Source organism: Piliocolobus tephrosceles, chromosome 3, assembly GCF_002776525.5.
Source record: "Piliocolobus tephrosceles isolate RC106 chromosome 3, ASM277652v3, whole genome shotgun sequence".
NCBI lineage: Eukaryota > Metazoa > Chordata > Mammalia > Primates > Cercopithecidae > Piliocolobus > Piliocolobus tephrosceles.
The window spans coordinates 138,521,621-138,593,709 of NC_045436.1; the positions used below are offsets into that span (position 1 = coordinate 138,521,621).

General features: G+C 37.7%; 3 protein-coding genes across 12 annotated transcripts in view; 1 reads left to right on the forward strand and 2 right to left on the reverse strand.

The window, feature by feature from the left end:
• ATP10D (ATPase phospholipid transporting 10D (putative)) overlaps positions 1–5,114 on the reverse strand; it is a 118,959-nt gene extending 113,845 nt beyond the window's left edge. For all 7 annotated transcript variants that reach the window (XM_023224522.2, XM_023224521.2, XM_023224520.2 and 4 more), the window contains exon 1: positions 4,876–5,114. The gene's annotated coding sequence lies outside the window, so the exon portion shown is untranslated. The remainder of the gene's footprint in view (positions 1–4,875) is intronic.
• Positions 5,115–29,755: 24,641 nt separating this feature from the next.
• COMMD8 (COMM domain containing 8) lies at positions 29,756–42,765 on the forward strand. 2 transcript variants are annotated; one of them, XM_023224664.1, is made up of 5 exons: positions 29,756–29,899; positions 33,226–33,381; positions 36,863–37,015; positions 40,344–40,499; positions 41,893–42,765. In XM_023224664.1, exons 1-5 carry the CDS (start codon positions 29,834–29,836, stop codon positions 41,911–41,913), a joined length of 552 nt encoding a protein of 183 aa, XP_023080432.1. In that variant the 5' UTR covers positions 29,756–29,833; the 3' UTR covers positions 41,914–42,765. The 2 variants fall into 2 exon arrangements, with proteins under 2 accessions (XP_023080432.1, XP_023080433.1); XM_023224665.1 differs by having other exon boundaries at positions 36,863–37,009.
• A 28,375-nt stretch (positions 42,766–71,140) lies between these two features.
• GABRB1 (gamma-aminobutyric acid type A receptor subunit beta1) overlaps positions 71,141–72,089 on the reverse strand; it is a 390,802-nt gene continuing 389,853 nt past the window's right edge. Inside the window, exon 9 of one of the 3 annotated variants that reach the window (XM_026455819.2) lies at positions 71,141–71,905. In XM_026455819.2, the coding sequence (XP_026311604.1) occupies positions 71,561–71,905 (345 nt within the window). In that variant the 3' untranslated portion in view covers positions 71,141–71,560. The remainder of the gene's footprint in view (positions 71,906–72,089) is intronic. The other 2 variants (XM_026455821.1, XM_026455820.1) reach the window with 2 other exon arrangements.

Sequence of the window (72,089 nt, forward strand, 5' to 3'; positions counted from 1 at the left end):
TGTGATATGATACAGACATTTATAAGATCTATTTGCACTTCCTTTCGGCCAGAACCGCCATCTTCCAGTAATTCGCCAAAATGACGAACACAAAGGGAAAGAGGAGAGGCACCCTATGCATGTTCTCTAGGCCTTTTAGAAAACATGGAGTTGTTCCTTTGGCCACATACTAAAACCTTCTAACTATATTATTGTAGTCTAATTAAGGGGAAATCAAATTTTGAAAATACATGCTAAGTAGTTATGAATCCTATAAATAAAAGAAAAAGATTTCACAACATTTTGAGACAGGTCAAAACTGATTTTCACTTTCCTTCTCATAACCAAGAAAATTATGATTTGTATTACCTAGCCTACCCAAAGAGTTAAAACCTTGTAAGTTTTACTAAGAGGAATGTAGTAGTACCCACCTTCCTCATTCAAAAAGGCCTTAAACTGAATAAGCAGACTTCAGAAAAAGAAATTAAGGAGTATTTAATTAAAGCCTATCAGCCCTAGGCCCTGGCAAATGAAATCAACAGGAAATTAAAGGGAAGTAAAGCTCAAATCTGTTCAACACTGCTTATTATTTTAGAAAACAGGTGGGGGCGAAACAGTGAATGTGAGCAGAATAGCTTTATTTTGTGATTTCCCTTATAATACAAATGTTCTCATCAGAAAAATAATTCAGAAATAATGATACCTAACATAAAAGTACACACAATAAGGGAGACAGGGCGACTTTGTGAAGGAGGGGATATATAATATCATATATGTGCTCTTCATACTAGGACAAATTGTTTCTTTAGGATAGTGACTTGTTTTCTCTGATAACTAAAATATATTCACTGCAGAAATTTTAGAAACTATATATTAACACCATGAGAAAAATAGAAATAAACTATAATCCTACCACCCAAATATAAATACTATTAACCTTTGGTTTATTCCCCACCAATAAATTGGTTTCTGTGCATAGGTTGATTTTTTTTTTTTTCAAAACTAGGATATCATTTTGTAACTTGCTTTTATCTACTTCTCATACCATAAACATTTTTCCATATCATGATTATTTTCTCATATTACTGAATAGTTTTCCCAACAAAATGATACATTTTGATTTGTTGTCCACATTTGTTAATGTGATGTGTGAAAACGTGGTAACTTATTGCTATGTTGGGTTTCTTTGATTATTGGGAGGTTAACATCCCCCCCACCCCAACCTTAGATAATTAAATTTTTTTGTTTTTTGTGAATTGCCCATTTATATCTATTTCTCATTGGGGTTCATTTGTATAGCAGTATTAATCTATCTCTGCCTTAGTCCATTTGGGATGCTATAACAAATTACCATAAACTAGGTGATTTGTAACCAACAGAAAGTTATTTCCTAAAGTTCTAGAGACTGGGAAGTCCAATATCAAGGTGCCAGCAGATATTGTGCCTGGTGAGAGCTCACTTTCTGATTCATAGGTGGCACCTTCTCACTGCATCTTCCCATGATGGAAGAGGCAAGGCAGCTCTTTGTGGCCTCTTTTATGAGGGCACTAATCCCATTCATGAGGAATCCTTTCTCATAATCTAATCACATTCCAAGGCTGTACCTCCTACTACCATCACACTGGGGATTGAGAATCAACATACGAACTTGGAAAGGGAGGGAACAAACATTTAGACCAAGCAATCTCACACTGCTTTTTATAGTATCTTTTTAAAGGGAGCATGTAAAATACAGAGCTTACCATTTATCTTTTTTTTTTTTTCTTATTATATTTCTTGGTGATATTTTTGAAAGCAGTATTTTGTTGTTATAAAAATAACAGTTGCTTTAAAAGATTTTGGAATATTAGAAAAAATATCAAAAAGAAAATCAAGATATAACTCTACCACCTAGGAAAACATTTTTTGAGGGGTGGGGGAAATATGATATTTTAATGGATATGCCCATTGATGCAAAAGAAACTTGTATGCAAACAGGAACTGCATTAATCTTTTTCAATCCTTATTAATTTAGGACACTGTCTTAGAGTAATAGCTTAATAAATATTTTTGATTAAATTAATTAAATTTTATATATTTATTTCAAAATTATATTTTACACATAAGATATTAAATTTCACTTTTTTATGGAATACATTGCAAGTATATTTTCCAAGTCATTAAATTAAAAAAAAAAACTTTTGTAACTGAGTTTTGTCAATATAGATTACAACTACACTAATTTATTTAAATATTGTGTTATTGGGGCTTTGTTTCCATTTTTTCACATTATAGATAAGATTGTAATAAACATATTTATACATCTTCATATGCGATTCATATTATTTCCTTAGGTTATGTTTTTAGACCCAGAAAATCACTTAGACCCAAAATCACTTAGTGAAAGGCTATGAACATTCAGAGGTTTTGTTTTATTTTGTAGAGATGAGAGCAAAACGGGACCAGGCAGGTATTGAACCCCTGAGCTCAAGGGATCTTTCTGCCTCAGCCTCCCAAAGTGCTAGGACTAGAAGCACGAGCCACTGTGCCTGGCCCAACATTCACAGGTTTTAATACATTCTACCATGTAATTGCCTCAAATAGTTGTATTGATATACCTTTTATTGAGTAGCATTAAAAAATTCCATTAAGGTCACATCTCTTTTACAAAACTAGCATCACTATTAGTCCTTATTCTGCAAAGCTATAAAAAAAGTATTGTTTATATGGCTAAACTGATTTCTGAAATGAAATAAATTTATCTCAGAAAATAGGGAAGGAATAACTGACCAAGAATAGTGATAGCATCCAGCACACATATATTTGTTCCTAGAGTTGATACATCAATTCTCCTTTTCTTCAAGCACTATTAAATTTATATTTATCAATGCATTGTTCTGTGAGAATTCTCAAACTATCTTACTTGTAGCATTTTCTTTGATTCTTCCTCAGTAGAACTACTTCCAAATATATGAGACAATAAAGAAAACATGTAATGAAGGCTTGAATATGTGTATTTTTTTAAACCCTTAATTTAAAAAGTCAATTATAGGAAGTACAATTGTCTGACAGGTGGGTCACCTCTGTTCTATGATAAATTATAATGATATTTGAGCATTTTCCTTCATTTTACTGACAATAGCAAAATAAATGATATTCTATTTTTTCTGGGGAGGGGGAGACGGAGTTTCGCTCTTGTTGCCCAGACTGGAGTGCAACCGCGCGATCTCAGCTCACTGCAATCTCCACCTCCCTCCCAAGTTCAAGCCATTCTGCCTCAGCCTCCCGAGTAGCTGGGATTACAGGCAGGCACCACCACGCCCAGCCAATTTTGTATTTTTAGTAGAGATGGGGTTTCTCCATGTTGGTCAGACTGGTCTGAAACTCCTGACCTCAGGTGATAAGCCCGTCTCAGCCTCCCAAAGTGCTGGGATTACAGGCATGAGCCAAGGCGCCCGGCCCTATTCAATTCCATTTAATCACTAAGTATGAAAAGTATTCAGGTTTTGCTAAGCCAGGGTCAAATACTCCCCACATTCTAGTTTAGAATGCTTAGATTTTCCCTCTTTTTCATGCAATTTAATGAATGTTAAATTAGCATGAAAATTAAACGTTATTTTTTAAACTCCCTAAAACTTCAAAATGTTTCTAAGTTATTTTTCCAAATATATAAAATGACTTCATTTTAATAAAAATAAACTATCTCAATGTAGGTATATGATACGTATTTGTAGTGAGAATAGAAAACAGCCCAGAAGAAGCAGTTATTACTTTTTGAGGTGGATCGAAGTGGGAGGCTCTTGCTGCCAGCACTGAATGAACTACTCCGTTGCAAAGATTTTTGCTCTTCACAAGTTAACAAGGGTTTTTGATGATGCTATTCTTCACAGAAGTGTGACCTAGCTGATTTAAAGGCTGATACAAATAAATATTGGTGGATGAGGAGCCCCTGTCCTTGTTGATGCATCTTTCAAGGTTGATTTTGAGTTAGAGGTTTCCTTTGTCCATACAGACTTGTTTTTCTCCCTGCTTAGAACCAGCATGAAAAGAACGCAAGAAGAAACTTTGGTCTTATTCAGATCACATTTTTAAAACCTGAGCTAGCATGATAAGAGCAGTTAAAACATATTCTTTCTAAGAGTACAGGGTCCCAGACACCAAAATAACCATCCATTCCCTAACCAACTGATGTCTCTCTGCTGTACGTGGTAAATTAAAACTACATGTTTTATAATGTAAAATAAAGGGTGCCCCGAATAATAACTAGGTTCTTTAAAGTTAGTGTTTTAGGGGAAGCATGGCGGCTTCTTTGTAGCACTTCTTTGAAAACTATTTCTGAGAAAGCTCCAATACAAACACCTTTTTCTTCCTAAGGAGTCAACCTTAGGAAATCAGCCTTAAGAATAAATCTGCTGGGCTAAATCTTCAACACTTTCCCTTTTCATCACCTTTGAGGCAGATAGCCAAAATTTCTTTAAACTGCTGTTTCACAATGGGATGACAAAGGTGTGTGTGTGTGTGTGTGTGTGTGTGTGTGTGTGTGTATGAATGCGTGTGTTTGCGTGCCCGTGTGCGCCCTCGTGTACAAAGGTGTGTGTGTGAGAGAGAATGCGTGTGTGTGAGTGCCCGTGTGCGCCTGCGTGTGCATCGTTTACCTTTTTACAAAATCCAGCATTTAAAAGATTTTTAAATTCCCCTTTAACAAATGATTGAAAATGGTGTAATCATTTTACCTTTTTTTTTTTTTTTAAGTTCAGTAACAGCCCAGAACTGTAGTTTTGAACCATGTCATCAAATCTAAACATGACTAGGGAAGTGGAGCGGGGAGAAACAGAAGAGAGAAACAGAAAGGAAAAGCGGGTGGACGGTGAAGCAGAAGGCTGGGACAGTCAGAGGGATTCGCCGTCTCATTCTTACCAATTCCTCCCCCGGCACACATCACAGCATGTTGGTCACGAGTCTCAAGGTGCAAGAAAAGAGCTAAGCACAAATCCGAAGAGTGAAAGCGGGTTGTGCTTCCACGCCAGCCATTTGCCTTCGGGGGGAAAAAAATTCACTTCTCAGACATCTCCCAAACTCAGCCCCGGAGCCGGCGCAGGAGCCTGTGCTTAGCTCGCAGCCTACTTCTCGCTCCGCTCCTCCTCCTCTCTCCGCCAAGCTGCAGAGCAGCCTGAGCTGCAGTGCACCGCCAATCGCCCGCCGTCCAGCCCTCCGTGACGCAGCAGGGGCAGGGCCTGGCAACGCCGGGCTCCCAGCTCCAGCTGTTTGACAGAGCTGCCCTGCTGCCCAGAGCAGATGCCCCAGTGACCCAGAGCCCTTACAATCTCACACTGACTTTCACCTCCCAAGTACAGGTTGCTCGCGGTTGACGGTTTGGTTCATTGTTTTGCTGCAATTCTAACAATTCACTGCTTTAGCTAAACGTGGAACACTGGACAATTATTTTTTGGAGGGTAAAAGAGATCAAATCTAAAATTGTCGCGCCACTGCGTTCCAGCCTGGGCGACAGAGTGAGACCCTACCACCAAATACATAAATAATATGTAATGTTACTGTTTTTATGACTAGAAAAGAAATGTGGGAAAGTATTACAATTCTGATTTGGTCATTTTCTTCACACCTTGCCCTTCCGTTCCCTTACTCAGGATAATGTGGCTTTGTCCATACACCTGCCAAGTCCGTTTGCTTAAAACTCACAACTTTTTTTGTTTTAACTTCTAAATAAGCTTCAGCAACCTGTCTGGTTCCTCAAAATGTCTAACTGATTTGGAAAGAGGAAAAACCATTTAGTGAAGGCCGAATCAATAACTCAGAACAAAACCTAACAACCCTGGCTGCCTGTTTTATCCCATTGAAACAAATATAAAAAGTGGGGCCAAACTCTCCGCAACTCTCCTATATTGTGCTTCTCTATTCCATTCTCTCAAGTGTTTCTCAGATGTGCAACAAGAGTGAAGAAAACTAAATGAGCATGCAAATGTTTGACTATTAGTAAAGAGCTCACCAGTACAGACACAGGGAGCTGGTTGGTCGGCTTGAAAATTCTCTCAGACCAAGAGAAGCCAAACAAGTTTCTGCACCCACTGAGAACGTGCTTCTGCCAGACGAGGAGAAACAAGTTCTGGGTGTGGCTTCCTGTGATTCTCCATTAGGGAAGCCTCCATCTGCAGGTAAGGACAAATCTCTAGAGCTTAGTCAAACTCAACCCTCAGAATTAACCCAGCCTAGTAGAACACACTGTCATTTATGTGGCCTCTGAAATTCCTAGCCCTAGTAGCATTTTTTGCAGTCATATGACTGTCTCTAACATCCTTTAAGATGAAACACATTTCCACATTTCCTATCTGAGAGTCAACCTTATAGAGGAGACTTAAAACTGTAGCTGGGCCTCCCTGAGCTCTCCCAATCAAGCACTGGTTACCTCAGCAGAGGGCCTTCCTGGAAACGTACATACCAGGACAATTCAGGCATGTAGCTGGCATTTGCAGCCTGTTTGGATTGCTTAAATCAGTGGTTCTAACTAGCTACACATCACAGTGAACTGGGGAGCTTTATGCTAAGGCCCCACCCAGGCCAATTAAACCGGAATCTCTGGGGGTGGCGCTCTGGCAATGTCTGTTTTTGAAGCTCCTCTAGAAATTCTAATGTGCACAAGGGTGGAGAATCACTGGCTAAGATTTGAATTATTGTCTTAGAAGAAAATCTATATTATATTTAAGTCTAAAGAGCATAGCAGTAGAATAATGGAACATATTATGTAATACAACTTAGCCTCATACATATTCTTTATATATGTGCTTATTTTAATATAAATATAAAAACATGTGAAGATACACCTCAAAATTGTTTACTCAGAGAAGGATAGTGAGGGGAGATTACTAGCTTTCTATATGTGTCTGTCATTTGAATGAAATTTGTGTCTGTATCATTTTGATAATTTAAATATTTCTAATCAAATTTTTAAAAATCAATACTCATAAATGCCATGAAGGTCATTGGAATAACCATTATTAAGATGGGTTTCTGTTAACTTATTAGGTTTTGTTGTGTTTGGTGTTTTCTTTTTTCAATGCTTCTGTAATATCCAATTTTCTCCTCAGACTGATTTCTATTTTGAAAAAGATAAAATATGATTTTTATTTTAAGACATTAGTTACTTTAAATCTATATGGTCATTTTAAATTTAAAATATATTTACTTTCTTGTAATTTCAGAAACGTGTTCTTTTTTACACTTCTCAGGAAGTTTTTTAAATAAATAACCAATATTTCAACTATATAATATAGAAGTGATGGAACTTCATCTTTTCCAGCTAGAAAATTATTTGGACTCTCAACACTAGTAACTCTCAATACTTCATAATTAATTGTCAATGGGAAATATGTGGCACAGTAGGCCAGTGCCTTGGTTTGACCTGGTTTTAAATCTTGGCTTTGCAAATTTTTAGATATGTGATCTTGGGTACCAACACTAAGCTCTATAGGTAAAAATGGATCTAATAATATCTCCCTTTGCATTGTTAAGACTATATGAAGTTAGGTAGCTGAAGTGCTTATCACTGTGTAAAACACATAATAGGTGCTTAATTAATACTAATTATCAATTCACTAACTTCTATTTTTCCCTTTCTTAAACATACTCAAGGATTAGTATGGCAGCAGAAGACAAACAGTTATCAAAGTAAACAAGGTTCTTCCTAGAACCTATTATATTTATTATACAGTTATATGTGAAAGAGAGACATATGCATTATTTCGGGCTACTACTTTAACATGTAACGTGTAAAGCAACATGGTTTACTTTTGTTTACCTCAAAATATTTCACATTTCCTAAAGTGGCACACAGGCTGATTTCTTATGATTCATAATCAGCCACAGCTTTTTCTTTGTACTTACTATGACTCAAGCACAGATTAGGACATTTCCCACCATCAGTTTTCTGACTAACTTTTGGCAAAGAAGAAGGAGAAGGAGAAGAGGAAGAGGAAGAAGAAGAAGAGGAAAAGGAAGAGGAGGAAGAAGAAGAGGAGGAGGAGGAAGAGGAGGAGAAGGAGGAGATAAACGCTGCAGGCAATTAAACTTGTCCCTTATAGATGAGCCCTGATTTTAACAACATAATCACAGGATTTTATGTCTCTTTTTTTCTTTCCTTAATATTCATTGAGTGCTAGTGAACCATTTCTGTTAGACACTGTACTAAGAAGTTTACAGCTATGACTTCATGTATTCCTCTTGTCATCCCTATGAGGTCATTCTTCATTTAGAGATGAGAAATCTGAGGCACAAAGAGTTAGAGCAACTTATCTAAGATGGCAAGACAACAGGTGAAAAAGCTGGCTTGAGAACACAAATTCTTAATGCAGTTCTCTACTGTGGGCTAAGCAGCACAGCTTTCAATAAATTAGGGAAGTGAACAGTAAATGATTTTTGTTGGGATAGGGTAAAACCATGCTATAACTATAACTACCTTGTTGACAGTAGAAATTCTATATTTCTAGAAACAACAAGAATATCTACGTTATTATTACTAGTTGTAAACATAGATCTTGATTTTATGTGTGCGTTTTTTTTTTTAAGAGGAAATACATTTATTTCCCTTTATATCAGGTGAGTCCCTTTCATCCATAGGAGAACAAATCGGTTTTTAACCTTGTAAAAACCTTTGACATGCAGTGATTACACAGGATATCAGAAAGGGAAACTTCAGATTAGCAGAAACCCAGGCTGGCCCTGGAGTTCTAGATAAGTCCATCAACCATTTATTGATTCTGTTTGTAATATCAAGAACACTGGTAATAGGACAGTAGCACAATTCCTTATATGAAATGATGGCCCTTTAGTCTAGGAAAGATAATTAGTTTCTTATTTAGACAAAGACAGGTACCAGAGCTTTTTTCTGAATAGATGTAGTTGAGAAAAAGAAGTATACATTTCCCCTAGTGACCAGAGAAGGCAGGAGTTTGGAAACTTTGGAGAGGTGAAAGGATGGGAGATAGTTCTATGTAGAGATAAGATGGAATACAGCTTCTAAGGAATGATGTGTAATCTTGCACCAAATTTGGAAGAAGACCCATGACCAATTCCCTGAATAGGTATTGGCTGAGTTACTTTCAGAAAGTAATATCTTAAAAGTTTTGATTTTAAGCTATTTTATCTTTCTATGGTGCTGTGTTCCTCACAAATCAGAGCTCAGGCAACAGGCTCTGGGTAACTGCAAAATAACACTACCAGCCTCTGCGACAGCTGCATGGGACCTGGGATGTCTGGAGCCCACCATGGATAAGAAACCTGTGGATCTGATGAAGAAGCCTGTGTTCCAGGCTCTCAAAGAGCACAGCAAGTGGCCGAGAGAATGTTCAGTGGGGTCGGCAAGGAGACTGGGCCAGCACAGCTTTAAACACCCCAGGTCCCTTGCAGCTGTCTTAATTTTCACATACGTTTATTCTTTATTTTCACAGTATGTTCTGCAAATTAAAGCTTGGCATGAAAAACTGAACTGGATTCAAAATCCATTCACATTAGCACAAGAAATTCCAATGTTACATTACTCAGTAAAATATTAGTTGGAATACTGTGACTGCCAATATTCAACCAGTTTTGACATAAAATGACAGCTTTATGTGGTTCAACTAATAAAAGAAAGGACTATTAGCATCTTTAAGTATAATGTCAATTATTGCAAAATCTGGTATGATTGTAAAAGTCATTTATAAGCTTTTGTCACATATTTGAGTGAACATAAATTCTTATTGATAGTAATTATCAAGAATGTGAATGAATCATTATAAAATATCAAAAATTATAACTAGCCATTTAAAGCATAAAACCTCATATAAAAATGCACCCAAAAAGAAGCTAGACACAAAAGTCTACATATTGTTTGATTCTGTTCCTATGAAATGCCCAGAATGGATAAAGCCATAGAAAGCAGAGTAGTAGTTGCCAGGAGCTGGGGGAAAAGAGGAATGGAGCGTGACTGTGAAGGGGTACAGGGTTTCTATTTGGAGTGATGAAAATGTTCTAAAATTGAACCAGTTAAAAAGGGTGAGTTTTATGGTACATAAGTTATATCTCAATTAGAAAACATATAAAAAAAGTTCACTGAAGCAAGCAAAAGATAGTAAGAATTTTTAAATGTTTTATGAGGATATTGTATATGAACTCAAAGTTTAATATTTTTCTCAATACTTTGAATTTTAATTTTTAACAATTCTGTAATATAAGGAAAACACAATGAAATTTTATACCACGCTCAATAGAGATCAGTTAGTTTACTTCATTAGGCTGTACAGGTATCATCATTTTTCATGAGTGCTAGCACATGAAAAAGTACTAAAATCTCTGTGCTGTATTATCCTCCAACCTGTAATGAAGTCTGTTCTGACCACTGCCTTTATCATTTGGGTTGGGAAAGTTGGGGAGGAATGTCTGCCTGGGAGGAAGAGACCAGAGAAAAGATGGCAAACTTGGAGGCTATATGACCAACTGGGATTAAAAATTCACAGGAAGGTCGGGCGTGGTAGCTCACACCTGTAATCCTAGCACTGTGAGAGGCTGAAGCAAGCAGATCACTTGAGATCAGGAGTTCAAAACCAGTCTGGCCAATATGGCAAAACCCTATCTCTACTAAAAATACAAAAAATTAGCTGTGCCTGGTGGCAGGCACCTGTAATCCCAACTGCTTGGGAGGCTGAGGCAGGAGAATTGCTTGAACCCAGCAGGCGGAGGTTGCAGGTTGCAGTGAGCCAAGATCGCGATATTGCACTCCAGCCTGGGCGACAGAGCAAGACTCCATCTTAAAAAAAAAAAAAAAAAAAAAAAATCACAGGAAGCACAAATTCAGGACAGGAAATGATCAACCCCTCCTTCCTCTGTGAATCTTGTAATCAGGAGGAAGTTCTAGCTATTTTATTTGAATTTTGAGGGATAAGGTGACCTTAGAAGGCAGAAAGAATTTGAAACATGTGGATTAAAAATGAATTCTACAATCACTAGAAGAAGTTGGACCAAAGTGAATTAAGTCTTCAGTTTCAACTCCTCTGTACCCAGAAATTTGTGTATCTTATTCATTCACTTATTCATTGAACAAATATTAATAGAGCACTGAATATGTGGCAGGCACCATTTCAGGTGCAGGGAATATACAAAACAAACAAAAAGCCCTGCCCCTCATTGGATGGCTGTAAAATATTTAATATAACAAACCGCAATGTATGCCATGAAGAGCACTGCAAGGTGAGGAGGAGAGAGAGTGCCAGAGTAGGGGAGAAGGATAGCTTTGGATTTGGGGAAGATCTTACCAAGAATGTGACATTTAAGCAAAGATCTGAAGTAGGTGAGAGAGAGAGCCATAAGGGTGTCTGGGGACGGAGCATTTCAGGGAAAGAGAACATGCAGTGCGTTGAGACAAGGGTGTGCTAGCTATGCTGGAAAGGCAGGAAAGCACTGGTGTGCCCAGGGCACTGTGATGGGAGAACAACGTGGAGTTGGCGGTGGGAAGTAGTAAAGGTGACATCAGAGACATAAAGTCATGGAAGACTTTGGATGTTACTCTATGTGTATTGCAAATATGTAGGTAGATTTTTGAGTAGAGGACTGATACCATCTGGCCTATGTTCCAACAGGATCCCTCTAGTTTTTTTGTTGCCGATAAACTGTAGGGAGCACGGTTGATGCTGAGAGACCAGTCAAGAGGTGATTTTAACAATCCCGGAGAGTGGTGATTCTGGCCTAGGTTAGAATTGTAACTGTGAGGGTGGTGGTCAGCTTCTGGATATATTTTGAAGGTAGAGCTAATTTGTTTGTAAATTGTGTGTGAGTTATAAGAGAAAGAAAGGAATCAGGGATAATTCCAAGGTTTGGGGTGGAACAACTGGTAGACAGAAGTTTTTAAATTGTTCTGAGTATTGCTTACCTCCAGAATAATTTATTGCTAACATTCCCTAGATCTGACCCTGATAGGGATGGTAAAGAGTATGTGTGTCTGGGTGGTAAGGCTTTTATTTTATTTTCAGAAATGCCTTAGTATCTGATAATTGGCCACTTGGAATCAACAGTTATGACGCATGATATTCTTTTAAGGATAAGTCTAGCCTGGCACTTTGATCCCGCAATAGTATTGCTGCTAAAAGCCTATTATATAGCAATACATTTCTTCTTTACTTGTTTCCCATTTAGCTACATTTTTTGAAATATTTCACTCTTTAACAGAATCTTGCAAAAATTTCAAAAGAGAAACTAATGATTTCAAAGTTCAAAGTGAAGTTTCAGAGGGGCTAGCAGAAGTTTTATATAGGATTTATCATTTCAGCGGGCCTTAAAATATGAGCAAGAATATCCTGATGGAGAAATAGAGGAAAAGCCTCTAGCTAAATATAACACAACAAGAAATAAGAAGAAAAACACAAAGATGTTAGAGTATATATATGGCCTATCTGGGAATTTAAAAAATATTTACGTGGCCAGAATATCGTAGAGAAGGAAAGAACAAAAATTAAGGCTCCACTGTGAAGGTTTTCAAGAAGGGGAGTTGTGGTCAGACCGGGGCTGTAACAAAGTAATTTAAAATAATGGGTAGTGTTGGCACTGTAGTGTGAGAGAAATAAAACGAAGGCCTGAAACAAGAAACTGGCAGTGAGTGTGGAAAGGATGGGATGTATTCAAGAGTTTGTTCAAGGCCAAGTCTTCCCTGTTATAAAAAGAAAAATGAGAAGGAACAGAGCTCCATCCAACAATTTAGGTTGTATTCTTGGAGGAATGTTACTGCTCTGCAGGAATGGGGTCAGTTGGCGGGTCCTGAGCCCTTCAGAAGATCCCTGACCTGAATAGGCTATACTAGCTGATGTATTTGTGGTCTGACAGATGAAACAGCACTCAAATGACAATAGGAAGTGACATTACTCCTTTCATTTAGTTGCCTTATAAAAAGTCTAGCTCAAGTTTCCATGCTGAATGTAGTGACATCCCTGCCATCTACTGGGTGAAGTGTCAAATCTCCTTTTTGAGTGATTTTGCTGATCAAGTATTTCCATTATCAGGATGTTCATTCATAGAAATATCACAATAGAAAGTCAGTATGGCCATATGAAAGTCGTACTGATCTCCTGTGTGCCATGGAGGGGCACGCAGTTGAACTTCAAAGGTGCTGGTGATGTTCTACCATTTCTTTCTTTTTTGTTTTTTTTTTTTTTTTTCTTTGGAGACGGAGTCTTTCTCTGTCACCAGGCTGGAGTACAGTGGTGCGATCTCGGCTCACTGCAACCTCCGCCTCCCAGGTTCAAGCGATTCTCCTGCCTCAGCCTCCTGAGTAGCTGGGACTACAGGTGCGTGCCACCATGCCCAGCTTATTTTTGTATTTTTCATTGAGACGGGGTTTCACCATGTTGGCCAGGATGGTCTTGATCTCTAGACCTTGTGATCTGCCTGCCTTGGCCTCCCAAAGTGCTAGGATTACAGGTGTGAGCCACCGTGCCTGGCCAATGTTCTACCATTTCTTAAACTCAGTGGTGGTGTATTACGGTTCTCCAGAGAAACAGAAACAACAGGATATGTGTGTGTGTGTGTGTGTATGTGTGAGTATAGGAAAAGAAAGAGAGAAGTATTTATTTTTAGGTTAGCTCACAAGACTGTGGGGCTATTAAATCTAAAGTCTGCAGAGTAGACCAGCAGACTGGAGACCCAGGCTTGATGTGGCAGTTCCAATTAGAAGGCAGTCTGCCAGCAGGATTCTCCCTTTTGCAGGGAGTGGTGGTGGAGGGTGGGGATACGGGGAGGGGGAGATCAGTCTTTGCTTATTAAGGCCTTTAGCTGGTTGGATGAGGCCCACCCACATTATGGAGGATAATCTACTTTCTAAAAGTCTTCTGATGTAAATGTTAATCTCATCTAAAAAAAAAAAAAACCTTCACAGACATATCTAGAATGATGTTTGACCATATATCTGGTACTGTGGCCCAGCCAAGTTGACACATAAAATTAACCGTGACAAGTGTGTACATGAGTCTTCCTTTAAACTATAACTACACATTAAAAATAAAAAAGGCCAGCTGTGGTGGCTCATGCCTATAATCCTAGCACTTTGGGAAGCTGAGGTAGGAGGACTGCTTGAGCCTAGGAGTCTGAGACCAGCCTGGGCAACATTGTGAGACTCTGTCTGTACAAAAAAATAAAAATTAGCAAGGTGTGGTGGCACTTGCCTATAGTCTCAGCTACTGGGGAGGCTGAGGCTGGAGGATCACTTGAGCCCAGGGAGGTTGAGGCTGAAGTGAGCCGTGATCACAACACTGCATTCCAGCCTGGCTGACAGAGCTAGACCCTGGGTCCAAAAAACCCCAAAACCAAAGCAAAAACAAAGTAAAGGGAAAAATCTAGAAAACATCCTAACTATTGCCTTTGTCAGCCAGGCAGGCAGAGTTGAGAGGCGGAAAGGAGGGCTGCCCAGACCCCTAAGAGGCTAACTCCCTTGCTGTATCTGAAACTGTTTCTGCTGGCACCTGTTGGCATTGACTATTCCTCCGAAAATTGCTATTATTTGAATCAATCCAGGCTATCATGTTTCATGTTCAGACTAATTTGAACCATTTGTCATCTAGAAGACACAATTCCTGAACTCACAGTAGGCACAGAGCAAGGCAAATATGTATTTCTCTGTTCACCAAAGTGATGTTTCTTAATAATGTTGTGTTTATTGAAGTTCCATAAATCAAATTTTATTTCAAATGCTCTAGAGAAGCTTATTGTTAAAGAAGGCTAGTGATGAATTCCTTTACAATTTCAAATTTTGTTATATTCCTTTTCTTATAAAAGGGCAATTATTATGGGCAGTGTACTATACTAGCCTGCTAGATTCTGAGTGGTTCTTTACCTTGTCTCTTGATAGGCTATTATTTTATATAAAATCCATTTGCCATCATTAGCATATGCCCTTTGTAAAAATTCTTAACAATGTTTTCATGTGTGTGTTCCTTTTATTAAATCAACTTTTACAAATGCTAACAGAGAGGGCTTATATTATCCTTTTATATGCTCTTGATTTACATAGTTTAATCTGTGCTAAAATTCATTTGATACTTTGGGAAATATTTCTTTGCATAAAAACAGGTTAGACTAAAATGGGTTTAACAAAAATGAATTTACAAAAGTATCTGTGTTCTTTTTCTATTAATTTTTAAGATATACTACCTCCAGCATATAATTTTTACTCCCCATTCTCCTTATGTTCCAGCATGTCAAGTGGACAGCTCTGTTTTACTATCAAAGAAAGTCAAGACTTGATTGGCTCTATTGAATTGTGTTCTGATGATGTTGATGCAATAGCCAGTACCTGAGTCTGGATTGGACTTGACCACTGGTGACTTCAAATTCTGAGGACCTCTGTTTCCTCTTCTGTAATAGGAAGTCTGATTAGATGCCCTTTGAGGTTAATTTGGCTTCTAAGATGGTAATTATCTGTCCCAGTTTTTGTTTCCTATAATTTAGCAATGACATCAACAGAAGGGCTATATTAGAAAATTCTACCTACATCCCCCTGGATCTGAACATTCCTCATGATACTATAAATAGAAATGTCTTTATTCTTGGCATCAAATTTTGATTTAGAAATGTACTCATTTTTGAATACATACTGACATTGGGTTTTATTATCTGTCTTTTTGATTTGGGTGATTCCTTCCAACTAAATTGCCGTGCTTATCCATTTCTGCCTATGGATATTGAACCCATTTCCTAAATCCTGCTTCTTCCTTTACCTGAAGGTCTTTGATCACCCTGACAGTGAGTTCTCCTTTTTTAAAACTCCTGGGTTAGAACCACCATGTGACATTTGTCTTTATTTTTATTTTGTTTTTGGAATTTAACTAATCTAGAAAAACACAAAGTCCAGAAAACAAATTCATATCATCTTACCATTCAGAAATTCAGAATGAATTACATTTACCATTTTGAATTTTATGCCTCCAATCTCTTGTTTCTTGTGTTTTCTTTGTTTTGTTTTTTTGAGACTGGGTCTCGCTTTGTTACCCAGGCTGGAGTGCAGTGGTGAGATTTTGGCTCACTGCAACTTCCTCCTGGGCTCAAGCTGTCGTCCCACCTCAGCCTCCCCAGTAGTTGGGACTACAGGTGCACACCACTATGCCCAGCTAATTTTTTGGGGGGGGCATTTTTTGTAGAGATAGGTTTCGCCATGTTTCCCAGACTGGGTCTTAACTTCTGATCTCATGCAGTCTGCCCACCTCAGGCTCCCAGAGTGCTGGGATTACAGGTGTGAGCCACCACACCCGACCTCTCTTGTTCTTTGATGAAATATTATAGATATCACTAAAGTCCTCTTCAACACCAGCCCAAGTCTCATTGCCAGAAGCTACATGCACATATGCAAATTTCCAGATTATTTAAAAAATACACATATGCTTGTAAATTTTTTGTATTTTAACTTAAGTGCATGGTTGTTATATGGTATGCCAATATATAGTTCCACATCTTATGTAGGAATGTGAATCTGAGAGTTCCTTTAGGAGGAAGAAAGTACAGAAGGAAGTGTTTCATTTTTAATTTCCTGATATAAACCAGACTATGCAAGGAAAATCTGCAAAATACTTTAATTATCTCCAGGCCTTTTCTAACTTTTCTCTTTGGTTCTCCCAAGGATCAACGCTCATGCTAACCTTTGCTGCTGCAAGCTCATCGTTGAAGAATTTCTCTGACAGCCCTTCTGGCTGATCTACATTCTTCAAAATTACCTATTTATTTGACTTTGACCAAGACTGCCCTAACATTCCCCAGCTTGATTGAACTTTAGATGGGCTTCTTCCCTGACACTAGACCACTGACCTCCATTTTTATACTGCATATTGAGAAAACTTGTAACATATTTTCTCTGCCCCTTTAAAATATACATCTTTTAATCAGTCTCTTGTCAGTTTTACAACTTATGAATGTATTTCTCAAGAAACTTTGAGCCGTGTCTTTGAAATGTAATCAGCAAATGAGATAGTCACTCTATCTTTCATAACTTTGGTGGGTACCTTCCTCCAAGTTGTAAAGCTGCATCCTGTCACAAAGATATGGGAAAATTTATTTTCTTTTGAGTAAAGCCAATTAGTAAACACATATAACTTATACTCTCCCTCTTACTTCCAATACTTAGAAATTCTCCTGTCCTTTGTCCCAGTGGTGTTGAGTTTGGATTGAGCTCTGGCCCCTTTCCCCCATTGGAATAATGTTGAATAGAGTCTTCCTTGCCTGTTTAACACTGTCCAATACAATTTCTGTTTTGACATTTTCAATTTTCTACCCAAATCAAGATTCCTATTTCATAATGATTCTTCAAACAAAATGTCAAAAGGAAAATAGTCATAATCAAAACTTCAGTGACTTACATGAATGGCCAGTTATCTTTCTTGAGTTTCATAGGGACTTTCATATATTTTAAAAACAGCTATCTGTTAATTCACATATATTTCTGAGCTCCTTCCTAGCAATGTAACAACAAATAATTTAGATATTTTAGGCAATAGAGCCAGAATATTTTGGTCAAGGATAAAATTTTGGACCATCCTTTGTGGCTTTATGCCCTTGGTTTTCAATTTCAGCTGCACATTAGAATTAGATGTAAAGAAAATACACTGCTGGGTCTAACCCCTGGAGATTCTGATTTCATTGGTGTAGGTGTGAGCTGATCATAAGGATTTCGAAAAGCTCCTCAGTGGATTCTAATTTGCAGTCAAGGTTGGAAATCACTGCCTACCCTTCACATCGATTTTTTTTTTTGTTTTATTCCAAGTCGGAGTCTTGCTCTGTCACCCAGGCTGGAGTGCCATGGTGCGATCTCAGCTCACTACAAGCTCCGCCTCCCGGTTTCAAGTGATTCACCTGTCTCAGCCTCCCGAGTAGCTGGGATTACAGGCGCCTGCCACCACGCCCAGTGAAATTTTGTATTTTTAGTAGAGATGGGATTTCACCATGTTGGCCAGGCTGGTCTTGAACTCTTGACTTTGTGATCTGCCCGCCTCGGCCTCCCAAAGTGCTGAGATTACAGGCGTGAGTCACTGAGCCTGGACTTCAGAGTTTCTTAAAGCACCTATTCTATTTCCGAATTCAACAAACACTTTTTGGGAGTCAGCTTTGTGCCAGACACTGTCTAGATACTCAAATGAATGTGGCATGGCCTCTGCATTTCAAGGAGCTCTCAGAACAATGGGAAGGTCAGAATATAAAGAAACAGCTACAATGCAGTAAGGACTATAATAAACGTTTATTCAAAAAGTTATGAAAACACAGGTGAGATAGCAATTAAAGTTCTCTGGGGGCTGTGTCTGAATTCATTAGGCCTACTAGGTGTGCATGGAGAGAGTGGCAGGAAGAAAGAGGGGAGATTCTAGGCAAAGGAAACAATAGGAACAAAAGTCCAGGATCAGAAAACCACCATTCTCTAAATGTTCTAAAGGCCTCCTTTGTTATTGCTGCTGCTGCTGTTGTGACAACATTTGGTCTAAGCCAGGTGATCTCTTGGTTAGTAAAAGGTTGCATTTGCATTTTCCAGATCTTCATCTTGTCCATGAGGTTTTGTCCACATCACTGTATCTCAACACTGACTTACGTCAAAATCATCTGGGCAATTTTGTAACAGCAATGACATAACATTGGTGTTAGTAGTCAAAGAGACTCTGATAGTATTTGGCTGCAGGGTATGACCTTTTCTTTTCTTTTTTTTTTTAAGCTCCCCATGTGTTCACTACAAACAGGCATTAAGGATCATTTTGGGAGACATAGTGATGATTGCATTTCTATACAAATTTAGAAAACCTCGCTTGAGTAAACTTAGCCAACCTGTATTTTGAATGGGAAGATTTTAGGGTATGTTAATTATAAAGCTATTTAAAAAGTACAAAAGTGTCACATATTTAAAGTTAAAAATCAATATTCAAAAATTCCCTGGGTTGACCAACGTGCTTCTTTGATTAAGAACCACTGGCTGAAATCCTAACAGCTTACAGATGTGGTGGTTCTAAATACAGGGCTTAAAAGGGGTAGCAATTGGGAGGCAGGAGGTTTTACATGCACAGAACCTTCACCAGAAGTATTAATTGAACACCTGGCATGCCATTAAAGAATGCCAGCCCCTGAGGATATAGCATGTATTTCATCTTGGTCCAAAATTGCAGTTCATTAAGTGTTTCACTTTAACAGAGTGATTTCAGCTTTTAATGTATTGTTTTCTTTAATGCTACACTGAAATAAATGTTATGGGCTCCCTCTATTGCTCTTCTTAAATCAAAATATCTATTTATTTTAAAAATCTCTTTAATGGAGATATTAAGTGGCTCCAGCTAGAATATTATTTTTATCTACAAAAATATAATGAAATAAAGAGGTGTTAACATTTCTGAATTACAGATAATGCCCTAAAAGAAAGACAAAGGCCTTCAATTTATTAAGTTCATTGACCAGAATGAAATGAGACACTTACCAAACTGATTTCTAAGAACCAGTTTTTATAGGCAACCAAATCTGTCCAGGTTTATGCAGACATGATTAAATTCATCACCTTGCAAATCTTTGCCAAATCATCATTCATAACTTCTTTTAATGTGATAAAGCCAATGCCAGTGTAACACTGAAATATTTCCTATATGGTTACAAGATCGTAATTAAATTCCTTTGAACTTTAAGCCCCTTTCCTCTCAATAGTTTATGAACAGGAATAATTTTATGCAGATTGCCATGCAAATAACTAATTACATATATATTGCAACACATCAAATTAGTCAACTTCAAGTCATAGGGTAACCTGAAAAGCAGGTTTGAACTGAAGAAATAAATGTGAAAAGAAGAAATACCGACCATTTCCTTTTATTAAAGGAATAATGAACCAACATCTTTTCTTTATTCCTATAACATTTTGTTGGAAATTGTAATTACTGAAGATACAGTTGTCAGTTTGTAGGTAGTAAAAGTACGCAACCCCAGAATTTGGGGAAAAACAAATATTTTTCATCTGAAATTAACTAGCAAAACTCAACTCATAATGATGGAAACTAGTAAGGCCTAGAGTAATCCTCTGGGACTGAAAGTTCTAGTATTTCCTGAATCTTGGTCAGGACTCCACATGAAGTAATTACTAAGGTATGGCATCTAGTAAAATGGAGAATCAAAGAAACACAGAATTTTTTTCTTCACAGTCAAGAGGAAAGGATGCTTTATTCTTTCTTTCACTGGAAACATCCGTGGAATGAAAGAGGGCCATTAGGTCATGGCAATTTAAAGAAAAAAATTAATTTAGGTCTATTCCATTTTCTTTCATTCAGTCTTACATTCACTGAGCCTCCTTATGATCTGTAATTTGGCTGACTAAAAGAACTTGCGGATCAAGATACAGCATCCTACAGAAAAACAATTCCTACTCTGTGACATTCTAGCTTATCAATCAGTCTCTTGAGAGTTTGGTTACAATGAGTCAGTCTCTTCTGAATGAAATGACAAGCTTAAGTTTGGGGACCTAAAAAGCTGAAAAACTCTGAATTAGTATATTCCAGAGGCTTACCTAAACAGTTAGCTAGCCAAGTTCACCTCCTTGACTTCTCTCAGATATAACTGCTATAATTACAAATTTTAAGCTAAGCTGATTGTGGCAATAAAATGAAAAGAGATTGATTGGATTACTAGGCTCTCAGATTTTCCTCTTAATATAAATCTGAATTGATACATTTTTGAGGCAGATGCAAGGCAGATGCAAGACATTAGTTGGATCCCAGTTTTATATTTTGCTAGTGGTAACTGTAAGCCATGAAGGATGATGGCTCCTCATGAAAATGTAAAAGACAATTTGCTTACAGTGTTTATATGAGGATTTCTTCTATGAGAAATTCTCTTTTATGTTTTAAAAGGCATGATTGTGGTAGAAACAACTATACATTTATTAAAATTCTTTTCTTTTCTTTCTGCGCACACAGCTAAGTTATATTTCCAAAATTTCCTTACAATTGCATGCCGCCATGAAATTGGGTTCCAGGTGATGAAATGCAGGTAGGAATGATACACTAAATTATATCTAGGTCTGGCACATAAAAACTCCCTCCGTAATCCTTCATATTCTACCTCTTTCACATGCAGCCAATTCCAGAATAAAGAGTATTCTGAGTCTTAGAGAATAGAAGAGCCACCTAAATGTCTACACCTGTATGCATCAGACTGTTAGGTAAATGCGCGTGCGTGCGCGCGTGCAAACACACACACACACACACGAAAAAGAAGAAGATTATGTTAAACTTCTAAAATTTTGCAGTTTTATTAAACTAATTAACCATTAAACTAACTAACCATCTGACTAATACAGACACTGGAATAAGGAATGAGAGGCTACTGTAATATAAACTAAAATATGTGGTTGCTTAGTGATTATCAGCAGGCTAGAACTCTAAGGATTCATATTATGCAGTGCCTAAGACAACTCAACAACTGGGAAGGCTAATTCCATTCCAATGGAGGCTGCAACTGTAGAGAATGGGGTAAAAAACAGATTATCATCAGTGTAATTGGATGTTGTTGGTGATGTTTAGCAAGATACTGGAGGAAGGGGCTGAGTTCAGGTAAGACCTGGCTGGTTTGAAAGCAAAATTAAATTGAATCATTAGAGTCAAAATTTATCATCGCTATCTTAAAATATTTAAGATTTTTAAATAAAACTTGAGTGAAAAATGCAGAAAAATTAAAAGAAGAAAATCTAAATCATCTATAATCTCACAAATGAAAGAAAACCATTGCTAAAATTTTGTATATTTCTGTGCTTAGGAAATTGCACACTACACATGCTCACACACACACACACACACGCACACACACATGCACACACACAGATACCCAGCACACCATGGATAACACAGAATAAACAGATTTGAAACATAACTCTTTTCCCAATAGTTATTGTGAGCAAGTTGATATTCTATTACATATTTTTATATAAAATCACTTTTTTGTGGCTTCATTTTATGTTATAATATCATTTATGAAGCCAATAACTTATTACTAGTTATTTGCTATTGTAAGCAATGTATAAATGAATATTCTTGGAGCCAATTATTTTTTTCTTATGTATTTTGGGAACTGGAATTTCTTTTTTTTTTTTTTGAGAGGGAGTTTCACTCTTGTTGCCCAGGCTGGAGTGCAATGGTGCAAACTCAGCTCACTGCAATCTCCGCCCTCTGGGTTCAAGGGATTCTCCTGCCTCAACCTCCCAAGTAGCCAGGATTACATGCATGTGCCACCACGCCCAGCTAATTTTGTATTTTTAGTAGAGATGGGGTCTCTCCATGTTGGTCAGGCTGATCTCGAACTCCTGACCTCAGGTGATTCGCCCACCTCGGCCTCCCAAAGTGCTGGGATCACAGGCATGAGCCACTGCACCCAGCCTGGAACTGGAATTTCTAAGTCAAAGAGTATGTACATTTAGAAAACTTTATAAATGCAACCACAACCCTCTAGAAAAATTGCCAATGGCAATGTATAGGAATGCCTATTTTTAAATTTTACACAATTATTTTATAATTTTGCCTTTTAATTTTTACCATTGAGATCATAAGTATAACCTAAGACTACAGGCCTGTGGATGCAAATTAGGAGTTATTAACTCTAATGCTTATATTAGTTGGGATCAGACTGAGGGATATTGACATGAAGCCCACCATTAAAAAGGCTTAAATAAGGGGGAAGTAGAGTAATATTTCACATAGATGTCCATGTAGGTAGTCCTGAGCCAACAAGGCATCAGGCATGGGTTCAACAATGTCAGGTACCTTAATTCCATCCTGTTGCCTCTCTGTACTTGGCCCATGACCTCCCTGTCCAAAAACAGCATCATTTGAGTTCTAGGAAGCAAGATGGAAGCAGAAACAAAGAAGAAAAAGGCAAATGGTATATTTGGGTTCTCCTTAAATAAAAGGTACTGATAAGTGCTACATAGTGTTTGGACGAACCGAGGCAAGATGGTGCACTTCCGGGTTCTTCTTCACCACCAACTCTTCCCGCGCGGGCGAAAATGCAGCCGGCGCCCAGGGAGGGTGCAGACCAACTGGGCATGCGCCAGGTGACGTCAATCCGAAGAGACCAAGATTTACCTGGTCGCACCTGCGGAACGCCCCTGACACGCCCATGCCCCACCTATTGCCCTCCCACTCCTAGAAAAGCCGCTCTCCGCCATTGAGCCACGCGGCCTTCTCACAGCCCTGCGGCCTTCTTGCAGCCCCACTCCTGTTGGGATGTCGGGACTGTGGGAAGTCCGTCCGAGAGCCCCACGGGGGGACTCTGCCGGCCTCCTTCCCCGGAGGCCGACAGACTTCTCCCGCACACCTTAGGTTACTAAAATAAACGTGCAGTTTTGCTGTTACACTTGCCTACCCGCTGGTTCTTTTGCGCCCGCTCGGCTGGTCTTAGAAAAACAAGACAGATGGTGCCGAACCCGGGAGGAGACCCCTCCTCAGGGCCCCCAGGGTCCGGGGAGCCTCCCCCTCCTCGTTCCATGCCGCGGACGGACCAGGACCTGAGACCCACTTCGCTCACTCTCACGGCCTCTCTGGGGTAAGTGCCCTTGTCTCCTCTTTACCACCCTCGGCCAAAAATCCTGCGCAGGTCCGAGGTCCATTTTGAGCCACCAAGTGGCTTGGAAGCCACCACGTGGCTTCGGAGAGCCTTGCAGGATGGAGACGTCCGCCTGAAGGTAATCTCCACCTTGGCTTCAAGAGCCTCCAGTCTGTCTCTGCTGGTTCCAAAGGACGCTTTGAAGCCAGGCAGAGATCCACTTCCATTTCCATTGTGTCCATTGTGTGTCGGTAAAGAGGAAACAAATGGGAAACCCCCAGTCCAAATTTCCAAAGAGCACCCCCTTAGGGTGCCTCCTAGCCAATTTAAAAACCTCACAGCTTGAACAAGACCTTAGGAGGAAGCGGTTAATTTTCCTTTCCACTTTGACCTCAGCAATTTCTGCCAGCGGCTAGGCAAGTGGTCCGAAATTTACATACAAGGCTTTTGGGCCTTGGGCTCTCGTCCCTATACTCCTTCTCTCCACCCCCTCCCTTCCTGCCCAGACTCCTCCTCCTCCCCCCATCCAGACTCCTCCTTCCTCCTCCTTATCTTCTAGTAATCCACTCGGTCCCGTGCCTCCTTCGGGGCCCCCAACTGGCTGTCTTGAGTCTCCTGTCTCTGCACACACCCACTCTAAGTGCCCTGCTGATGTCTCCACTCCTGCCCCACACCCTCCTACAGTGTTAGCGCCTTTGCGAGAGGTGGCTGGGGCGGAGGGGGTAGTCAGAGTACATGTCCCTTTTTCATTGGCCGATCTTTCCAAAATTGAGAAGCATTTAGGTGATTTCTCAGCTAATCCTACCATATACATAAAGGAATTTAGATACCTTTGTCGGGCCTATGACTTAACTTGGCATGACCTCCAGGTTATCCTAGCCTCTACCCTAAACGGACTGAGGTTCTAACCCAGTATACCCAGTTAGATCCAGCCTCCCCCACAGGGCCACCATTTTGGCGTCTTATTTCATTTCTCAATCAGCTCCTGACATTCGTAAAAAACTTCAAAAGGTAGAGGATGGTCCTCAGACACCAATACAAGACCTAGTTAAATTAGCCTTTAAGGTCTATAGCTCCAGAGAGGAGACGGCAAGCTTGCCTTGAACAGAAGGTTCAGCTCCTAGCAGCGTCTTTACAGCCCAGTCGTAACCCCAGACCAGAGAGCACACACCCTGCAGACTCCATAGAGCCTGCTATAAGTGCGGCAAGGCAGGACACTATGCCAACAGGTGTCCGCAGGGTCCCCGAGTCCCAACGCAGCCTTGCTATAAGTGCAAGGCATCAGGACATTAGGCCAGTGAATGTCCTAACCCTTGTCCACCAGCAACCCCCCTGCCCTGCTTGCCAGCAGGGAGGAAACTGGAAGTCTGATTGCCCCACCCTGAGAACAGGTGCCGCGCCTCTACGTGACCCCCTTTCCCAGGATCCTGGGAGCTCCTTCCAGCTCCTACATCTGGACGATGACAACTGAAGGTACCGAGACTCGGGGACCCCCATCACCCTCGCCGAGCCGTGGGTAACTCTCCTGGTAGCGGGTAAGACAATTAATTTTTTAATCAACAGCGAGGCTACCTATTCTGTTTTGCCGTCCTTCTCTGGACCTAGCCTTCCATCCAATATCTCTGTAGTAGGAGTAAGCGGAAAGCCATCCACTCCACGAAAAACTCCACCCCTTAATTGCTGCCTGGCCAACAATTACTTTGCGCAGTCGTTCCTCATTCCCAGCTAAAAAGGGCCCCTACCAAAAGCAATCAGTGGAAATCAGTTTGGCTTTCCCCCACTCGCCTCAAACTTACTAAATTTTCTTAACTATCTCATACTCCCCAACCTTGCCCGGACCTTCCTTCTGGGTTTTGCCCATATTCCAACAAATGCTTCCATTCCTCATTCCTATACTAATACTGTGCCTTATTTTATTTTTCATCCGTGCGTCCAAATACCAACCATGGGCCCTGACCTTAACGACGCCCCTTAACAGCAGGAAGTAGCCAGACAGACCACGGCGCCCCTTTATCACTATTATCAATAAAAGGTTGGACTGTTTGGACGAACCGAGGCAAGATGGTGCACTTCCGGGTTCTTCTTCACCACCAACTCTTCCCGCGCGCGAAAATGCAGCCAGCGCCCAGGGAGGGTGCAGACCAACTGGGCATGGGCCAGGTGACCTCAATCCGAAGAGACCAAGATTTACCTGGTCGCACCTGCGGAACGCCCCTGACACGCCCATGCCCCACCTATTGCCCTCCCACTCCTAGAAAAGCCGCTCTCCGCCATTGAGCCACGCGGCCTTCTCACAGCCCTGCTGCCTTCTTGCAGCCCCACTCCTCTCGGGATGTCGGGACTGTGGGAAGTCCATCCGAGAGCCCCACGGGGGGACTCTGCCGGCCTCCTTCCCCGGAGGCCGACAGACTTCTCCCGCACACCTTAGGTTACCAAAATAAACGTGCAGTTTTGCTGTTACACTTGCCTACCCGCTGGTTCTTTTGCGCCCGCTCGGCTGGTCTTAGAAAAACAAGACACATAGTACTTCCATTGTTGTCCTATTGACCAGCACTTGGATACCACCCACCCCAGATGAAAGGGAAGCTGGGATATGTACGTTATTTTATTTGAGCTTCAGGACAACTTTATTAAATAAGTGGTAGTTTTATCCCTATATTTAGTAGAGGGAACTTAGGTATGAGAGTTTATCCAACTTGTCCAAGGTTATGTGGTTAGTAAGTGGTGGAGACATAACTGGAATCCAGGTCTGTCTGACTCTAGACCCTGTACACTTAATCACCACACCATTGCAACCTCAAAAAGTCTTTCACCAACAAAGAAGCTATAGTCTATGGCTCTGTCTCTTGTTCAGGGCATAAAACCTCATGCTGGCTTGGATGACAGATGCTTTACTATATCTTTTAGTCTGCATTTCACTTCCACAAGCATCTCTTTCTCTTCCACAAGCATCCGATCCACCATCAACTTCTATAGGTCTTAGTTCCAAAATATATTTTGATTCTTTCCATTTGTATCTAGTTCCTGCTACCACAATCTATCATCTAAGCCCCTGGAATTCTATAGTCTGGGGGTGGAAATTAGGCCATATTAACTCTAATGTCTATATTAGTTAGAATAAGTCTGGAGTAGTCTCCAAATTGGTTCCCCATGCTTTGCTCTTGCACTCTAAGATCTGTTTTGCATAGGATATTTTCCAGTTTACTGAAAAATAATTTTCATAGTATAACTATTTTCCAGTTTCCATAGTATAAGCATTTAAAAATGTAAACCACATGTCAATTAACGGGTCCAAATCCATGCCCACATCTCTGGTATCTTCTTTACCAAATCCATGCCCACATCTCTGGCATCTTCAAGGTCCGTCCAGTCACACAGGCCTTGGATCATCATGGTGAATAAGGCAGGCTTTCTCTTGCCTCAGGGCCTTTGCATTCTGCTCACAATTATTTTTCCCTAGATGTTGCCTTCAAGTCTTTTCAGCCTTTATGCCTTAGTATAAATGCCATTTGTTAGCTAGGTGCTTTGTGACCAATCTAAGGTATATTTCCACCATCCCTTTCTATTACATTACTGTTTTATTTTCTTAAAGATACTTCTCAGTATATTTCATCATCTTAGTTATCTATTTGTTCATTATCTAAGCACTTCTTCTCTCCTGAAACCAGAAGGTAAATTATTGTCCACTGCTTGCATTCCCAGAGTCATTAGAGCATCTAATCAATGGTAGATGTTTAATCAACAATTGTTAAAGAATGAGTGAGTGAATGAATTTCCCAAGGCATGGCTCACAAAACTCTTGCCTCCTTCCACCTCAAAACAAAAACTCTCGAGGAAACTAACTTCAGAAAAAGAGTACCAAATTATTTCACAAATAGCAAGCTTGAATTCCAGTGTAAGCTCAGCAAGCGCACACATTGGGGTTTACCTGAGATCTTTGTATATCTCTCCCAACTGTAAGCACTGATCTACATCACCTATACAGCACTATATAGCTGGCTAGTTTGGTTTTAGATGAAGATCACATCTCTAAGGCAGTGACAGTTCACCAGGAGGGTAACGTTCTGGAACCCACTAGACTTTCTGGAACCCACTAGACTTTGGCTAGATAACAGTAGAGCAAAGAAAGCCACATAGAAGGAAATGTAATACAATTTTCTAAGTGCCAGGCCAGACTTCATTTCAAGAACTTTACATATATCAACTTACAAAAACCCGGTAAATCCTAAGCTGTCATTATAACCAATTATACAATTCACAGGGTTGTTGTAAGGAATGAGAAACACAGAGAAGTGAAAATAGCTTGCCTATATTACATAGATAGTCATTTTCAGAGCCAGGGTTTGAACTTACGAAGTTTAGCTCCAGAGTTCATGCATTTAAAGATTCCTATAGTACAAGTAAGATTTGGGAGATGGAGACCAGAATATACCTAGTACAGATGAAACTACACGAGACAGAAATGAGTTTTGAAAACCTCTTGGATTATACACGTAACATCCTCTTACTAATCAAAGGGCAAATATTAAGCGCTTTCTCTTGAAAGTTGTTAACTATTTTAGAGACCATATTTGTTACAGCCTAAATTATGTCCCATCCAATTCGAGAGAAAAGATCAAATTCTTCTTAGTACTCAGTCCTGCTTGAAAGATGAGTTAGGACCTAATTCTGTTTCCTCTGACTAAACCTTGGACCCTGCCGGGTGTGTCATTTTACCTTATTTAGTCATCTGTTACGTGGCCTTAGGTAAGCCAGGGATAGTCAAGCATGCAGACTGAGACCACCATTTCTGGCCTCAGACCAGTGATTTTGTAACTACTATCTATGTGACCTTACAAAATATATTACTTCAAATTTATTTCCTCATTTGTAATACCCACCGTACAAGACTGTAGCAGGAATTACTAAGATAAAAATATATGAAGTGTTTGACATATAGTAGATGCTTGCAAGTATTTTTCTCTCAATTATTATAATACATAAAATTTAATTTTTTTTCTCAAAATAGACCTTACCCATCATTAGATTTACAGAAAGACTCAGGTGAAGTAGTTTTCCAGACTTCTCATTTTAACTATTATTTGGGGAGCTCGTATTCACAAAGTATCTTAAGACAATTACATTTCAGATAGGGGAATGAGTGTTGTGCATCTATCTGCATTAAGAACTAGAAAGTGGTAAATAAGTGAGGAACAGCTAAAATACCATGAAAATCATGGGAGAAAGAAATTGACTTCACCTTTGAGACGTGAGGCACACAGAGAAAGGACATATGAGGTAAACCTAGAATGCTGCTAATGAGTAGTTTTTCTCTGCATAGCCCATAGATTTAATACTTTGTCTTCCGCTTCACCATTTTGCACCACTTTTATTATTAAATTTATAAATTACATTGTAATTCCCGTTTCTGGTCTACTAGTTATTATTCGCTATTGCAAGACATGCTTGTTTTACCATTGAATTCTTCAGCACCTGATTAAAGTAGCAGCAGTAATAAGAAATAACAGACAGGATATTTGGACTTTGAGCTTAGTTCAACATTAATAGCATGGCTCCAGAGTCCGATTGATTTTGTTTAACTTCAGACTGGGCCTCTTACTTAGCTTAGATCAGTGATTTCTAGGGTTGCCAGATAAAATACAGGACACCCAGTTAAATTTGAATTTCAGATAGACAAATAATTTTCAGTATAAATATATCCAATACAATATTTAGGGGATACTTACAACAAAATATTATTGCTTATCTGAAATTCCACATTTAACTGGACATTTGTTATTTTTATTTGCTAAATTCAACAACCCTAGTGGCTTCTCTGATCCTGTTTGCTTTCTGCAAATGGGGCTGGAAATCGTACTTTCTCCCTAGGGTGATCTATGTACAGAACGTTGCTCATGGCAAAACCTTAATTTACGTTGCAAATCAGGATACTTTAGTAGAGACTTACGTTAAAACTCTGGGAGAATGACCATGCCCAGGCACCCAAAAAGATGGTTACATTTATTCGAAGGTTTTCTAAAGACTACAGAGAAAGTTAAATAGAACCCTGAACAAAGGTACAAACTGCGTTGAAAGATACGTAAATGTTCCTTTAAAGTAATAGCACAAGGGTATCTTAGCCACATCATTGTAAACTGCAGACTCCCTGGTTACGGGGAAACCGGTAGTTCCGCCTCTGCGCAAGCGCACAGGGACTTCTTGGTTCCACGCCCCGCCCCTCTCCGCCGGAGACAGTCACGTGGGCGAACCGTAGCTTTAGACAAGCGCCAGCCTTTTCACGTGACCCAGGCCCCAGCTTCGCGCAGGGATGGAGCCGGAAGAGGGGACGCTCTTGTGGCGGCTGCAGAAGCTGCCGGCCGAGCTGGGTCCGCAGGTGAGAGAGGGTACTGGGGGAAGCGGCGCGGGGCCTGGGCTTCGGGACGGCCCGGCGTGCGGATCAGGCCGGGTGCGACCCAGACGCCTTCGCAAGCTCCCTAGGAAAGGGAGGAGGAAGGGGCGTGATTTCAGGTGGTTGGTCCCCGCCTTCCCTGGGGAGCCTAGGTGGGCAGCTTGGGGCGCCACCCCTGGCCTAGAGGTGCAGCTCCAGGGCCTTTGCGCGCAGAAGCGCCCGCACCAGACCGGGCTTTGAAAGCTTTTGGCGTCAAGTCGGTGTTTGCTGCTGCTTCGTATACGTTTTCTTCATTCATTCAACACATACCTCCCAAAGGCTCCTTACCTGCCAGGCAGCAGGCACAGTACTAGGTGCTGGAATACTGTGTGACCTAGACCGAAGCGAACCCTGCCCCTCCACCCTTGAGGGTAGTTGGAAGGAAGTGAAATAACTGGGCGAGTTACTTTTGTTAGGGTCATCCCAAGAGGTGATGTACCCATTGACTTCCAGTCTATGAAAGAACCTGGCTTGTGAGAATCTGGAGAAAAGCAACCACATTCGTTTGTTCAGCCAGTTTTTCATTGAAGTCTGCCATACATTGAGCGTCCCGATGGGATGAGGTAAAATGGTGAGTGAAACACACAGCCTGTGCCCTGGTGGAGCATCTTTTTTATAAGTCTCAATTTTGGTCTTCCTATTTCCTCTATTCCGTTTACACTGGAGAAAGTGTGGGGGAGACAGAAAGGAACTTACCTCCTGTCAGGGTCAAGAAAAAAGAAAACACCCTAATTATTTTCTCTGTTTTTGCAACTGATGAACCTGAAATGTCAGCAGAAATTATGGCTAACTTGCCCAGGATTGCCCATCCAGAAAGTGGCAGAGCTGGAACTTATGCTCAGATCTATCGATTCTGAGTTTTTTATTGGCTTTTGGCTCTCCTTGTCTTCATTCTACCCATTTAGATAAGGTCCATAACCTTTACTACCATATATGTTGATGACTCCTAAATCTCTAGATCCAGCCAAAATTTTCTTCCTCTATGGTTCAAGAATGCCAGTCAAAAAACAAAACCCCCAAAACCCCAAACCAAAATCTCTTCCCTGAGTGTCAGGCTTCTGCCACAGGTACCTCAAATTCGGTATGCCCTTGCGTGAGCTCTTCTTTCCCTCTGGACCTACTCCTCCCGTAGCCTCATTTTTGGTTTGTGGCACCACCACTTTCACCCAGCCCCTCAACCTGACGTTCTAGGTTTCATCCATGGCCTCTCCTTTTCACATCTCTTCTACCTCTTTACTGCCTCCATTTTGAGTGTCCTCAACAATTTAAGCCCCTTAATCTTTAATTCCTTAACTGAAAATTGAGGCACCTGGGCTCACCCTCTCTCTTTTCTTACATCTTCCAACCTGTTAGCAAATATATGAAAAAATAATGCAAATGTGTGAATAGATTGCTTCCCGGTTGAGCACTAGGCTCTTTTGCTTTGTACACAGGTCCTTTTTGATTTGGCTCCACCCACCTTTCCAGCCTTGTCTCCTGTCACCCCCTAGGCACCCCCCAAAATAACTTGCTATTCCCTAAATCAAGCAGTGTGATTTTACAGTTTGCCTCCTGTATATATGCCGTTGCTTGAATCTAGAAATGCCCTTCTTCTCTCCTGTTTGCTTGGCCAACTACTCATCCTTTTAAGATGGACTTTTCCTTGCTTCCTCTCTGTGCTCCTTTGTACCTTGTATATACTTTTATTATGTCTCCATCATTCTAAATTACATGTATTTGTATGTTTGCCTTTTTCGAATGGACTAAAACTCTGTTATGGTAGGGCCTTATTTATTCTCAGTTTCCTCATTTGTAAATTAGGAATAATAACAATGGTTACTTCAGAGTTGTAATGAGGATCAGTCCAGAGCGTGGTACCTAATTAGGGCTCCATAACAGTAGCTATTATAGTTTCTTTGCCATTAAATAAAGTCATTTCCATGACCTTTGTCGTTAAATAAGGTCATTTCCATGACCTTATTTAATAACTGGGATGAAGTGTGCATTTCATATTTGTGAGTGACTAACAAACATATTCCAAAAAAGATAATGCTTTTATTTTTCAGTCTGAGTTCTGGGTTTTGCTTTAGCAAGGGGACAGTATAGGATAAGCTGTAGAGAATTTTGAATGAATTCAAAATTGAGTATGTTGATTTATGGTAAATAAAAATTCAGTTTGTATAGTGTATTAGCCACCATTTGGAAGCAGTTGGTTATGTTCTGGCAAGTGTGGTGTTAGAGGGAAGGAGTTATTAGTTAAAATGGGGTGGAATATGATTATTTCCAAGTTATTTGGTTCAAATACTACTCTTTTAAGATACAAATAACTTTGAGAAAGATAACCTTAGTATATGTTAAGTGCTTAGAATAGTACTGGCATTGTGTTATCTCAGTTAATAGATGTTGAAGGCGTGAATTGGAGGAGGAGGAGTAGTGATAATAATAATAAGGATGGTAACGAGGGCTAGCAATGTCTGCATGTCTTTGTACATGCCTGGAAGATGCTAAGTGATTTCCATGTATTATTCTTCAATCTTTACAGCAAGATTAAGAGAAGAGATGATATCCTCATTTAACACTTGAGGAAACAGACTCGTTGGATTTAAATGAAAGTACTGCAACTGGGATTTGAACTGGATAGTTTTATTCCAAAATCCATAGTCTTAATCACTATGTTAAGTTATACATGTGTTAGGCTTTCCATTGCTGATAGTAAGATACTAATAGGATAGAAAGGAATGTAGAAAAAAGGAAAAAAGTACTGAAGACTTTCTGGAAATACATCTAAAGTAACTGCTGAGCTGGGTGTGGTGGTGCTCGCCTGTAGTCCTAGCTACTTGGGAGGCTGAGATGGGAAAATTGCTTGAGTTCAGGAGTTGAAGGCCAGTCTGGGCAACATAGTGAGACCCTCAAAAGAAAAAAAAGTATGTTGTGAAAATGGAGGCAAAGCAAAATGTAGCTTATAGGCCTACAGTAAGAGACTTTGATGTAAGTCTTATCTTTTTGTTTGGTCATTGCTGTAAATACATCTTTTATACGTATCTTCCTTTTAGTTTTTTCGTTATGTAATTTTTATAAAATTATTTTAGTTTCTGAAGGTCGACATAATAATAGAAAGTGTAGGATTTTTATGAGTTCTAATTTTAATTAGAATAATCTTAAAAGTGGTTATACATTTTAACTTAAGCTGGTCTTGCAGATAACATGAACATCTCCCAACGTTTGTTAAGAGGAAGATAAATTTGTTTTATCATTTTACTTATAAGTGCATTTATTTGTGTTTTTCTTGCTAGCTTCTTCACAAAATAATTGATGGCATTTGTGGTCGAGCTTATCCTGTGTACCAAGATTATCACACTGTTTGGGAATCAGAAGAATGGATACACGTTTTAGAAGATATTGCCAAATTTTTTAAAGCTGTAGTTGGTAAAAACTTATCTGATGAAGAGGTAACTTCTCTGCACATTTCTATAACTTACAATAAATAATGCTCAGGTTTCTTTCTGAGTTTTTTTAGAGCAGTGTATAATACAAGGGCCATCATCAGTAACAACAAATACCTTATAATTGTGAATGGAAAAATCTGTGGAAATCCTAGGTGTTTGCAGTTTTGTTTTTGGTTGTTTTTGCTCTTTTAATTGTGAAACATTTAAAACATACAGAAGAAAACAAGAAGTTATATAACTGATACCTACATTCGCATTACCAGTTAAACAGGTGTTAACATTTTGCAATGTGTGTGTTTGTTTCAGAAATAAAGCATTACAGAGGTAACCAAAATTCCCCTATCCCACACCCGGATATCCCACTTTCACCTAGAGATCACCACTCTTGAAGGTGGTGTTCATGTTTTGTATTATATATTGTATGTATGTTTGAATCTTTGAGTATATTGAATTATTTGGGGTGTATAAGTATATAACTTGTAATAAAATGTAACATGTCTGCACTTGTAAATTGTTTTAAATGCGGCATTGTGTTTTACATTGATAAACGTGGATCTAGTTAGTGTATTTTAAATCCTTGTATTTGATGATAGAAATTAAATAAGATTTATTTATCTCCCTACTAATAGTCATTGCTTCTTTCATTATTACACGTAATACTGCTATAAACATTCTTTACATGTCTCCTTGTTCACACTCACATCAGCTTTTCTGGGGTAGATATCTTGAAGTGAAATTGCGTGGTCATAGGATATCCTTCTTCCACTGAATTACTTTTGCATCTTTGTCAAAAATCATTTGACCTCGTGTAGGTTGCTCACTTTTCTGAAAATCAAGTTATTTATGTTTGTCATTGATTTGGATGATATTCTGATAGGAGCTCATTGTTAGAAATATGTATTTTAAATATTTTCTATTATATGCTTGCCTTTTTACTCTCTCAATGGTGTCTTCTGGTGAAACAAGTTGTGAAAGTTAACAAATCTACTTTGTCAATATTTCTTTTGCTGGCTAATACTATTAGTGTTTTGTTTCAGAAATATTTATGCTGAAGACATAAAGATTCTTGGATGTGTTCTTGTAGAAGCTTGATTGTTTTAGCTCTCACATTATGTCACTGATGCATTTTGAATTAATATTTGTGTGTGGAATGGAGGTCAAGTTCAAAATTTTCTACACGAATATCCAGTGGACCGTTTATTGAAATGACCATCCTTGCCACACAGTATTGCTGTGCTGCCTTTATTGTAAATCAAATGGCCATATATTTGTGCCTCTGTATCTTGACTCTTTAATGTATTCCACTAGTCTACTTGTATGTATTTGCCAATGCTACACTGCTTTAATTACTGTAGAATTAAAGCTAAATTAAATTATGTCTTGATATCTGGTAATAGAAGGCCTTCATTGTCATGCTTCTTCAGGAGTGCCTTGGCTATTATGTTTTCAGATAACCCTCTAGAATCAACTTTTCAGTTTTAACCTACAAACCTGCTGGATTTTTGATGGAGATTGCACTGAATCACTAGATCATTTGTGGGGAGAATTGACAACAACATTTAGCTTTCCAAAGTTATGAACATGGGCTGGCCCTCTATTTATTTAGACGGCTTTGGTTTCTCTATTTATTTAGAGGGCTTTGGTTTCTCTCTCTCGTGTTTTGTAGTTTTCAGTGTTGAGCTCTTGCAAATATTTTTTGTTTCTGAGTAAATGATGTTTTTGATCTTTAATTTTTCAATAGTTTTTGCTAGTATGTACAAACAGTTGATTTTTATATAGTGTCCCACAGCCTTTCTAAATTTGTTTACTGTATCTAATTGTATATAGATTTTTTGGGGGGAGATTGTATATAATAATTTTCTTTTTCAGCTTTAACATCTTTCATTTATTTTTCTTACCTTTGTGCATTGACTAACACCAGCAGTCAGTGTTTCTTTTAAAAAAGCAGGCATGGTAGATATATGTCTATTCCTAACCTTAGGGAGAAAGTGTTTACTATTTCACCATTTAGTATGTTAGCTCTGTGATTTTATAGATATCCATTGTCAGACTAAAGAAGCATCCTACAATTCTAACTTTGCTGAGAATTTTTACCATGAATGGATACTGAATTTTATCAAATGCTTTTCCCTGAATTTATTATTGTTTCTTCTTTATTTTGTTAATGTGATTTTTGAATGTTAAACTAAGGCTGCACTGCCAAAATAAACTCCACTTGATCATGATGTATTATCTTTTTTATGTATCTCTTGATTTGAATTGCCAATATTTTGCTTAGGATTTTTACATCAATATTTGAGTGATATTGGCCTAGGTGTTTTCTTTTTTTTTTTTTTTTTTTTTTTTCTTTTCCTCCCTATAATACTCTTGTCAAGGTGTCAAGTTTTATTCTGGCCTCATGGAATGAATTGGGAAGAATTTTTTTCCCTCTTCCTGTTCACAGGAAGAATAAATGAGATTAATTTTATTTATTTATTTAGTGTTGTGCTACTTAATTTTCACACATTCGGAAATTTTTTGGTTACCTTTTCTCATTAGTCATGACTTCATTACCCAGTAATAAAAATATGAACAGTATTATTTAAGTTCTTTGAGATCTGATGTGGTTTACTAAATGGCTCAGAATATGGTACATTATGGTGAATGTTACATATACATTTGAAAATAATGTGTACTCTACAGTTGTCAGGTGTAATATTGTATATATTGCTAAGGTTAGGTAGAATGCATTTTTTCAATTCTTCTATATCCTCATTGATTTTTTTTTGTTTCTTTGTGTCAGCTATTGAGAGTTGTATTAATACCTCTAATTTTGAATGTGGATTTATTCATTTCTTTTAGTGCTGCCAAGTTTTGCTGCTTTATATATTTTGAAACTATGGTGTTAGGTACACAGGGATTTATGATTGTTGTGTCTTTCTGTTGAATTGCCCTTTTACTGTCCTTCTGTATTTCTTGTAACACTTCTTGCCTTAAGGGCTACATTGTCTGATATATTAATACAAGTTGAGTATCCTTTATCTGAAATGCTTGGGACCAGAACTGTTTTGGATTGCGGATTTTTTTGACTTTGCAATATTTGCATTATACTCAACAGTGCAGCATCCCTGCTAAAAAAAATCAGATTTGAAATCTTAACTATTCAAATGAGCACTTCCTTTGAGCATCCTGTCAGTTCACAAAACTTTTCCCGTTTTGGGATTTGAGATGCTCACCCTACATGGCTGTATCAGCTTTGGTGTTTTCCAGGGGTATTCATTTCCACGCTGCTGCTTCCATCAGTCCTTTTTCTTTACTCTCTATTTTGCAGAAATTTGTTAAAACCTATTTTCTGGTTACTCACTCTCATCTTAGTCTTTTTTATAGTTACAGAAGTATTTCTCTTTTTCTTTTAGTGTTGCTTTAAAAGTGTGCAAAAGGAGAGTGGAATTGTGTTTTTACGTTTTAAACAGAAAGCCTCTTTTGTCTGTTTTTATTTTTATAGATATTTCAGCAGTTGAATCAGTTGAATTCATTTCATCAAGAAACTATCATGAAATGTGTGAAAAGTAGGAAAGATGAAATCAAACAGGCTCTGTCAAGAGAAATAGTTGCTATTTCCTCTGCACAGCTGCAGGATTTTGATTGGCAGGTAAAGGTAAGAGTCTATGAGTATGTGTATTTTTTATTTCATTTTCTGGATATAGACAAATATCTTTATAGTATCATATATCTAAAATTGGTTATTTTGGGAATGTATTATCCCAAAGAAATATCAAAGATAGTTTAAATTACACCTTACATTAACTTGGGCATAAGTACACTACAAACATCTAAGCCACGTGTAATAACATTACATTGATAATAAATTTAATTAGATCTGTAAATCATTAAATGTCATAAGTGATGGGACAGCATATAGTCAACATATAGATACATACATACATACATATATATATAATTTATTTTTTGAGAGAGAGTCGTGCTCTGTCATCTAGGCTGGAGTGCAGTGGTGCAATCTCAGCTCACTGCAACTTCTGCCTCCTGGGTTCAAGCAATTCTTCTGCCTCAGCCTCCTGAGTAGCTGGGACTACAGGCACGTGCCACCACACCTAGCTAATTTTTCTATCTTTGGTGGAGATTTGGGGTTTTGCCATTTTGGCTAGGCTGGTCTCGAATCCTGGCCTCAAGTGAGTGATCTTTGGGGGGCCTCAGCCCTCCAAAGTGCTGGTTTTACAGGCGTGAGCCATACCACCTGGTCAACATATATTTTTGACCACAACTTTCTAGACTTCATAGCTTTCTTAAGACTGGTAAATGTGATTCTACCTCTAGGAGGAAAACCTGTAAGATACTATTAAAACATCAGTTTTTAATACATTTTGAGAGTCACTATCAGTAGAGTTCATAAAGAACAATCTCAGACCCACTTTTTGTCCTTATAAGATACCTAGACCAGTAGATGAAGAGGAAACAAATAATTTTGTTTCTTGATTTTAGCATGACCCTGGATAAAGTGCCTTACATTGTATATGTGGATTAAGTAGAGAAAAATGTGGGAAGATAATAGGTGGGTTCATAAATCAGATAAATAACTAAGCAAAGACAGATAAATGTATATTAGTTAAGAAGTCTCTGGCCCTGGTCTTGGCCCGGTCATTTTCAACATTTTTATGAGTATTATGCTTATCATATCTGAAGGTGATATAAAACTAGAGCTATAACACGTGTATAATGTGACACAAAGTTTAAAATTATGTCACAGCTAATTACGTCAGTGACCAAATGAATGAAATAGGCAACCTAAATAGAGGATGTTTAATTTAAATATTTAAATTTTATAAATTTAGTTTCAATTTCAGATTTTATATTTTTATAAATATAAAAGATAAAGGAGGCCAGGTGCGGTGGCTCACACCTGTAATCCCAGCACTTTGGGAGGCCAAGGCGGGTGGATCACTTGAGGCCAGGAGTTCGAGACTGGCCTGGCCAACATGGCAAAACTGCAACACTACTGAAAAAATACGGATATTAGTGGGTGTTTTGGTGTGTGCCTGTAGTCCCAGCTACTTGGGAGGCTGAGGCACGAGAATTGCTTGAACCCAGGAGGTGGAGCTTGCAGTGAACCAAGATCATTGTGCCACTTCACTCCAGCCTGGGCACCAGAGCGTGACTTTGTCTCAGAAAAAAATAATAAAGGATAAGAGATAGATGTTAATGGTAGCATACATGAGAAATGTTTATTTTGGTTTATCAAAGTATGGCTTCATTCGTGTTGATTCAGGCCCATGTTTTGTTGGTAGAAATGCAGTTTTTTTTTTTTTTTTTGAGATAAGAGTTTCACTCTTGTTGCCCAGGCTGGAGTGCAATGGCAGGATCTCAGCTCACTGCAACCCCACCTCCCGGGTTCAAGCTATTCTCCTGCCCCAGCCTCCCGAGTAGCTGGGATTACAGGCATGTGCCACCACGCCTGGCTAATTTTGTATTTTTAGTAGAGATGGGGTTTTGCCATGTTGGTCAGGCTGGTCGTGAACTCCCGACCTCAGGTGATCCGCCCACCTCAGCCTCCCAAAGTGCTGGGATTACAGGTGTGAGCCACTGTGCCCGGCAGAATCGCAGTTCTTCAAGCAAGAGATAGTGCTAGTACCTTCTGTTTCCAATGATAACATCTTTTTAGTGTAATATCTGTTTAGTTTTGGCTGCCAAACTTAATAGATATTTAAGCAAATTGGACTCCAGGTAGCAAAGAATGACTAGGAACTTAAAATCATGGTGTGTGAAATTGCTTTGAAACACTGATACCATGTACCTGGAAAAGATTAAACCTAGAAAAGATTAAACATGATACTTACCTTTAAAAGGCCAAAAGTCATAAATGGGGGAATATATAAATGCTTTGTGGCTCCAGAAAGTAGGTGAAGGACTAAGGTATATTATTTGCAATAAGATAGGTTTCAATTCAACCTAGGGAAGAACTTTTTAACAAGTATGAATATCTGGAAATGATTGTAACTTCTTCTCGAGGTAGCACATGCATCATCATTGGTGGTATTCAAGCACAGGGTGAAAAACTATTTATTGGAAATATTGAGGAGGAGAATTATGCATAAGATAGTTAACCTGAAGCTGCTACTTCCAGATCTCAGATATTATAGGTCCTGTTTTTGGGTGAGAGAATGGAGGAGATAGGTCAAGATTTGATTCTATAGTGTATGTACCACAAGAGAGATCCTTTGAGGTCATTAGGAAAGATGTCCCTTATCATTGCATAAGTAATTTTTTTGCAAGTGGTAGCATTCTAAACAAAGATTCAGTTTTTGTGGATTTTTCTGGCTCAGATTCCAGGAAAATTGAGTTTCCCTGTGCTGTCTGCCAAGGAAGCTACGGTGCTCGTTTCAAAAAGTACTAGTATTATAAATATTTGGTTCTTCCAGTTCCCCTAGGATATATTCCAGAGAAATAAATTAAGAAATGAGGTAAGTGTACGGAGTGTTTCTGTTGAGTGGCTCTAATTGAAGATGGTATCTTGATAACATATTTATCAATATTGTGATAGATAGCTGACCATTAATTAAGCATCTTAATTTCTGAGAGTTTACCAATATTTTTGGTCTCATTTATCTTCGTACATGAACTTTCATCTTCTTGGTGCCTTTAATCTTCTTTAAGAATTCTCTATGTTTCTTGTACATTAGACCCATTCATTACTTCCCAGGCATGACTCTGATCTACATACCTGCTTCTGTCACAAGATTGCTGACTGGTTATCTTACTTTCCTACCCATTTCCTCTCTTTTATTCACTCTCCTTTCTCTTTCTATTCTTCAAATATGCTTTAGCATGGATTTAATTTGTTTCTTTCACTTTTCTCTATACTCAACAGCAAACAGTACTTTTAAAAAATGTACTGCTAACTAACCTCTGATGCATATTCAATATGGTTTTTTTTACTATTTATTAATTGCTATTTTTCTGATTTTAAACAGCTTGCACTTTCCAGTGACAAGATTGCTGCATTACGAATGCCACTTTTAAGCCTGCATCTAGATGTAAAAGAAAATGCTGAAGTAAAACCATATTCTATTGAAATGAATAGAGAGGAGCTGCAGAATCTAATACATTCCTTGGAAGCAGCAAATAAGGTATTTGCTATAATTTTGTCATATGATTTGAATGTTTAAGGCTTTTGGGTTTTTTTGAGTTGGAATCTTGCTGTGTCACCCAGGCTGGAGGGCAGTGGCGTGATGTCGGCTCACTGCAACCTCCGCCTCCTGAGTTCAAGCGATTCTTGTGCCTGAGCCTCCAGACTAGCTGGGATTACAGAGGCCCGCAACCACACCTGACTGATTTTTGTATTTTTAGTAGAGATGGGGTTTCACCATGTTGGCCAGGCTGGTCTCAAACTCTTGACCTCAAGTGATCTACCCGCCTTGGCCTCCCAAAGTGCTGGGATTACAGGCATGGGCCACTGCATCCGGCCAGACGTTTTAAGTTTTGATCGATGCTCCTAGACTCATAGTTCACTTTTAGTGTTTTTTCTCCTGATGTTTTATGTTAAGCACAGAAAATACTTTGTTAGTATGTTCTGAGTTCTAGTTTTAGATATTGATTACAACTTGTAATGTTCAATTACTTAGTTTCGAACATAATGTATTAAGTAATTTTTGAAAGAATACTAGTGCTATTCTAACAGCTGAATTTCTTTTGCTTCAATGCTCGTTAATGATAAAAATAAAATTTTTACCTTAGAATAATAAAATTAATTGATTCTGAAGAGTTTTTATGATTAAAAAAAAATTACGATCCTGAAGAAAAAGTGGCTTTATTAAGTGGACTAATAATAGAAAATTGCTTTTATGATCTTCTAGGAAGACAAAATATGGCCTGTAGTTATTATGACAAAATCAGATTGAGGCAAGACAGAACTAATGAATGTCAAAAAACTTCACATTTACAATGGAGTGGCTAAATAACAGTAACTGCTCCTAATGTTTAATAAATGAGAAAAATAATATTTAAACAGTGGAAACTGTTGTGAGGAGGAATAAAAATAATTATCTTTGTATATGTATGTTTCTTTGTTATTGCTCAGCATTTTCTCTGGTGATCGCATCTCAGTGATTAAGTCTCAGTGATTCTTACAACCTCTACTGCTCCACTATTTAATCTTCTTGATCCTGCTTTTTAAAAACTCCGATAAACTTCGGCTTCTCTCCACACTCTGCATTTGCTCAAACATTGTAGTGCTTTGATCACTGGTCCACATGCCTATTAACCAAACGAGCAGCTCAGGCTTGGCTGGATGGCTGAGTGGGGCTACATGTGTGAAGGGTGCGTGTGGTAGAGCCCGATATAAATGGTAACAGATTCTGAACCGTAGATTCTGGCAGGCATATGTCATCAGTTACTGTGTATTGTACTTCCTTGTTATGAGTTCTCCATGCTCTTTTTCAGAGACTTCAAAGCATTTAATATGGAATATATCAGCATCAGTTTTGTATAACCTGATATTTTCTCTTCAATTTGTGTTTTAAGGTGGTCCTGCAGTTGAAATAACTGGAAATGATGAATACCAGTGCTGTCAGATTTTATTGCTCCAGCTTATATGGCAGAGTGAATACTGTGTGTTCAGAAACGCTGTGATGTCTTGACTGTTGCAACAGGCTGAGAAAACAGCAATGTTGATATTATAAAGATAAAAATGTATCCACATTTCTTAACAGGAAATTACATGGTTGAGAGGAAATGCATAAAATGAAAGATGAAAAATCTATAGTAGCAGTTTATATTTTCATGATTGTTTTGCCTCATTTATTAAATACTTGAGAAATCTTTGGAGATACACAGTTTTATTGAAAGCTAAAAATAGGTTCTAAAGTAATGTAAAAATATAAAGCACAAATATACTTGAATATTGCTTAAATAATTATGTGAATAGCAACATATATTATGGGTATATAATTACTTTGTGATATTTTTAAAAACTTTTTCAAAGAATGTATAAGCTGCATATATAACTCAGGAGATTCCATGTCTTTCTCATATTTCAGAGGAAATATTATAAAATATAAAATTTCTTAGAGAACACCTCTTTGTCAGAGATAAACAAGAACAAATACTGTAAACTTATGTGAACAATTTTGAGTTTATGAATTCTAGAAACTTAAAGAATACAGAAAAACGAAAATAACATTTTTACTTCTGCACTTCTATGTTGGAGAAACGTGGCTCTGATAAAAAATAGTTGCCATTGTGCAGTGTGTATATTATTCAAATATGAAATAAGACTATGTACAGGTCCACTTTTGTTAATAAACTCAATATTGAATACTTTTGAATGTTAAATTCATTGGAAAAGCAAACCATTTTTTACCTCAGTTAACTTTAACAATAAGCATTCTGAGCAAATGAAAAATGTCGTTTTATTTTTATATATTTATTTTAAATGACTTCAAATAACTCAGTAGTTATACGTAATTATGCATAACTCAATAATACGTAATTAATAGGTGCTTGCTATTTGCAAGCCATATGGCTCAGTAGAGCATCATACTATTCTTTGAGGCATCCAGAGCAATTATTACTATTCTCATCATACAGGTGAGGATAGGCTTAGAGAGTTTTCTGAGTGTGGTCTAAACAGTGCTACTCAAAAATGTGTCTGCAGAGAAGTGCTTGTCTATGAACTGTTTGTTACAGGTCAGTGATTCAGTATGGAGCTTGGGCCAGAAAGTGTATCAGTATACTGCTTTCTTCATCAAGAAATTTTGGTTTTAAAAAAATTATCAGCTGAAGGAAAGAGTGTGCTTAGTGTGGTAGGTAATTTACCTTCTTGTGCAAGTTATTTATTACGGGCCAGTGATGGTTTGTAGAACAGCACTTTGAATAGCACTCATCGTGAAGTCTCTTCTAAATTTCAACTTTCCATGCAGTATCTCCTTTAGAAGGAAAACATCTTGCTGTGTAGTTACTCTCTCTCTCACCACTTGGTAACACTCCATTCGCATATTCAGCAGCTTTATCAAAATTGGATCAGTATACTAAATAGTATACATATTAAAGTGTGCAATGTGATATTTTGACATATACATGTTTACATCCATGAAAGCATCACCACAAATTAGGATAATGAACATTTGAACACTCCTGAAGGTTTCTTCTTGGTTCTCTGTAGTCCCTGCCCCTTCCATTTCCCACAGGTAACCACTGATCTGCTTCCTGTCACTACAGATTGTTGCATTTTTGAAAGTTTAGTATAAAGGAATCATATAGTGTGTACTATTTTTTTAAAAAATATCTGGCTTCTTTCAGCATTATCTTGAGTTTCATTCATGTTGCATGCATCAGTAGCTCATTTCTTTTATTGTTCAGAAGTATTGTGTTGTAGAGTTCTGCCATAATTTATTCACCTATTAATGGATATTTTGATTGGTTCAAGTTTTATTCATTAGAATACGTAGAATGCTGTGAACTTTCTTGTATACATCTTTGAACGAACATATGCTTTTATTTTTTTTTGAGCAAGTACTTTAGAATGAAATGACTGGATGATATGATAGGTTTATTTTTTCAAGATACTCCCGAACTTAAAAATTTTTTTATTTGAATAATTTTTGAGGGTACAGGTGGTTTTTGGTTACACAGAAAAGTTATTTAGTGCTGATTTCTGAGATTTTATTGCTCCCATCACCCGAGCAGTATACTGTACCCTTAATGTAATCTTTTATCCTTCACACCCCTCCCAACCTTCCTCCCTGAGCAAAAAGTTCATTATATTACTCTTATGCCTTTGTATCCTCATAGCTTAAGTTTTCCATTCCTGAGTTACTTCACTTAGAATAATGACTGTCTTTTATTTCACTGAGCAGTGGTTTGTAGTTCTCCTTGAAGAGGTCCTTTACATCCCTTGTAAGTTAGATTCCTAGGTATTTTATTCTCTTTGAAGCAATTGTGAATGGAAGTTCATTCATGATTTGGCTCTCTGTTACTGGTGTATAAGAATGCTTGTGATTTTTGCACATTAATTTTGTATCCTGAGACTTTGCTGAAGTTGCTTATCAGCTTAAGGAGATTTTGGGCTGAGATAATGGGGTTTTCTAAATATACAATCATGTCATCTGCAAACAGGGACAATTTGACTTCTTCTTTTCCTAACTGAATACCCTTTATTTCTTTCTCTTGCCTGATTGCCCTAGCCGGAACTTCCAACACTATGTTGAATAGGAGTGGAGAGAGACGGCATCCCTGTCTTGTGCCAGTTTTCAAAGGGAATTTTTCCAGTTTTTACCCATTCAGTATGATATTAGCTGTGGGTTTGTCATAAATAGCTCTTATTATTTTGAGGTACGTTCCATCAATACCGAATTTATTGAGCGTTTTGAACAAAGCTGGAGGCATCATGCTACTTGACTTCAAACTATACTACAAGGCTACAATAACCAAAACAGCATGGTACTGGTACCAAAACAGAGATATAGACCAATGGAACAGAACAGAGGCCTCAGAAATAATGCCACACATCTACAGCCATCTGATCTTTGACAAACCTGAGAGAAACAAGAAATGGGGAAAGGATTCCCTATTTAATAAATGATGCTGGGAAAATTGGCTAGCCATAAGTAGAAAGCTGAAACTGGATCCTTTCCTTATTCCTTATATGAAAATTAATTCAAGATGGATTAGAGACTTAAATGTTAGACCTAATACCATAAAAACCCTAGAAGAAAACCTAGGTAGTACCATTCAGGACATAGGCATGGGCAAGGACTTTATGTCTAAAACACCAAAAGCAACGGCAGCAAAAGCCAAAATTGACAAATGGGATCTAATTAAACTAAAGAGCTTCTGCACAGCAAAAGAAACTACCATCAGAGTGAACAGGCAACCTACAGAATGGGAGAAAATTTTTGCAATCTACTCATCTGACAAAGGGCTAATATCCAGAATCTACAAAGAACTCAAACAAATTTACAAGAAAAAAACAAACAACCCCATCAAAAAGTGGGCAAAGGATATGAACAGACATTTCTCAAAAGAAGACATTCATACAGCCAACAGACACATGAAAAAATGCTCATCATCACTGGCCATCAGAGAAATGCAAATCAAAACCACAATGAGATACCATCTCACACCAGTTAGAATGGCAATCATTAAAAAGTCAGGAAACAACAGGTGCTGGAGAGGATGTGGAGAAATAGGAACACTTTTACACTGTTGGTGGGATTGTAAACTAGTTCAACGATTATGGAAAACAGTATGGCGATTCCTCAAGGATCTAGAACTAGATGTACCATATGACCCAGCCATCCCATTACTGGGTATATACCCAAAGGATCATAAATCATGCTGCTATAAAGACACATGCACATGTATGTTTATTACGGCACTATTCACAACAGCAAAGACTTGGAATCAATGAGATCACTTGGAGTTGGGAAGGGGAACATCACACACCGGGGCCTATCATGGGGAGGGGGCAGGGGGGAGGGATTGCATTGGGAGTTATACCTGATGTAAATGACGAGTTGATGGGTACTGACGAGTTGATGGGTGCGGCACACCAACATGGCACAAGTATACATATGTAACAAACCTTCATGTTATGCACATGAACCCTAGAACTTAAAGTATAAAAAAAAAAAAAAAAGAATAATGACTGTCAAGCGTTTTTGAAGTGATTTTAACATTTTGCATTTCCATTGTAGTCTATGAGGGTTCTGCCTCCATCTTGCCAACACTTGGCATTGCCAGTCTTTTTAATTTCAGTTATTTTAATATGTATGTGTCTCACTGTGGTTTTAGCAACATTTAAGAAATTTCCCTAATGACCAGTGATGTTGAGCATCTTTTCATGTGCATATTTGCCATGTATACATCTTCAGTGAAATGTCTGCTCAGATCTGTTGCCCATTTTTCAATTGGATTTTTTGTTTTCCGAGTATTGAATTTTGAGAGATCTTTTGACTTATATGAATACAAATCCTTTATTAGAGAGATACTTTGCAAATGCTTTCTTCTAATCTGTGGCTTATCTTCCCCCCCACCCCCATGTAAATTGACCCTATATTTTTTTTAGATCAGTTGTAGATAAACTTTAAAAGATAATACAGAGTTTCTATATTATTAACATTTTACATTAGTAGAGTGTGTTTGTTATAATTAGTGAACTAATATTGACACATTATTGTTAAGTAAATTCTAGAGTCTATTCAGACTTTCTAAGTTTTTCCCTAGTGTCCTTTTCCTGCCCCAGGATTCCATCCTAGATACCATATTACATTTAGTTGGCATGTTTTTGATGAGCTTGACAGTGTTGAAGAGTGTGGGCAAAATACTTTGTGGGATGTCTCTCTCTCTTGGAATTTGATGTTTTTCTTCATGATTACAATTGGATTATGGGTGTTGAGAAAGAAGATCACAGAGATAAAATGCCATTTTCATCGCATCAAATCAAGCGTACATACTACTAACATGAGGTATGGCTTGATATTAATCTTGTTACCTGGCTGAGGTACAGGTGTCTTCACTATGAACTGACTCTTCATTTTTCCCTTTTCTTACTGTACTTAAGGAAATCACTATAGTTCAGCCCATACTTAAGGAGTGGGCAGGTGTACTCTCCTTTTTGAGGCTGGAATATCTATATAAATGGTGTGGAATTTGGTACATATTTGTTTCTTTTCCACTATTGAGCTTTCTACTTATCAGTATGGACTCATTTTATACTTTGGGTTATAATTCAGTACTGCTTTGTTACTCAAATTGTTCTAGGGTTGGCCATTAGGAGCTCTTTCACTTGGCTCCTGTGTCCATTTGACGTATCCCCATCAATGAGGTTGGACTTTTTATTTTTTTTCAGGGCAGGGGGTTGCATCTTCTTTTTCTTTTACATTTTGGAAAGTATTTTCTTACTCTCTGGCAGTGCAAGATGCTCCAGGCTCATCTTGGGTATTTCCTGCCCAATCCTAGATTCAGTTACTTCTCCAAGGAACTCTGGTTCCTTTTATTGAAGAATGGTGTTAGAAACTAAGCTAGGTATGCTCATTGCTACTGAGGTGTTATTTCTTTTAGGCCGTTTTGGTGCTGACAGAACTTAGAAATATGTGCGTATATACTAACCTGCGTATATACACATATCTATAATTATTTATATGATCATACATACCTATATTAAGCTAAACAAGCTCATGCTGATATCTCCAACTCTAATCCGTTACATGGATTATTCTAGCCTCCTATCCTTCCCTATCTAGAAATTTCAGTAGATAAGGAGTTAATCCATTTTGAGTAGGTTTCTGTGTGTGATGTCAGATGAGGGTTAGGTTCATTGTTTTATATGTGGACATTCAGTTTTCACAACACTGCCCATTGAGGCTATCCTTTCCCCAGTGTGTATTCTTGGCACCCTTGTTGAAGATCAGTTGACTATATTTGTGTGTATGTACTTCTGGGAGTTCTATTGTATTTCATTAGTCTTCATGCCTGTTTTTATGTTACATTTTGCTGTTTTTGATTTTTGTAGCTTTTTTCATACATTTGTAGGCCCCTGTCAGGAAGGATGAAGCCTCCAGCTTTGTTCGTTCTCAGGATTGTGTGTCTGTGTGTGTATGTCTACTAGGGGTCTTTGTGGTTCCTTTGAATTTTGGGGTTTTGGGATTGCTTTTTCCTATTTCTGCAAAAAATGCCATTGAGATTTTGATAGGGATTGCATTGAATCTGTAGATTGCTTTGAGTCGTGTGGATATTTCAAAAATATTGAATCTTTAATGCATGACCAGTGCTATCTTTTATTTGTGTCTTGTTTAATTTCTTTTAGCAATGTTTTGTAGTTTTCAGTGTACAAGTTTTCTGCCTCCTTGGTTAAGTTTATTTCTAAATATTTTATTCTTTTTGGTGCTATTGTAAATGGGATTTTCTTAATTTCTTTTTTGCCTTGTTCATGATTTATGTGTGCTGAATCTGTATTCTGCATCTTTACGGAATTCTTTTATTGGTTCTAACAGCTTTTTTAAAATAAGGTTTTCTGCATATAAGATTGCATCATTAATGAACAAAGATAATTTTAGTTCTTTCTGATTTGACTTCTTTGACTTCTTTTAATTGCCTAATTGCTCTAGCTAGGTCTTTCGGTACTATATGGCATAGAAGTGGCAAGAGTAGACATCTTTGTCTTCTTGATCTTAGAGAAAAAGCTTTCAGTTTTTCACTAAGTATGATGTTAGCTGTAGGCTTTCATATGTGGCCTTTATTATATTTAGATAATTTTCTCTATTTCTAATGGTTGAAAGTGTTTTTATCCCCAGCACTTTGGGAGGCCGAGACGGGCGAATCACAAGGTCAGGAGATCGAGACCATCCTGGCTAATACAGTGAAACCCCGTCTCTACTAAAGAATACAAAAAACTAGCCGGGCGAGGTGGCGGGCGCCTGTAGTCCCAGCTACTCGGGAGGCTGAGGCAGGAGAATGGCGTGAACCCGGGAGGCGGAGCTTGCAATGAGCTGAGATCCGGCCATTGCACTCCAGCCCGGGCAACAGAGTGAGACTCCGTCTCAAAAAAAAAAAAAAAAAAAAAAAAAAAAAAGAAAGTGTTTTTATCAGGAAAAGGTGTTAATTTTTGTCAAATGCTTTTTCTGCATCTATTGAATTCATTATGTGATTTTTATCCTTTCTGTTAATGTGATTGATTGATTGATTTTCATATGTTGAACCATCTTTGCATCCCAGGGATAAATTTCACTTGATCATGGTATATGATTTTTTTTAAATGTGTTGTTGAATTTGGCTTGGTTTTGTTGAGGATATTTGTACCTATGTTTGTTAGGGATATTGGCGTGTGATCTTTTTTTGTCATGTCTTTGTCTGGGTTTTCTGTCAGCATCATGGTGACCTCGTAAAATGAATTTGAAAGTGTTCCCTCTTCAGTTTTTTGGAAGAGTTTGAGGAGGATTGATTTTAATTCTTCTTTAAATATTTGGTAGAATTCTTCAGTGGAGCCCTCTGGTCCTTGACTTTTCTGTGTTGGGAGATTTTTGATTACTGATTCAATCTCCTTGCTAGTTGTAAGTCTTAACATACTGTATTTTCTCATGATTCAGTCATTGTAGGTTGTGTGTTTCTAGGAATTTATCTGTTGCTCTTAGATTATCTAAGTTGTTAGCCTATAATGGTTCATAGTAGTCTCTTGTAATCCTTATTTCTGTGGCATCAGAAGTAGTATCCTTTGTTTCATTTCTGATTTTTTAAATGTGAATTTTCTTTTGTTCTTAGTCTAGCTAAAGATTTGTCAATTTACTATTTTCAAATAACTAACTCTTAGTTTCATTGATTTTTATTTTGTTTTATATTCGATATTTCATTTATTTATGCTTCAATCTTTATTATTTCCTTCCTGCTGCTAATTTTGGGTATAATTATTTCTTATTTTTCTAGTGGTTGAAGAGCATCTTGTTTAATTTTCACATATTTGTCAATTTTCTAGCTTTCTTAGGCCACTGATTTCTAGTTTTATTCCACTGTGTTCTGAAGAGATAGTAGGTCTGATTTCAGTCATTTTAAATTCATTAAGACTTGTTTTGTAACCTAACATCTGGGCAGTTCTGGATAATGTTCCATGTGCTTTTGGGAAGAATGTGTATTCTGTTGCTGTTGGGTGGAGTGTTCTGTATATGTCTGTTAGGTCTATGTGATCTATAGTGTTGTTCAAGTCCTCTCTTCCACTATTGATATGCCTAGATGCCCTATTATTGAAAGTGGGGATACTGAAACCTACTATTATTGTGTTGCTGTTTCTCCTTTCATTTCCCTCAATGTTTGATTCATATATTTGGATGCTTTAATGTTGGGTACTATGTATTTATCATTGTTAGATCTTCCTGGTGATTGACCATTTTATCATCGTATAATATCCTTCATAAATTTTTGTGTCTGTGTTGTTTTGTGCAGATTCCCAATTAGTAATTTGTGGGTTTCTCAGATGTCTATAATCTCTCTTTCCTTCTGGTGTCAGTCTGTGGTACTGCGGGTTTTCTGAACTGTCACAAATAGCCCCACTCTTCCATTCTCAGATGCCCAAGGTTTCTAGAGTTTTCTAGGTCCTGTCAGTACCCTGAGTCAGGCAAGAGAGAAATTAGTCCCTTAGGAAGCCCTAAAACATCAGAACATTGGATACATGCTTCGCAATTCTCTCCTCCATACCCAGTTCCCAGGGAAAGGCTACCAAGTTGTATCAGCCTCCACTGTACTGCAGGTCCTCTGGAATGACAGCAGGCAGCCAAGCTCTCTTCTGTCATCAGCAACCTCTAGGCATCTAGAGTATTCCAAGTCCTGTCCATAATCCCAGACAGAAAACAGTCACTTGGGCAGCCTCCTGTAAACCCAGAATGCTGAAGTCATGCTCCAACTTCTCCTTTCCCTGGGAGAAACCAGAAGCTGGGAGTTTTCTGCTGGTTCCATGCTGAGCTGTGGAGGTAGACTATGGTGAATGAATGCCACAAATGTTCCTATTGGAGATGCAGCTCGTTTTGTGTTCTCTTAAGGTACAGATGCATCTTAACTGGTCTCTGGAATACTCACAAAAGAAATCAGTCTCTATGTTGTTGACTTCAGATCTCAGGTAGTCAGGGACTTTCTATTCTGCTGTCTTGCTGATGTTACTCCACTTTACAGTTCCACAAACAATGAATGAGAGTTGTTGCTTTGAATTCTCAGCAGCGTTAGGTATGATCAGTATTTTGGGTTGTAGCTATTCTAATAGAGATGTAGTAGTATCTCATTGTTGTTTTAATTTGCAGTTCCCTAGTGACCAAGGATGTTGAGCATCTTTTCTTATGCATGTTTTCTATCTGTACATATTCTTTGGTGAGGTGTCTGTTCAGTTGTGTTTGCTTATTTTTAATTAGGTTGTCTTAATGTTGATTTTTCAAAGATCTTTATATATTTTAGATAGATGTTCTTTATTAGACATGTGTTTTGCAAACACCTTCTTCCAGTCTGTGGTTTGTTGTTTCATTCTCCCAACTGTCTTCAAGGGCTGAAGTTTTAAATTTTGAAGAAGTTCAGTTGACCAGTTCTTTTTTGGATCATGCTTTTGGCATCATATCTAAGAAATCATCATGTAACCCAGACTAACAAAGGTGATCTCCAAATTGTCTTTTAGAAATGTGATAATTTCAGTTTTACATTTAGGTCTATGTTCTATTTTGTGTTAATTTTTGAATATGGCACACGGTGTGGCTCAAAGTTCACTTTTAGCATGTGAATATTCAATTATTTCAGCACCATTTGCTGAAAAGGCTATCCTTTCTCTACTGAACTGCCTCTGTGCCTTTGTCAAAAATTAATTGTTCAGGCTGGGCATGGTGGCTCACACCTGTAATCCCAGCACTTCAGGAGGCCGAGGTGGGCTGATCACTTGACGTCAGGAGTTCGAGACCAGCCTGGCCAACGTGGTGAAATCCCATCTCTACTGAAAATACAGAAATTACCTGGGCATGGTGTTGCATGCCTGTAATCCCAGCTAATGGGAGATTGAGGCAGGAGAATTGCCTAAACCTGGGAGGTGGAGGTTTCAGTGAGCCGAAATCGTGCCACTGCACTCCAGCCTGAATGACAGAGTAAGACTCTGCCAAAAAAAAAAAAAATGTTCGTATACATGTAGATCAATATCTGAACTCTGTTCTATTCTATTCATCTGTTTGTCTATGTTGATATCGATACCGTGCCATCTTGGTTACTGTAGCTTTTTGATAAATCGATAAATCTTGTAATCTGGCAGTGTTAGCACTCCAACTTTGTTGTTCTTTTTCAAAGTTGTTTTGGCTCTTTAGGTCATTTGCATTTCCACATGAATTTTAGAATATTTTTGCTTGAGGGTTTGTAATTTTTATCAGATGAGAAAACTGCTATTATGCTTATCTTTGTTTCTCTGTAAATACCATGTCTTTTTCTCTGTATGCTTTTAAACTTTTTTTCGCCATGGGTTATGTGCAATTTGATTGTGATGTACTTTGGGATGGTTGGTTGGTTGTTTCTTGTGTTTGCAGTTTGTTTTGTTTCTTGAATCCGTAGGTTTGTAGTTTCCATCAAATTTGGAAAAATGTCAGTCATAATTTCTTGACTGTTTTTTGTCCCTCCCTGCGCTTCAGGACGATTACACATATATCGGGCTGCTTGAAGTTCTCCAGTTTCTCAATGATACATTTCATTCTTTTAAATTATTTTCCTCTGCGTTTCATTCTTATATCTTTAAGAACAGTTATCATTTCTTTTACATTGTCTAATATGTCAAAACCAGTGTTTTTATCTCAAACATTGAAGTTTTGATCTCTAGCAATTCATATTGGTTTTTGTTTTTGTAAACACATTTTACATCTCAACCTAGTTTTTTAAACATATGGCATATAGTTATAACTTTCCAGTCTTAATTTTAACACCAGTGTTAGTTTTGATTGACTAGTCTTCTCATTGTGGATCTCATTTTCCTCTTTCTTTGCGTGCCTGGTAATTTCTGATTGGGTGCCAGATGTGATGAATTTAACCTTATTGGCTGTTGGCTATTTTTATATTTCTGTAAATATCCTTGAGCTTTGTTTTAAATTGAATGCAATTAAGTTACTTGGAAAGAGTGATCTTTTAAGCTCTTGCTTCTCTGATTTGTGAGGCAGATCCAGAGCAGTGCTCAGTAATGGGCTAATTATTCCCTATCACTGAGGCAAGACTGTCTTGAGTACTTTACCTACTGTCTTGTGAATTAAGAGATTTTTCCAATTTAGTTGTTGGGAACAGGCACTATTCCTGGCAATGTATGAGAACCAGACCCTATTCCCTCTAATTTCTTCAAGTAGCTCTTTTTCCAGCCTTGGGTTGTTTCTTCACATGTACGTACTGATTGATACTCTGCTGAATACTCAAAGGGCAATGTGCTCTAGGTTTCTAGGGTTGTTTTTCTTGGCAATTTCCTCCTCTTTGGTTTTCTCTCTTGTGAATTCTAGCTGCCTTGGTCTTCCTGGACTCTCAGTTATATTTCCTCAATTCAGGGAGCCCTCCAGGCTCCCCATGGGTTCCTCTCTCTGAACTGTGGTCTGAAAACTCTGTAAAGTAAGCTGGAGCAGTCATAGGCTGTACCTGCTTTGTTTCCTGTCACTCAGGTATCGTTATCCTGTGTTCCCTGATACTTGGTGTCTTGAATACCAGTGGTTTGTGTGTGTCAGGGATTTGGGAGGGGGGTGGGTGACTGGTTTTGTTTTTGATTGTTTCAAGTCATAGTGTAAATCCTGTACCTCCAAAGTAATTTTATTTCAATAACTTTTGGAGTACAAGTGTTTTTTCGTTACATTGATGAATTACATAGTGTTGAATTCTGAGATTTTAGTGCACCCATCACCCAAGTTGTGTACATTGTAACCCAGTAGTTTTTTATCCCTAGCCCCTTACCACCCTCCCCTTTCTGTCTTTCTAAAATCCATTATATCACTCTGTATGCCTTTGCATACTCACAGCTTAGCTCCTACTTATCAGTGAGAACATATGGCTTTTGTTTTTTAATCCTGTTATTTCACTTAGAATAATTGACCCAAGGTCCATCAAAGCTGTTGCAAATGCCATAATTTTGTTCATTTTAATGGCTTAGTCATGTTCCATTGATATATATGTACATTTTCTTTATCCACTCATTAGTTGATGAACACTTAGTTTGTTTCCACATCTTTGCAATTCTGAATTGTGCTGCTATAAACATACATGTTAAAGTGTCTTTTTCACATAATGACCTCTTTTCCTTTGGATAGATACCCAGTAGTGGGATTGCTGGATCAAGTGGCAGATGTACTTTTAGCTTTTTAAGGAATCCCCATACTGCTTTCCATAGAGGTTGTACTAATTTCCATTTTTACCAGCGATGTATACACATTTATTTCCCCCACATCCACACCAACATCTATTGTTTTTTGACTTTTAATAATGGCCATTCTTGGCAGGGGTAAGGTGGTATCTCATTGTGGTTTTAATTTGCATTTCCCTGATGATTGGCGATATTGAGCATTTATGTGTTGGTCATTTGTATATCTTCTTTTGAGAAATGTCTATTTGTGTCGTTGCCCACTTTTCAATCAGGTTATTTGTTTTCTTTCTTGGCGATTAGTTTGATTTCCTTGTAGATTCTGGATAGCAGTCCTTTGTTGGATGCATAGTTTGCAAATATTTTCTTCCATTCTGTGGATTGTCTGCTTACTTTGTTGATTATTTCTTTTACTGTGCAGAAGTCTTTTAGTTTAATGGGTCCCATTTATTTAGTTTTGTTTTTGTTGCATTTGCTTTTGGAGTCTTAGTCATGAATTCTTAGCCTGGGCTGGTGTCTAGAAGAGTTTTTCTAATGTTGTCTTCTAGAATTTTTATAGTTTTAGGTCTTTTTTATATAAGGTGAGCGATAATGATTCGTTTCATTCTTCTACATGTGGCTTGCCAGTTTTCCCAGCACCATTTATTAAATAGGATGTCTCTTCCCCAATTTATGTTTTTGTGTGCTTTGTTGAAGATCAGTTGACTACACATATTTGGCTTTACTTCTAGGTTCTCTATTCTGTTCCATTGGTCTATGTGCCTACTTTTATACCAGTACCATGATGTTTTGGTAGCTATAGCCTTGTAGTATAATTTGTTCTTTTTGCTTAGGATTGCTTTGGCTATTCAGACTCTTTCTGGGTTCCATATGAAGTTTATGATTGTTTTTTCTAATTCTATGAAAAACGATGTTGGTATTTTGATGGGAATTGCATTGAATCTGTAGATTGCTTTGGGCACCATGGTCATTTGCACAATATTGATTCTTCTAATCCATGAGCATGGGATATGTTTTGTTTATGTTGTCTATGATTTCTTTCAGCAGTGTTTTTTTAGTTCTCCTTGTAGAAATCTTTCACCTCATTGGTTAAATATACTCCTAGGTATTTTATTTTATTTTTGGCAGCTGTTGTAAAAGGGAAAATTCTGTACCTGTTAATCCATCTTGATTGGAAGTGTAAGCCCATGTCATTAAAATTTTAGGTTAAGAAAAATATTATCTTTGTTCTTACGCTAATATGAACTGAATGCCTGAGAGATGTTGTGGGCAGTTAATTATGAAGTAGTGTAATTATGTTAATTCTGAAGTCATTAGAGAAGATGAGAAAATAGGATACAATGCTTATTTTATTCCTGTAACTATAGCTTGATAAGGTTGAATCTTAGAATTAGGGTCAAAAGCTGAGCTATATCATGTAGCATTTTATTTTCTGCCTAGGGTTATTTAAGAAAAAGCATCCTAAAAATATTTAAGACCCTTTTAAAGGACAGCAGATTCAAATAAACTCCTTTGAAAGGATTATCTCTCCTTGCAGATACAGAGTATGTAACTGGTAGGCTGTACTGCACAGACTGATCTACAGCTTGTCTAGCAAAAGTGATTCAATCTTGTGATGACTTGCCTTGCAAAACTAAACATAATTCATTGATAATAATGTCACATATTCCTGTGATAATTGAAATAGTTAAGGTTATATTTGTTTAACATTGGGACATAATTATCTTCTAATAAAGCTAAAGTTTCTGTTAAGAATGCTATTTTCTTTGAAAAGGGAGTTACTTCTGTAGCTAATACCTATGTTGAGAATGTGATATGATGATATTCATAGACTCATTGTCCAACCAAGATTGACATCTCCTGCTACTGATATTTTCTGTTTAGGATATATGATGAATATTTTATTTTTCTTTTAAGAAAAAAGAAGTTTTGAAGAAAACTTCACTGAGTTTAGGTGAAGTATTGTCTTTTATTTATGTGCTACCAGACACCGAAGTTAACTGATTTAAAAGTTGATTTACTTTTTATTAAGTTCTCCAGAGCGGCACATTAGTTGTATGTGGATTTTTTTTTTTTTTTTTTTTTTTTTTTTTTTTTTTTTTTTTTTTTTTAGGGTCTCTTTGTTTTTTCCAACATCTATTGGAATACAATGTTTCTGCATTCATCTATTCTTAAATTGAAAACCACATAATTTACTTCTTATAAAGTCTTAAATGTGAAACCAAGAAATTTAATTGAGCAGTGAAAACACTCTCTGAATGTAGACCATGATCTCAGTTTCTTCCATTTTTCCCCCAAGTAGAAAATAGACTTCTACATAAGAAAGCTAAAATATGTTAATATTTTTGTTAAAGGTTTAATATTATCAGAATACAACCCAAAGAGTAAATCAAGTTACATAATTACATTTTTATTTATTAAATATGGAATCATCTACTGAATTGCAATATATTAAATACACTGTTTCCTCTTAAATGAAACTGCTTGACAGTTAAAAAAAAATATGGGCTTGCCATACTTGCTGGTCTCTTATGTTTTTAGGTCTTATTTACTTATTTATATTTTTACAGTGAAATAGTAATTTAAAGAGAGGGTGGGAAAATTCTGTAGTCACTTGAGTTTCCTCTAGCCACATTTTATTGCAAACCAGTTCCTCCTTTGAACATCTTTATAATTTAAGCCTTTAAAAATGCTTTCATTTCAAACACTAAATATTTCTCTATTGGAAAAATTTTTACAGTATATTATTTATTTTTTCCACATGCCCCACCCCTTTACAATATATTTTAAATGCTATCTTTGGATTTCATTTCTTTCTGTTTTGTAAGAATCGTACTATAATTCACCCTGGTAAACTCAGTTTTTCTTTCAGTATGATGTGTACAATGTTCATTGTACTGTACAATCATTGTACAGTACAATGTACATTAATGAAAAACACATAGTACACATTCAGTGTACATTTTCTTTCAGTACTATGTGTTTTTCATTAATGTACACTTTTCATAATGTATATTGAAACTGAACATGTTGAAGCTCAGCAAGAGTTTTCGATTAATTCTGTTTATATTCTGAACAATTAGAATGTTTAAGTGTAAGGCAGAGTGTGAGCTTTGGAGTTGGGCATCTGGCTCAGTCACTTACTTGGCAAACTCTTTTTGTCTTGATGAACTTCCATATCTCTGTGGGAAGAGACAAAATGGGAAAAACAAAAATCTCATAAATTTTGGATTGATTTAATTCTCACAAAATGTCTATGAAGCAAATTCTAATGTTATCTTCAGAGAAAAAATGACCAAGCTGAATAGCACCATGTGTAAGCACGTGGGCCATTCTGCAGAACTGGCAGAACTTCTGGCATAAAAGAAAGGGAAAGAGGAAATGTTCTAGAGTCAAAGAGACTTAAGAGACCTCATTTGGATCCTCACTTGAAAAAACAACTGTAAAAAGGTGTTTTGGAGACAATTGGGGAAATGTGAATAAAATTCATTAAATAATGTCAAGGAGCTATTTTTTGTTGTTTGGTATGATAATGGTATTATGGTTAGATTTTCTTAATGCCCGTAATTTATAGATATATATATATAAGTGAAATCACATAAGGGATAAGACTTACCTCTAAATACATTAGAAGAAAACCCCACAACTGATTAAATGAAGCAAGTGTGACTTAATAGTTGCAGACTTTTGATAGTTGTGGAATCTGGGCGATGGTTATGTTTGAAATGTTTCAGAATTAAAAAAAGAAAAATAAATTATGCAGTGGCCTCAGATGTGAAATAACTGGGATACCAGTGACACAGATAGAGTGACTATGCAAATATATGTTCCCAGGTGCCTGAAGGAGAACTCTCTTGAATGCCAGTGTGTGACAAAAATACTTTTATCCGAGTACTTTCATATTCACTTTGTAATTATTGTGAATGTGTAGATATGCTAATTTGCTCTAATATGGTTTATTAAGTTGGCCTCTCCGTCTAAACTGTAATTTTCTCTGAGACTGAGAAGATCTGTTTGATATCTTTACTCTATCCTTTTCCCATTGCCCTTGCATGATTACTCTTCAATGATTGCTGAATTAAACAACACTTTTCGTTTGTTTAGGAAGATGCTGGATGCTAAACATCTATCTTACTCAGGCTTCTTATTGACATAGCAAATTCTGTACGTGTTACATATACATGTGTTCCTTTTCTGATTTAAATAAAACTGATGGGCATTTATTTCTCCCATTGTGTAATATAGTCTGTGGAAATAGTAGCCAGTGTAGGATGCCTCAGCTATCTCTTGCTCTGCAGGCCAAAACTTAGCTTTTAAAGTGGCGATTCCCAGTTATTTTGTTAAATGGATGTTAAAGTCATCCCTGGGTTGGAGTTTAGACTTTTATTGAAAAGCTATTCTACTAATCACCAGTTAATGGATGAATAAAATTCACACTTTTGGTCTGTTCATTGTTTTATTGTCAACACATTCTTTCTCAAGGGAGAGAATGAATTTGGAAGTTGGAAGTCTTAAAATTAGGGAAGTCTGACAAATAGGCCAACTCTAACATTCATATTTACAATGGAGATTTTAAAAGAAGTTTGACATAATACACCTCACAAATGGATGCCAATAAGTCAGTTTTAGGCATTATTTTTGAATACAAGGAGACTGTTCATTTCTTCTTTTTTAATATAAACACCCCATATGTTTAAATGTTTGTAAGTCATGTTGTTATCTTAAATAATATTTTTAAAAATCAAAGTGGTACAGACAAAAGTTCCTGGAAAAGTGCTGGTATCTTTTTTTTTTTTTTTTTGATTGCTGAGTAATCTTGAAAAGAATTTCTTCCAAATAAAGGGATGTAGCTTTGTATTAAATTTTATAATAAAAGTTCTCAAATGATAGATTCAAAATTCTAAACATTTTTAAGGATTACAAAAAAAAATTCCTGAAATCTTGCATGTTTTAAAACATAGTACAAAGTAAGCTTTTTATATGTAGGCATTTGTAATTTAAAAAAAAGTTTTATTTGTGTTTTCAGAATAAACAAGCTAACATAAATTGTACATATTTACAGCAATAAACTACATTTCAGAAGCTGCACAACAACTTTTGTAAGTACAGCTGATGATTTTTGACACCAGCTTTCAAATTTGTTTTCATTCTTTCATTTGCTGCAACATGTAAACTCTTGTAGTACCAAAGCAAAGGAAACACCAACTTATTTTATAGCAAAGCCACATTATTAACAAAAATACTGAGTGAATGCCAGTCCTGTGACTGTTATGGTATCTGTGAGTCCTGAAATCGAGAGCACAAGCAATTCTTGTGTCCATACCTGATTGCATGTAAATTGATTTTACATTTACAAGAACACACAATTACTCAAGGAATGATTAAGAATAGAAAAAAGGCCATGAAGGGTAAAAGGGTCAGGAATCAGAGGCCACTGAACAGTTTCTTATTCACTGATTCACTGCTTAGGAGGAAATTGATTTTTTTTCTTTCACGTGTATAAATCACAGTCAGCAGGCTTCATGGATTTTGTCCACAGATAGCTTTTGAGATAACAAAGCCATAAATGTCACATACATTAAGCACATAAAAAGGAATTAATGAAACAGAGTATTTTAATCAAATCCCTAACAGAAAGGGTACGGTTAAGCACACACAGTATGAAAGTTTGCTTTCAAATGTAAAAAGCAACTACAGAAAATCACAAGTTTCATTGGACAGAACAGCAATTTCAATCAGAAAATGCAGCATATATTGATACAAAATAGAAAACTTGAAATATAAAAGTAAGGAGTCTACCTTTTCCTTTCTTGGCATTTTTTAAAACCTGTCCCATTTCATTACAATTTCTGCAAGTTTTACTGAAATACTCATTCTTGACATTTAGCTTCTTTAGTGGTCTGGTAGGTATACAAAAGTATTACCTGCTTAGGTAAGAAAGTGGATGCTTATGTCAAAGAGCCTTAAAATATTGTAATTTATGTTTATTTGCAATGAAAGAAGTCTACTTGGTAAAAAGAGGGAGAAAAGGATTCTTTTATTTACAAGAATTGTAATACCAATCAGGATAAGAATTGGTTAAATCATATTTGGTGGGAGGATAGACAGCAAATTGGTAACTGGAGATCTAAAAACACAAGGTATAAAACATTTACCATGTAACATATTTGGTGAGTTTAGCATAACGGATTTTGAGAGGCAACAGAAGGTATGTATTTCTGTATATACGTAGCACCTGCTTTTGACAGCCCCAGCTATTTAGTACAGGATGCTATGAATTAAAAAGTAGGAGACTGGTGTGGAAAGTTCAGCTAATTTTCTGATTCAATCAAGTTTTAGGTGAGGTGGTAGCCAAAGAGGTGTCCTATTGCTGGCAGGATAGTAATTTCCCAAGTTTTAGTCTCATGAGTCCTGCTTTCTCAAACCTCTTGAATCACTGTAGGATTAGGCCCCTTGAGTAAAGTCAAGAGGAGCAAAATAATGATTCAGAGATGATAGACAGGTTTTCAAGCAACCCACCCTCAACCCAGATGCCTTTCTTTCAAAAGCAATTTTATTTGTATTAAACGATATTAACATTCCCAATTTTCATGTCTGTTAACCTTTTAAATGACATGCCAACTTTATTTCACATTAGCCATCAGGCTCCCATCATGATGACACAGCATGCTGCATGGTGGTTAAACAAGAAAAAGCTTATTTTAAAATGTCAAAAAGTTTTTGGTCCTTGTAAACATTTAAGTCATTTGGAATTTTCAAAACTGTTGTGAAATCTTGGCTTTGCATAATGCCACATGGTAGTTTTTTTTGTTTGTTTGTTCTGTTTTTTGTTTTTTCCTTTATTTAGGCAGGGTCTCACTCTGTCACCCAGGCTGGAGTGCAGTGGTACGATCTCAGCTCACTGCAGCCTCAACCCCCCCGGGCTCAAGTGATCCACCCACCCCACCCACCTCAGCCTTCCGAGTAGCTGGGACAACAGACACGCGCCACCATGCCTGGCTAATTTTTGTATTTTAAGTAGAGATGGGTTTTCACCATGTTGTCCTGGCTGGTCTTGAGCAATCAGCCCACCTCAGACTCCCAAAATGCTGGGATTACAGGTGTGAACCACTGTGCTTGGCTCACGTGGTAGTTTTTATCAAGAAAGAGAGTTATTGACTTTCCTTAAGATAAGGAGTTGAGCAACACAAGTCAATAAATATTTGTGTATATAATGAACATTCCCTTCTTGGAAGAGTACTGGATGTTCTGAATATGAAAGAACACTTGGATATATAATTCTGTTTTCCATGACACTAAAGTTAGAATAATCAAAGGACTTCCCTAAAATTGTCTCAGGGGCATTGTTGTAAAATTTCAAGCTTTATCCAGTGAGTATTTTAAAAAGATATAAGAAACAGATCAATAATGAGTTAATTAGCTTAAAAAAAGAAAAAGCAGATACACTGCAATTCAGTTTATTTGGGGAGTATCAGGTAGAAAAATATGTTATCTAGTAAACTGGGATGGTTGATTGCCACTCTGAGGTAAGGCTTGCAAATTATGTATTTCTTGTATGCAAATTAGTAAATTATTTAACAGGACAATTGGAAAGTTAATTTAAAAAGGGGGCAGAGGCAGAAAATGTATTTCCTTGTACATCTATTATATTTTATGCATTCTTGAGAAGCAGTGGTGAATGTCAAGAACTGTCCATTCCTCTTATATAGTTCTAAATCTTCTATTTATATCTTGGCAGAAATAGGATTTGTTGTGCAATACCTTCTGGGAGTATTAGGATTCACATGGGAATGTTCCATCAATAATACAGTGTTGCTCCAGCTTCAAGAATAAATACCCTGTAGAACCTAGATTTAAAAGGCCATTATTAAGGCAAACAATGATAAACAGTGGGGGAAAAACCATAAAAGAAAACTTTCCTTTTTCCATAAAGGAAAAGCAGCAGTGATTAGGAGGGAATATTCAATTCTTCTGGAACTGGTAGAATCTATATTGGTGGTATTATCAGGATTTAGTCTGTTTAGAAAATCCCAGTAGAAAAAAATCTTAATGACTATTTTGCAAGACACAAACTTGGGTTCAACTGTACCTTCGACTGCATTTTTTATTCTTTGAGAGGTTGTAGATATAGACTCTATGGGACTAAAATAACTTAAGAGAGGATGTCATCTGTCTCACAAGGTATTATCTATAATCCTGAAATATTGCCTGTTATGAAAAAGTGTTTCTCTTTTGCTGCATTTCTCATTGTAAATAGACCTTGCCATGGACAGAACAATAGATGCTTTCGACAATACAAAATAATTAGAAAATGTGGTGTTTGCTCTTAAGGACCTCACAAAGGGAGGCAAAATATCTCTTTGCAAAACTAGAAACGTGCAAATAAACTGTCTATTATTGTTGAATAAAGTGACCACAAGAATTGAGGGAGTGTTAACAGGAGAGTGAAGAGAATGAGTCAGGGTGCTCATGGACAACATTTTGGATGATGTTGTCCTGATTCATAAACCACGACTGATATGGGGCTAGGAAGAAGAATATCTAATCAGCGGAAATAAAATGTAAAACTTCAAGCACAGCAGTGAGAACATTTTGGGATGATATGTGGCTGGATGTTGGAGTGGAAGGATAAGGAAGACCTGAGGATTAGGTTGCTTGCAGCTAATTAAGGAACTCATGGAGAAATAAGGTGAGTATGAGTAGTGGAGAAGACTGGGCCAGACTTAAATGCTTTATAGGGAGCCAAGACATGTTTTCTGTAGTGTCTTAATGTTAAATGTATTAACAATTTCCACAACCTTCAGGTTGCTGAGACCCCATAATTGTGGTGGCCATATAATTTATTATTCACATGGACAATTTTGAGAGTGAAAGGGAGTTTTATTAATAATTACACACTGAGACTGAGGCAAATTGGGTCATATGATCTAACAATAATGTTAAGCAAAAAGGACTGGAGCACATTTCAGGCTATTTCATTGCTGTGCAAACTTTCCTTCTATACGTTTTCTCAAGAGAATAAGGAAAGGCTTTTATGTATGGAGAAGCAGGTGGGTGGAACAGATGGAAAAAACTGAAAACAAAACTGGACGCAGAGTGTCTACTGAGCTTGATATTTATCTGTTGGGAGTAGGAATAGTTCTCTTGCCCCCTACCTCCACTTATTTTTGAACTGCCCAAAATCTGGATCATCAAGGTAAAATGGATAAAATCTAGACAGCTTAGTAGAGTGCAAAAAGCTTGAATGGTCAGGAAATACTCAGGAAAATCATGACAGTTTAGAATTGGAAGGTATCTTTCAACAAAGAAAAACAAGAACATCTGTTTGCAGAAATTGTATTGAGGACCATGTTCAGAGACTGGAATTCTTCATGCATGCTTGAAGAACATGAATAACTAGAGTGCTAAGCACAAATTAATAAACTTTCAGTTTCGTCATGGCTGTGCCTAACACCAGTGGATTTAACTAGGTAACCAGTTAACTAGGTGAACCGGGGTGGAAGGAGTTAAATAACAGAAGTTTTAAAGACCTTGAATCTTTCCAACTATTATAGATGGAAAGCTGCTTCTTGCCTGAGAGCTCAAAAATACCTGCTACTCTACTTTCAGGAAACAAGACAGTGTGGGGTCCAAGACTGAGGAGGGCACTGCAACAACATTTGGGCTTAGATGCTGCCTAGAGATTGGCTTTTCCACCCATGATGGGGTGTTTCATGGCTGTTCCTTGATTGAATTACAGAGAATGGTTTAAGGACATCTTTATCTTCCAGGGATCTAAAAATAAAGGATTTGTATTATCTGAGACTTTTAAAGGGAAATATTGTAGTTATAGAAAATTACAAAAATAGTAACATATTTCCACTTGGCTTGCAAATGTAACTGTATGTGCTATATATTTTTAAAGGAGTATGAATAGGTATTGAATTCAATTCACTTGATATCAGATGGCTTACTCTCAAAGACGTGCTATCAAGAATTATTACTACATTAGTTGGGTTATGTTAGCAGAGGCCATGGTGCTCCTGTATCTTTCTGCTAACCTCCCATACAAATGAACTTCTCTAAAATTACCTTTGAAATTTGGTTTTGGAAGAGAACTTGGAGGTCATCTGGTGGCAGGTTCAAAGTCATGCACCTGGGCAGTGGCAGAGACAGCACAAAGGCCGGGTCCCCAATCGTATTAATAATTCCAAGGTGTCTTCCATCCACTGTGAATTCCCTCTCTCCATCATGATGCTCATTTATTGTTAACTTTTCAAGGTTAGGCTGCATATTGTTTGGTATATGTTTAGATCTCTCTTCCAAATCTATATAAATGCTGTGTAGAGGAAACAGGTGTTCTACATATTTTTATGGGAGAAATTTAGACAGTTTACAGGTTGTCTGCAAGGCTGAGGGGAAGTGGGTAGGGTGTTATATACAAGTAGAAATTTGTAATGGGAGTCATATACAAAAAAGATGAAATGGATCAAGTTCCTAGAGGATAGTCTGTAACTAGTGGTGTGCTATTTGAATGATAAGCCCTTCTAGGAGGAATAATAATAAATTGTAAAATGGGCCTAATTAAGACTGAAAAAGCGAATGAATAAACAAGTTTGATAAAGGATTGATACACTTTAAGTTCACTATATTGCAATTATAATGTAAGGAGATGGCCTTATCTTCAAACTCTGATAGATAATGTAAATTTCTGTAAGATTGAGCTAAAGATTTTTATTTCCAATTTATTTTGAAATAGGCTGGGAGAGAGAAGGTTTATGTAAACACATGTACTCTTTACATAAGTGACAGAAAAGCAGAAAAGAAAAATAACTCAAGGCAGTTCAGAGGAGGCTATTATGATTACACAACCTGCCTCCAAAGGACTTTTAAAAGCAATAGGAATAAGAATTTGGAAAAAATTATTAAAATTCATTGTTTTAGTGAATTCAATTGAGTCCAAAGAAGTCAAAACTTTCAGCTCTTCATGGGTAAGATAGCTTATGAGATTTGGAAGTAAGAAAGAGGAAAAATAATGGAATCAATTTCATTGGGTTGACATGAGGCAGGATGGTATACAGTATGGGAAGGGAAGAAGAAAGGAGAGGTAATCTATTTCACACAAGTGAAACTTGCAAAATGTACACATATCATATTTTAATAATTTGTCCCTATAAACAATTATATTAGAAAATATCCTCCCTTCCCTGTTTCTCTGAGAAACAAACCTAGGAAGAAGAAGCAAGAGCCACTTAGCAATACTGATTGCCCTTGCTCATCCTTTGGCATCCAAATGAGGTTGTATTAAGCTAATGAATCTATGACCCTGTAAACCTAAGGCAAATGAATAATGCTATTTGGCCTTTCTTTCACTTTTTTATTTTTATTGGTTTGTTTTTCGATTGTCTGCAGAAACAGAAATGCAGGTAGTGTTGTTCAGAAGAATGATTTTCCTTCTCAAATGGTTCAGAAATACACCTACTTTTCCCACTTGAATTCTGACTGGACTGAATGCTTTCTGATGAGTGCTGGTTGTTTCAAGATATCCAAAGTATCCAGGGGCCAATAGGGAATGATTATGAGTCCCTTGATGTAACAAGGACTTTTTAATTAGGAAAAAAAAAAAAAAAAAAACCAACCAACCAAACAAAATACCCAAATAACTGTTCGACCCTTTCAATTTGAATAAGAAATTCTTGCTATAGGAGAAGTAATAACAAGCACAAAACTCTTTACCCTTATCCTTCCAGGAGCTTATTATTCTCTGGTTTGCAATTCCTTTATTAAAAAGGATTTCATTTCAAATGCTTTTAGTGAAATTGCAGTCTCCAACAGTTATGTTTCTGTCTATTTAGTTGATTTCAGTTATCTTAAAAAAAGAAAGCATGGTTACAGCAAAAGCACAGTGTGTTCTGGAACTAGTAATTGACTGACCTGATCAGTTCAAACAAAGCATTTTTCTTTCTCAATTGATGGTGGACCCTAGGTGGCAAATTTTAGAACCAATATATCTCAGTGGTGGTTTACTGAACTCTCCTGGCACTTAGAATGTTGGCACAAAAAGTCCTACCTTGCAAACTTCTTACCTCCAAGAAAGATGATGTCCATTCTAAAACATGACTCAGAAACAAGCTGGTTTAGATATTCTAAATTTCTATATACACCATTGCTGTCCCTGGGACTGCCAGTTTGCATGGAAACACATCTTGTGGCATAATATCCCACCATTCTGAAGACTTTTTCAGGAATACCAATACTTGGGAGAAATGTATTTGAGAACATTTAATTACCAGAGTCTTTTAAGCTTAATTAGCACATATCACACATATCCCAAATACATATATATATATATATATATATATATATATATATATATATATAGTTTTTTCTTTATCTCTCTCTCTCTTTTTTTTTAAAGAGACGTCTCATTCTGTTGCCCAGGCTAGAGTGCAGTGGCATGATCATAGCTCACTTGAACTCCTGGGCTTAAACAATCCTCCCACCTCAGCCTCCCAAGTAGCTAGGATTACAGGTGCATGCCAACACGCCCAGCTAATTTTTTTTTTTTTTTTTTTTAAATAGAGACAGGCCTTGATATGTTGTCCAGGCTGGTCTCAAACTCCTGGCCTCAAATGATTCTCCCACCTTGGCCTTCCAAAGTGCTGGAATTACAGGCATGAATCACCATGTCTATTCAAAAAGACTAGTTTCAAATCCCAGTGTATAACAATATTTCTCTTTGCCTTTAAAAAAAAATGACATGGTTACCTCTGGATCTTTCAGGAATGAGTCAGTCTGTTGGTGTTATCAATCATTTACTGTCTCTTCCTTTGTACTTTCCCATCATTTGGACATTTGACTGTTTACCCTGATCAAACCCATCCATTCACTTCTATTCTTAATAGAAGTTCTGGGAAACTGGAAGGGAACAAGTTAGAAGCTAAAGCTATTGGTACAAATAAAGCTTTGGATTACCTGTGGATTTTGAGTATCTCTTCCATTCCTGACCCCCTCAACGGCATGAATAATTCAGTATCTGAACATATGAATAGCCACGAATGACTGATAAAGACAAATCTCTTTATGATGCAGTTCAAGGAGCAGCTTGCTACAGTTCCCGTTTCTGCTGGTGCGCTGTTCCCAAGCCCCACAGGCTTGCAGCCTTCTCATCAACTGCTGTCCCTTTCAGTGGGGTAGGGGAATGAGGCAGTGATCACAGACACCTGGCTATGGCTTGCAGCAGAGTTACACAACTGCACACACAAAATGGCAGAGAAAGAGCAAGAGCTAAAAAGATTCTGGTTTGGGCCCAAATCACTACTCATTTCACTTCATGAAGAAAAGCAAATACCTTATAAGCTTACATTATTTACAATGCTCAGATTTTTTTAACATTCACCCAAAGCTGAGGACCACCACGCAACAGGGAACAGTTCAATGAACTATGTACAGAATTTACAAGGAAGTTTACATAATAGTCTACATTCCATTAGCAAATTTACCTTTATGTTGACTGCTTGCTTTCAGGGAACAGATTTATTTGTTTGTTTTTCTGTCCCCCTCATCCCAATAATGCTGATTGAACCACCATGAACAAATGCTTGTACATTCCTTTTTCCTCCCTCCCTCGGATATATGATTTACTTTGTTAGGAAAGACAATGGTGACACATCACCCTTTGGTAAGATACTATTCAAAATTGTCCACATAAGAAATCTTGGAGATTATTTCCTTCTAGAAGTATTATAAATATATCTTTTTTTGTTTAACTTGGCAAATTGTAATTGAATTCTTTCTTAATATTTATAAAATAGTCATTGATTTTAGAAAGATGGAATTTAGTCAACATTTCTATGTATTGTACATAATGCTTTTTAAGGAACGCCTATCCTTGGACCCTTAAACCAAAGTTTATTCTCTGCACCACATTTTTTTCTCTTTGCATTTTCAAGACCCTTTGTTGATTGTAATGCACAATAAAGATGGCGTGTATGAAAACACATATCATTCAGTTGGCAGAATTACCAAACAATCTGCTGTTTCTGTTTGGCAATGTACAAAACAGAGGCAATAATCCTGGATAATTCAAGCCAAAAATATGTCTTGACCTGGATCTTTGCTTCACAAAGCTGGTAAGTGGAATGCACATGTCACCCCTAATACTTTAAGCCAAGGAACATGATTGGGAGGAATGAGTATGCAGTCATCACTGTCCAGTGAAAGATGGAATTTCCACGGGGCTTTCACAAGTGAAGTTTATGACACAGTTTATGTCACAGTTTCTAAACTATAAACGTGGGGTTACTTGGACATGACTTGGACATCAGAGAGTGGGACTGTGTAACTTTCAGCCTCTTCCTCAGCTTAAGTAATGCAGGGGATTATGGCTATTTTCATGGCAAAAAGAGAACAACCCCAATAATGATTGAATAATCATCCCTCTATCATGTAATAATCTGAATCTTTCAAGAATGGGGCCAGTTTTGAGGGCACTTAGGAATGTCCAACAACATTTATGTTTTATGTACATGATTTTGGGCAAGACAAGAGAGACAGCCAGAGAAGGAAGTTTTTTTTTTTTTTTCTATTCACTGTTCAGCCTGAAAGGGGAGGATTTGGCTAGGAGTGGAGCCAAGGAGGGAAGAATTTGGTCTAGAGGTGTCCAGAAAAAAGTGGGGACAGAGGTCTTCAACCGTAAATATTAGCAACTTCTCCATTCTTCTGGCTGCCATTGCGTCTAAAATCAGCTATTTAACAGGATTTGCATAATGCTGACTGTGGCCCCTCTACTGACCAGGAGGGCATATGCTGACGCCATTTTGTGCCTGATGGGTAGATTCAGGCTTAATAAGTTTACATTTTACAAAGGTTAAGATATGAATTCAAAATGTTCTCTTTTTTTCTCGAAGATGCTTTACATCTAAAACTACAGCATCAAAATCGTTAGATTTTTAAAGGCAAGATAAAAATATAATAATAAAAATACAAATATTCTCAATCTTTCCCAAGAAGAATAATCTAAATAGATAAATAAAAATAAATTGTTTGTTAAGGAACATAGATTACAGATACTTCCTTTCTTGTTTAGCATTTCATTCTTAAATGCTTTTAAAAGAGCTTTGACACTCAGAATGATTCATTTTTATTAGGCATCAGCTAACAATTTTCCTTCCTGTGTTTAAAATAAATGGCTGCACAGTGGTTCCTTTGTCGTCATTATGGAATATTAAGCTTACAATCACTGACATGGCCACATGCCACTCTATTTGGCCATTTTATGATGGCAAAGCATCTCACCCTGCCAAGGGACTGAAGAGTTTCAAAATGGATGACTTCATGCCCTAAGGCTGGGGATTTCCTTGACCAGGAAAGCGTGATAATACAACTAAAAATCTAAATAAAAATATGGTCCCTATAACCCCACTATTTTCTCATGAAACCATTGAGATCATTTTTTCTAGTTAAAGCAGAGTTTTTGTACATATATTATCTTCAGCCTTAACTATCATTTATTTTGAAGTTCCCTTTTCCTCTTGCTTTCTAAAAGAATATCTTGTAACTTTCTCCCCTTCAGCTCATCAGTAAAAATTCAGCATCCTCTGTCCAGTGAAGTCTGTAACTTCCAGAAGCTGATGCTATTGTAAACATGGACCCTCATCACAGTCTTAGGGGAAAAGTTAGATCATTAAGCCAGGCCATTGTCCCTATTGCTGCCTCAACCCTTATTTCACATTCATGGGTCAGGTCCCAAACCTCCTGCATCACCGTTTGGTTAGCTTACAGTTTCATTCAGTCTTGCAAATGAACATACATAATTCTTAGATATTAAGGTTGAAAAAATAAAATGACAAGGTTTCAATGACATAACATGGGAAGAATCTCAACTGTAGCTGGTTGGACATGTTTAGAATTATGTTGGGCTACTGAAGGATCCCCTTTCTATGAGAACCATGACCAAGAGTAATCCACAAGCAGAGATAAGGCAGAGGAGCAATGACAGTGATTAATGAGTGTAGACAGGGTCTATTCTTTAGGGACTCATGCACATGTTGGAAGCTCCACTGCTTTTGTCGTTGCTCTTGTTTTTATCTGTAGTTCTGCTATTTTCAAGATTTTCTTTAAAATGGAAATCTGTTCCTGAAGGGGAATGACACCAACATGGGTGTTTGTGTATTTTCCAAAGCATTCATTCCAGTCTGGAATGCAGAGCTCAGAGAGCAGAGCCATAAAGTGGCAGCTGAGGCCTGTGTGAATAGCCTGTCACCATTAGATACTGCTCTCTAGAAGGCAAAGAAATATATACTATTTGATTTAAGATTTGGCAGTTCAGATAACTGCCCAGGCACCCTTTTCACAGCACATAAATCTTGCCTTCCTAATGGCAGGGGCAATATTTTTCTCAAGCAAAAATTGCTCACCATCCCCTTCCTCCCACACTCTCTGGAGCAGGAACTATGGAAGTGGGGTGGCATGGCTTCCTGGCACAGCATCAGGGGGTTCCAGGCTGATGAGATGAATTCAGGGTTGCATGTTTGAAATGGCCAGTTAGAAAAATGGTCATTGCCTCCCATTGCCTCCTTATTCTTAAGAAAAAAAGAAAAATGTTCTCAATGGCTACCAGGTCGTCCAGGTTGGATTCTAATGTTAATTTAAAATTTGCCGGAAAGTCTGAGAAAGAAGCATGTTTCAGAATATTCAGCTTAATGGGGTGGTGAAGATGGCAGGTTGGGATTGCATAACCTTGACCAGCGCTTGCCCTTCCTTTCCTCTTCTTCTATGGAGCTGTGGAGCCCTTTTACAACGGACATAGGAGAACTTAAGGATAGAGGGGACTCTTCTTTCCCTTTCTAAGCTCCTTTGTCTTTTGCCTTCTTCCTGGAAATCTGTAACTTGTCAATGGCTTTGTTTTTTTCTTCTGAGATCCTGGAAATTGTATTTTGTTGTTGTTGTTGTTGTTGTTGTTTTTTGTTTTTGGCAGCATAAGATTGTTACAGTTTACCAGGAAGTAGTGCAGGCGGACAGCAAGGTCCTCTTTTCATTTTCCCTAAAAAATAAATAAGTAAAATTCAGGGCAAATAGAAAAGACTGCTAAAGATCTACCTATTTAACTTCTCTCTTTGTGTTTGTTTGTTTGTAAACATGGCAATTAATAGAGCTCTTTCAGAGCTGATAACCTGGACCAAGGTAGACTGGAAAAAAATATATATTTTTTGTTTTGTCTTTTTGAAGTAAACATGGTGCAGTAATAAAACTGATATGCAAGACCTAAAACCAATTGGATGGCTGAATCTCTTACCTCAAGAAACAGCAGTATCGCTGTTGGGGACCTGTAAGGTTAAAAAACAATAGAAGAGGAAAGTAGTCTAAATGGAACCATTAGAACAGACCTCAGTGTACATAGTAAAGCCAATAAACGACATTAAAAAGAGAAAAGGTGATGGGGAAAAACATTCGGGACCACTTGTCTATGGAATTCACGTCAGTCAAGTCGGGGATCTTGACTTTGAGCTGGGAGGCGCGCCTGCGGATGCGCCCCTTGCTGGGCACCCCGTGCCGGTCCAGGGTGCGCCCGTAGGCCTCACGGCTGCTCAGAGGCTTGCGGTACTGGATGCTGGCGCTGTCATAGGAGTACATGGTGGCCTTGGGGTCACTCACGCTCGTGAGCACTTCCGAGCCACTCGTCTCATTCCGGATTTCCAGGGTGCTGAGGAGAATGTTACCGTGGGCGTCGACCTGATGGCAAAAAGAACAGGCTCGGACACAAGTTGCAGGACCTTTGCCTGTTTTCATTAACCTGTTACTAATGATACCCCATAAGGCTTGTTAAACATTGTCTACCTAAACATCTGGCTTGATGTGCCTCCATGTGGAGATCATCTATCTATCTATCTATCTATCTATCTATCTATCTATCTAT

Excerpts from the sequence above, each read along its gene's own strand:
- COMMD8 (XM_023224664.1), top strand. The coding sequence starts at position 29,834 with ATGGAGCCGGAAGAGGGGACGCTCTTGTGGCGGCTGCAGAAGCTGCCG. Across the intron at positions 29,900-33,225 it reads CGGCCGAGCTGGGTCCGCAG|CTTCTTCACAAAATAATTGA; the intron begins GTGAGAGAGGGT and ends TTTTCTTGCTAG. Across the intron at positions 33,382-36,862 it reads AAAACTTATCTGATGAAGAG|ATATTTCAGCAGTTGAATCA; the intron begins GTAACTTCTCTG and ends TTATTTTTATAG.